This window comes from Suncus etruscus, chromosome 8 (assembly GCF_024139225.1).
Source record: "Suncus etruscus isolate mSunEtr1 chromosome 8, mSunEtr1.pri.cur, whole genome shotgun sequence".
Classification (NCBI taxonomy): domain Eukaryota; kingdom Metazoa; phylum Chordata; class Mammalia; order Eulipotyphla; family Soricidae; genus Suncus; species Suncus etruscus.
Genome location: NC_064855.1, coordinates 114,942,597 through 115,014,685, shown reverse-complemented (window position 1 = coordinate 115,014,685; position 72,089 = coordinate 114,942,597). Strand labels below are relative to the sequence as shown.

The window sequence follows — 72,089 nt, the reverse complement described above, 5'->3', positions numbered from 1 at the left end:
ATGTCCATTTTGTATTCTGCCCCTTTGCACACCCCTATAAAGCTCATTTTAGTACTTAACTCTCTCACCCCCAAGCATTAATAACCCACATTACTCTTTTTAACTTCAGTACTGCACAATCCTAATCACATATCAAAGCTGTCCATTGTGTCTAACAACCCCCAGCTATTTCAAAAGACATGAAATGGACACGTGTTTCTTTTTTTTTAAATTCTTTTATTTAAACAACTTTATTACATACATGATTGTGTTTGGGTTTCAGTCAGGGAAAGAACACCACCCATCACCAGTGCAACATTCCCATCACCAATGTCCCAAATCTCCCTCCTTCCCACCCAATCCTCGCCTGTACTCTAGACAGGCTTTCTATTTCCCTCATACATTCTCATTATTAGGATAGGTCAAAACGTAGTTATTTCTCTAACTAAACTCATCCCTGTTTGTGGTGAGCTTCATGAGGTGAGCTGGAACTTCCAGCTCTTTTCTCTTTTGTGTCTGAAAGTTGTTATTGCAATAATGTCTTTCATTTTTCTTAAAACCCATAGATGAGTGAGACCATTCTGCGTCTTTCTCTCTCTCTCTCTCTCTCTCTCTGACTTATTTCACTCAGCATATTAGATTCCTTGTACATCCCTGTATAGAAAAATTTTATGACTTCATCTCTCCTGACAGCTGCATAATATTCCATTGTGTATATGTACCACAGTTTCTTTAGCCATTCATCTGTTGAAGGGTATCTTGGCCTTTTCCAGAGCCTTGCTATAGTAAATAGTGCTGCAATGAATATAGGTGTAAGGAGGGATTTTTCTATTGTATTTTTGTGTTCCTAGGGTATATTCCTAGGAGTGGTATAGCTGGTTCGTATGGGAGCTCGATTTCCAGTTTTTGGAGGAATCTCCATATTGCTTTCCATAAAGCTTGAACTAGACGGCATTCCCACCAGCAGTGGATAAGAGTTCCTTTCTCTCCACATCCCCGCCAACACTGTTTATTCTCATTCTTTGTGATGTGTGCCATTCTCTGTGGTGTGAGGTGGTATCTTATCGTTGTTTTGATTTGCATCTCCCTGATGATTAGTGATGTGGAGCATTTTTTCATGTGTCTTTTGGCCATTTGTATTTCTTCTTTGTCAAAGTGTCTGTCCATTTCTTCTTCCCATTTTTTGATGGGATTAGATTTTTTTTCTTGTAAAGTTCTGTCAGTGCCTTGTATATTTTGGATATTAGCCCCTTGTCTGATGGGTATTGGGTGAATACTTTCTCCCACTCAGTGGGGGGCTCTTGTATCCTGGGCGCTATTTCTTTAGAGATGTATAAGCTTCTCAGTTTAATATATTGCCATCTGTTACTCTCTGCTTTCACTTGTTTGGAGGGTGCACTTTCCTCTTTGAAAGTGCCTTTAGTCTCAATGTCCTGGAGTATTTTACATATGTGTTGTTCTATATATCATATGGTTTCGGGTCTGATATCAAGGTCTTTCATCCATTTGGATTTAACCTTCGTACACGATGTTAGCTGGGTGTCTAAGCGCAATTTTTTGCAAGTTGCTAGCCAGTTTTGCCAATACCGCTTGCTGAAGAGGCCTTCTTTGCTCCATTTAGGGTTTCTTGCTCTTTTATCAAAAATTAGGTGATTGTATATCGGGGGAACATTCTCTGAGTATTCAAGCCTATTCCACTGATCTGAGGGCATGTCCTTATTCCAATACCATGCTGTTTTGATAACTATTGCTTTGTAGTCATTTCTTTTGAATATGTATGTTTTTTTTCTCTGACAGCTGTAAGTCTTACTAAATATTCTCTTATACAGTGATGATTCTAACCACTTTATATATTTTCTTCTCTTTGTGAGCTGTTGAATTAGGAATTTTGATCGCTTCTCCACCTTTTGGCTAAGATCAAGTGTAGTATCTGTTCTTATCAGTTCAATAAGGAATTTTGGTGAAAGAGTCCCCCAGTTTAATGCTTATGATTGAACCATGTCATGGGGATTGTTGGACTCATTCTTATGGTCCCCATATATGCCGATAATGCCACGTGGCATTGTTCCTTGTTTGCATAGGCACATTAAAATGGGAAAATACTATACATACAAATAAGATCTTATCTAATAGAGAGGGGAACACATAAATCTTGTAGTGCAATGGGACCTTACACTCTGAATATTGTCATAATGACCTGGAACAGGCCTCAGAAGAATGCTCATTCTCCATTCACCCCTGAACCAGGGAAACCATCCACGAAACATCCAAGTTAGTCTATAACATCACCTGGAAGCAATCCTCTACCAGGAAAGACCCTAGCTCTGCTCTGACATCGACCTGCTCAAAAGAGACTTCCCTTAACACTGAGAAGACTTAACAACAACAACGACCTGCTTATAGGACAGGGCTCTCTTCATTGCCCTTTAATTGTGAGGTGAAACTAGAGGACCCTCCACATCCTGACTACAATGTAGGATATGCAGATTCCAGGATCTTTAATACAGAAACATGAAACCAACAACACAGACTGTGTGAAAAATAAACATGTTGGCAGTACAGATAATGTCTTGGATTGGACAAACTAGCTTTCCTGGAGCCTAGACTTGGTTTTCTGCCAGGAAACTTCAGGGGTAATGTCTCCTTGTATTTAGGCCAAGGTAATTCCTTTCCATGACCCTAATATTTTGGTGGGCCTATGCAAAAAATATTTGTCACTCTAACACCGTTTTTACTGTGCTCTGTTGACTTTAATCCTTAAAAAAAAAACCATTTAAACTTTTGAGGTTAACTTAAACTAATATGCATGTGCATAGAAATGTAAAAAAAATACTATGCCTCTAATATTTAAGGAATTACATGAGTATTATGGCTTTAGATTGCTTTGTGTGTTGCTAAGAAATATTTTCATGCATTACAATCTGGGGAATTGAGGGACAAAGTAACTGTACATAGGTTCTGTTTTATCTATCTTAATGTTATTTGGCTGAAAGGTCAAAGCTAAGATATCAGCAAGGGGACTTCTGAGAATTCTGTTATGGGTGATTGTCCTTCCAGTGTAACTTTACCTAATTGTCCTCTTTCTTTGCATCTTTGTTCTCATAATTAAAAAAATTAAAAAATGGCATCACCAATATTAAATTTTGCACTTAGTACAATAGCTAAGCTATAAAATCTCCATTCACATTTTAAAGAGACTTGGTAAATAAAGTATAAGGTTCATACAGTAAACATTTCATATTTCTAGACCACAGTTTCCTTGTTGAAATCATTCAATTTTACTTAGGTAGTACAAAAGCATACCTTGAGGATAGTTAATAATCAATAATGTTTTTCTAAATAAATTTTATTTAAAAAACAGAATGGGGTTTCCAGGAGAAGAATCCTACAGGAACTGCCGTACCTCAGCACAAGGAAACACAGCCTGGCCAGAGAAAGAGGCTGAGTCACGTCCCACAAAGGACCTATCTAAGGAGATGCTACTCCCCTTTCAGAGTGAATGTCCATTCCCACCCATGCCAACACCCACCCTGTGACAGCCCACAGGTGAGGGAACTCCTAATTGCCATTCCCACCACAGGTGTTCATACAGAGAGGTCCCATGGGCTTGGAAGGAAGATTGAATGATAGAAGCCCCGGGGAAGACAGGAAGGTAGCACGGGCCCTGTTTTCCCTCCACCTAGAGATTAAAGGAGATGAACATCCTGGAGCTCCAAAGAAATCCTGCTCAAGACACCCATCTGAGACCAAGGACTTGTTGATCGGCAAGAGAGAACTTCACTTGCCCATCCAGTTCATAGATGCTATCAGGTTCATTCAACACATCTACAACCTCGCCCTGCTTGGGGTCAGGGTCTGTTCTCCAGTCTGACCTCACATCCCGTGGGGTCCCCTGGGGAGATTGGGGACAACTAAATAGGGTCAACCTCAGGGTGGGGAATGCTTAAGGGATGTTCTCTGGTGCGATCTTCAGGAGGATATTAGAAAGACCAGATAATGAAGGCCCAGACACTCATAACATACTGTGTGTGATGTGATTGCCACCAAAATCATACCTCGCCTTCATTTGCATACAGGAAACACTTGATGACATCATAAAGCAGTGAATTCTAGTCTCCAGCATTAAAAGGAAAAGGTCAGAGAATAGAACCAATCATGGATTGGAATTCCATGTATTTGGTTGTGTTCCTGATAGCAATAAAATTTGAAGGCGGTAGTTTTCTACCTTTACAAACTTCAGGTAAGACTCACTTCCCAGATCTGTACTCAGAACGAAGACCTGAACACATTGCCAGAGCATCTAAGAAGGAGTTAGAGGGAGGTTGTCACTGGAAAGCAATGTTCAGTTCCAGTCCTTGGGGCCAATCTTGCTCTCAGAAAACTGTCACCTGGACCTTTCCTTCTCAGTCCCACAATCTCCCACGCCGAGCATGGGTCCCCATCTCACAGCAAACAGAACTCATGGGCCAACCATGGCACACATGACTGGTGAGCTCTCAGCTGCGTGGCCATGTCCTGTCCTCCCTGGGTACTTCTTATCTTGGCACGAGGGCTTCACCACAGGTCATTTCCTATTCAACCTTGAATCACCAACTGGCAACTGCAACACTACTGTGGTTAGCTTCTGGGTGCTGAGTTCAAGAAGGGTGAAACACAGATGCATGTGCATTAAAACAACTTTCTTTGTCCTTCCACAGCAACAGACTTGCTGGAAATTGGAAGCAGGAGTGCTCACGGCAATGTCGGAGGCCTCCTGGGTGAACTAGCCATCAAAGGTGGTCTAGTCAAACTGAGCAGCCTGGGCGGTCTGGGAGGATCTGGTGGCACCAAAGAGCTAAGCAAATCCAGCAGAAGTGGTCTGAGAGGTGCATTTGGCACTGGTGGTCTCAGAGGTGCAAGCGGCAATGGCGGTCTTGGAACATCCAGTGGCCTGGGTGTACTTGGCAGATCTCTAGGCATGGCTGCTCTGAAAGGATCCAGCAGCACGGGTGGTCCCTCTCCCTGTGGACCCAGTGACATCAGCCGTCCCAGTGGCATCCGTGCTCTCAGCAAGGCCGGCAGCAACCAAGGTTCCAGCGAATCTGGCAGCATTGGTGGACTCAGCGGGCCTGGGCTCACTGAGGAGGAATTCCCCAAACAAGGTAAAGCCCCTGGGTAGGGCCACCCCTGACCCCTGAGTCCCTGGGAGACAGGGTCAGAGCCTGACCTGTGCTGCCACCAGGTACAAGGTCTGGAGACAAGTCAGTGTTTGTGGAGTGGGTGTGAATGTGGTGGTGCCTTGTCTTGGCCATGCTGGAGGGTTCTGAACACTCCTTGCTGGCCCTTCACCGATGGCCCTGTGTGTCAGGACCCATTCTCTAGCCCGGGTGTGCTCCTCCCTGACCACAACACACCTAGGCTGTAGCTGCTTTCCACCCTGCCCGGCAGCCCCACTCCCTGCTCTACAGTGCTTAGCTTGGGCCAGCATCTGCGCCGTATTACAGTAATGTGTGGCAGAGCCCATGTGCTTCTGCCCCTGGAACAGCTAGTGGGCAAGGGCAAGGGGCACCCACTGCTATGCAACCACGGTGTTTCCAGGGCTCCTGGTTCTTGCTGCTCAGCTCTCTGCAGGTCATGCACGTGCCTCACTCTTATCTCTGTCCTGTGTGCAACTGTGTGTGCTGGGACAAGTGTGGTGTGCGGTGTACATGACCCAGCGTGGCATGTGATATAGGTGACTTTAGGTGACATCACATCTGTGGAGAGTGTGGCTGTGTGGATGTGTGGAGCACATATGCTGGATACTCCATGTGGTAGTTGTCTGGTGTCTATTACGTTCTTTGTCTGGTCTGGTCGATATGGGCAGTGTGATGGGTGACTAGAAAATGGTGCTTGCCTCATGTGAATGGAGTGGTGTGAAGTTGGGGTTGACTTGGCTGATGGGAGAGACATGGATGGTGAATGCAATGTGAGTGGTATGAGTGTGGTGTGATGGGTGTGAGTGCATGAGGTTGGATGAATGTGGAGTTGAGATGTGTCGTGCAGTCAGTCATGTACACTGGATGAATGTCTGTGATGTGTGAACGTGGTGTGTTATCAGTGAGTTTCATGATATGCACTAGTACAGACACACATACATGTTGTCTTAATAGAAACGAATGAATCCTTGTGTTGGGAGGGGGATGGTGAGGCCTTCTGGACTCGACCCAGCTCCCACAGCCCCTATGGCCTGGCGCCTCTGAAGGTTGTAGGATGAGGGCGGAGATGTCCACAAAGCAGTCCCATGAAGTTCCAGGAGCCAGACAGCTTGATTTCACATTCCCTACCGCCATGCAGACGTCCTCACTTGGCCTCTCATACTAAGCCTTTTCCTAGCAGCCACTTTTCTGTTCCTTCTGGCTTTCTCGGCCTCTGTATCCCTTTCAGCTGCCTTTGCCAGTCTTCCTCACTGGCTTCCAGGCTGACTAACTCCCTTTGGTGATCCGGCTGCTGCTGCTGCTTCTTTGATGATGCTCCATGGATAATGTTGACTCTGCTGTTGAATCTACTGGTGATGCCTCACATGCACTTCTCTCTCTAACTCTCCTAAGTTCTTATGCCCTCTCTCCCCCCCTCCATGCAGACTCCTCTCCCCGCCCATCGCAGGAATTGGCTGTTCTGATCATGTGCGTGTGTGTGTGTGTGTGTGTGTGTGTGGAAAAAGTAGGAGAGATGTGTGTGGGGTGTGGCACGTGAACTGAATATGTGTTGGATCTCTGCTGTGATGTGTGATTCGGGGGGCATGACTAGATAAGGTATGATATGTGGTATATGGGCTATATAATATGTGGTCTGTATAAACAAATGTCTTACACATGATTGTGTCTGATATGTAGAGTTGACAATGGATGTATGTTGAGTTCTGTGTCAATCAGGGGGATACATGTGTGGCATTGTCAGGTGTGAATGTGGCATGCGGTGTCATTGAGCATTTGTGTTCTATGTCAATGTGTGCCATGATAGGTGCGTCCTGTTACCGTCCATGTGTAAGAGATGTGGGGTGGTCATGCATGATGTGTTGAGCGTTTGGCCGGTGCACCATGTGGTACCTGAGATGCGTAGCATAGGTGGGCATGTCCTCCCTTGCAGGAAATCCCTTCATTATTCCACAGTGATTTCGATTCCATCTGGATTTCATCCAAGGTCCCCACTAGTGCAGGAGTCACAAGGATTCAATGTCAACTATCCTTCTAAGACAAATGACCCCTTCCTGTTGGGCCACCCAACACACAGTGCTCAGTCTTCTCTCAACTCAGTGCTGTGGGCCACTGGGTGGAAGGGGTGGAACATGGGCCTCCTCGACCCTACCTAGGCACATGGACCCTGCCAGTGCCCAACACCCAGATGCCCGTATCCTGATGACTCTGTCTTTTTGTCAAATCTGTCCTGCTCCATTCCTGGCCAACTAGGTCCCCATCCCAGCCTCTTGGAGCTGGCACCTCCTTGCCTTTCTGGATCTTTCTCCTCTCAAGTCAGGCATGTACCGACACACAGACACATCTGTACATAGACACAGTCATCACCAGGCATAAAATGCTAAAGGCACAGACATGTGTACACACATACTGAATAGGCATACATCCAGTCACACAAGAACTGTGTATAGATACACAATCACACACAAACACACACACGAGTTCTGGATTCCTGGCCTCCCCTTTACCCCTTCACAGGAATTGGGCATGGGGAATTGGGCAGTTACACACCCCAGCGCAAACCTGCTGAGCCACAAGACAGCCAAGCAGCCCAGACAGCCACAGTTCATGCACTGAATCCCTTCTGCTCACTTTCCAAATTGTCATGTACCACCCAAAGTCCTTGTCCTTCTCCCTGGAGCACCCATGGGAGCCCCTCGAGCCCTCACCTGCCTTGGTGCCTTCGTCGCAAGCTGGCAGGCACTAACCTACGCAGTCATCCTCTTTCTGCCCCTCACACCCTACACAAATACCTTGGGACCCCTTTTGCTGCATCCTCCAGAGCATCAGCAGGATCTATTGCTGTCCTTGGGCCCCAGTGGCAGCCCACAGGTGAGCCAGCTAGAGCTGTGGCACAGGCCCATTGCTAGTTGGGTTGGCAGGTCTACACCAGGATGGTAAAGGATCGATTTGCTCTCCCGAATGGTCAGGTGTCTATTCTGAGGGAAGTGAAGAAACAAAGTAAGGGCCCCATGAATGTAATCAAAGCATGCCAATCTTCTCTGTCCTTCCACAGCTGCAATTGTGCTTGAGATGGGCAGAGCTGGAGCCTCTACTGCTTTGCGAGACAGCACTAACGAGGGTGGCAGCATCCCAGAGAGCAGCAGTGGTATTGGCAGCATCCCAGACACTGGCAACAAATGCGGTGGCCTAGGCAGAAGTCCTGCTGATGCTGGCTGCATTAGCAGCAGTGGCAGTATAGGAAGCGGCAGCGGCGAAGGCACTACCACAAAAAGAATCACAGGCTGTAGTAACATTCAAAAGCGCGACAGGGTGCAGGGCGTTGGCAGAGGCAGCAGCAGCCATCCAGGTGACCTCAGAAGCTGGATGCGCCGTTTGGGGGATCTCAGCGTGCCCCAAGACACAGGTCAAGTCACCACGACCAGCAGTAGTGGTGTCAGACCAAGCACCAGCCAATCAACTACCACTGGTACTGTCAGTGGGCCTGGCAGCAGAAGTGGTCTGAGCGGTGGCGGTGGACACCTGGGCTCCAAGAACTCCGTTGATCTGTCCATCAAGGGTGGGCTCGGCAAACCTTGCAGCCTAGGCAGTCTGGAAAGGTCCGGTGGCACCAGGGAGCTCAGCGGATTCAGCAGCAGTGGCCTCAGAGGTGCCAGCGGCACTGGTGGTCTCAGACGTGCCAGCAGCAAAGGCAGTCTTGGAAGATCCAGTGGCCTGGGTGTTCTTGGCGGATCTCTAGGCATGGCTGCTCTGAAAGGATCCAGCAGCAAGGGTGGTCCCTCTCCCTGTGGACCCAGTGACATCAGCCGTCCCAGTGGCATCCGTGCTCTCGGCAAGGCCAGCAGCAACCAAGGTTCCAGCGAAACTAGCAGCATTGGTGGACTCAGCGGGCCCGGGCTCACTGAAGAGGAATTCTCCAAACAAGGTAAAGCCCCTGGGCTGGACCACCCCTGACCCCTGAGTCCCTAGGAGACAGGGTCAGGGTCTGACCTGTGCTGACACCAGGTACAAGGTCTAGAGCCGTTTCAGGGTTTGTGGAGCGGGTGTGAATGTGGTGGTGCCTCGCCTTGGCCATGCTGGAGGGTTCTGAGCTCCCCTTGCTGGTCCTTCACCGTTGGCTCCGTGTGGCAGGACCCATTCTCTAGTGCAGGCGTGCTCCTCCCTGACCACAACACACCTAGGCTTTCCACCCTGCTGGGCAGCCCCACTCCCTGCTCTGCCATGCTTATTCGGGCCAGCATCTACGTGGTATTCCAGTGGTGTGTGGCAGAGCCCATGTGCTTCTGCACCTGGAACATCGAGTGGGCAGGGTGCAAGGGGCACCCACTCCTCTGCAAGCACGGTGTTTCCAGGGCTCCTGGCTCTTGCTTCTCACCTCTCTACAGGTCATGCACGGGCCTCACTCTTATCTCTGTCCTGTGTGGAACCGTGTGTGCTGGGACCAGTGTGGTGTTTGGTGTGCATGACCATGCCTGGCGTGTGATATAGGTGACTTCAGGTGACATCGCATCTGTGGAGAGTGTGGTTGTGTGGATGTGTGGAGCACATATGCTGGATGTTCCATGTGTAGTTGTTGGTGTCTACTACGTTCTTTGTGTTGTCTGGTCGATATGGGCAGTGTGATGGCTGACTAGAAAATGGTGCTTGCCTCGTGTGAATGGAGTGGTGTGAAGTTGGGGTTTGACGTGACTGATGGGAGAGACATGGATGGTGAATGCAATGTGAGTGGTATGAGTGTGGTGTGATGTGTGTGAGTGCATGAGGTTGGATGAATGTGGAGTTGAGATGTGTCGTGCAGTCAGTCATGTACACTGGATGAATGTCTGTGATGTGTGAATGTGGTGTGCTCTCAGTGAGTTTCATGATATGCACTAGTACAGACACACATACATGTTGTCTTAATAGAAACGAATGAGTCCTTGTGTTGGGAGGGGGATGGTGAGGCCTTCTGGACTCGACCCAGCTCCCGCAGCCCCTATGGCCTGGCACCTCTGAAGGTTGTACCATGAGGGTGGAGATGTCCACAAAGGAGTGTCGTGAAGTTCCAGGAGCCGGCCAGCTTCATTTCACAGTCCCTACCACCATGCAGACGTCCTCACTTGGCCTCTCATACTAAGCCTTTTCCTAGCAGCCACTTCCCTGCTCCTCCTGGCTTTCTCGGCCTCTGTCTCCCTTTCAGCTGCCTTGGCCAGGCTTCCTCACTGGCTTCCAAGCTCACTAAATTCCTTTGGTGATCCGGCTGCTGCTGCTGCTTCTTTGATGATGCTCCATGACTAATGTTGAGTCTGCTGCTGAATCTGCTGGTGATGCCTCTCATGCTCTTCTCTCTCTAACTCTCCTAAGTTCTTAAGCCCTCTCTCCCACCTTCCATGCAGACTCCTCTCCCCGCCCATCGCAGGAATTGGCTGTTCTGATCATATGTGTGTGTATGTTTGTGTGTGTGTGTGTGGAAAAAGAAGGAGAGATGTGTGTGGGGTGTGGCACGTGAGCTGAATGTGTGTTGGATCTCTGCTGTGATGTGTGATTGGGAGGGCGTGACTAGTTAAGGTATGCTGTGTGGTATATGGGCTGGGTAATATGTGGTCTGTATAAACAAATGTCTTACACATGATTGTGTCTGATATGTAGAGTTGACAATGGATGTATGGTGAGTTCTGTGTGAATCAGGGGGATACATGTGTGGCATTGTCCGGTGTGAATGTGGCATGTGGTGTCGTTGAGCATTTGTGTTCTATATCAATGTGTGCCATGATAGGTGCGTCCTGTTACTGTCCATGTGTAAGAGATGTGGGGTGGTCGTGCGTGATGTGTTGTGCGTTTGGCCGGTGCACCGTGTGGTACCTGAGATGCGTAGCATAGGTGGGCATGTCCTCCCTTGCAGGAAATCCCTTCATTTCTCCATGGTGATTTCAATTCCATTTGGATTTCATCCAAGGTCCCCACTAGTGCAGGAGTCACAAGGATTCAATGTCAACTATCCTTCTAAGACAAATGACCCCTTCCTGTTGGGCCACCCAACACACAGTGCTCAGTCTTCTCTCAACTCGGTGCCATGGGCCACGGGGTGGAAGGGGTGGAACAGGTGCCTCCTCGACCCTACCTAGGCACATGGACCCTGCCAGTGCCCAACACCCAGCAGGCCATATCCTGATGACTCTGTCTTCTTGTACAATCTGTCCTGCTCCATCCCTGGCCAACTAGGTCCCCATCCCAACCTCTCAGTGCTGGCACCTACTTGCCTTTCTGGATCTTTCTCCTCTCATGTCAGGCATGTGCCGACACACAGACACATCTGTACATAGACACAGTCACCCCCAGGCATGAAATTCTAAAGGCACAGACATGTGTACACACATACTGGATAGGCATACATCCAGTCACATACGAACTGTGTATAGATACACAATCACACACAAACACACACGAGTTCTGGATTCCTGGCCTCCCCTTTACCCCTTCACAGGAATTGGGCATGGGGAATTGGGCAGTTATGCACCCCAGCACAACCGTTCTGAGCCCCAAGTCAGCCAAGCAGTCCAGACAGTCACAGTTCATGCACTGAATCCCTTCTGCTCACTTTCCAAATTGTCATGTACCACCCAAAGTACTTGTCCTTCTCCCTGGAGCACCCATGGGATCCCCTCGAGCCATTACCTGCCTTGGTGCCCTTGCCGCAAACTGGCAGGCACTAACCTACGCAGTCATCCTCATTCTGCCCCTCACACCCTACACAAATACCCTGGGACCCCTTTCGCTGCATCCTCCAGAGCTTCAGCAGGATCTATTGCTGTCCTTGGGCCCCAGCGGCAGCCCTCAGGTGAGCCAGATAGAGCTGTGGCTCAGACCCATTGCCAGTTGGGTTGGCAGGTCTACACCAGGATGGTAAACAATCGATTTGCTCTCCCGAATGGTCAGGTGTCTATTCTGAGGGAAGTGAAGAAGCAAATTAAGGGCGCCATGAATGTAATCAAAGCATGCCAATCTTCTCTGTCCTTCCACAGCTGCAATCTTGCTTGAGATGGGCAGAGCTGGAGCCTCTACTGCTTTGCGAGATGGCACTAACGAGGGTGGCAGCATCTCAGAGAGCAGCAGTGGTATTGGTGGCATCCCAGACACTGGCAACGAAGGTGGTGGCCTAGGCACCAGTCCTGCTGATGGTGGCTGCATTGGCAGCAGTGGCAGCATAGGAAGCGGCATGGGCGAGGGCACTAGCACAGAAAGAACCACAGGCTGTAGTAACATTCAAAAGGGCGACAGGGTGCAGGGCGTTGGCAGAGGCGGCAGCAGCCATCCAGGTGACCTCAGAAGCAAGATGCGCCGTTTGGGGGATCTCAGCATGCCCCAAGACACAGGTCATGTCACCACGACCAGCAGTATCAGAATGAGACCAAGCACCAGCCAATCAACTACCATTGGTACTGTCAGTGGGCCTGGCAGTAGGAGTGGTCTGAGCGGTGGCGGTGGACTCCTGGGCTCCAAGAACTCTGGTGATCTATCCATCAAGGGTGGGCTCAGCAAACCTTGCAGCCTAGGCGGTGTCGGAGGATCCGGTGGAACCAGAGAGGTCAGCGGATTCAGCAGCACTGGCCTCAGAGGTGCCAGCGGCATCGGAGGTCTTGGACAATACAGTGGCCTGGGTGTTCTTGGCAGATCTCTAGGCATGGCTGCTCTGAAAGGATCCAGCAGCACGGGTGGTCCCTGTGGACCCAGTGACATCAGCCGTCCCAGTGGCATCCGTGCTCTCGGCAAGGCCGGCAGCAACCAAGATTCCAGCGAATCTGGCCGCATTGGTGGACTCAGCGGGCCCGGGCTCACTGAAGAGGAATTCTCCAAACAAGGTAAAGCCCCTGGACTGGACCACCCCTGACCCCTGAGTCCCTAGGAGACAGGGTCAGGGTCTGACCTGTGCTGCCACCAGGTACAAGGTCTAGAGCCGTTTCAGGGTTTGTGGAGCGGGTGTGAATGTGGTGGTGCCTCGCCTTGGCCATGCTGGAGGGTTCTGAGCTCCCCTTGCTGGCCCTTCACCGTTGGCCCCGTGTGGCAGGACCCATTCTCTAGCCCGGACGTGCTATTCCCTGACCACAAGACACCTAGGCTGTGGCCGCTTTCCACCCTGCCAGGCATCACCACTCCCTGCTCTGCCATGCTTAGCCTGGGCAAGCATCTGTGCGGTATTCCAGTGTGTGTGGCAGAGCCCATGTGCTTCTGCCCCTGGAACAGCGAGTGGGCAGGGGCAAGGGGCACCCACTCCTATGCAAGCACGGTGTTTCCAGGGCTCCTGGCTCTTGCTTCTCACCTCTCTGCAGGTCATGCATGGGCCTCACTCTTGTCTCTGTCCTGTGTGCAACCGTGTGTGCTGGGACAAGTGTGGTGTGTGGTGTGCATGACCCAGCGTGGCGTGTGATATAGGTGACTTCAGGTGACATCGCATCTATGGAGAGTGTGGTTGTGTGGATGTGTGGAGCACATATGCTGGATGTTCCATGTGTAGTTGTTGGTGTCTACTACGTTCTTTTTGTGGTCTGGTCGATATGGGAAGTGTGATGGGTGACTAGAAAATGGTGCTTGCCTCGTGTGAATGGAGTGGTGTGAAGTTGGGGGTTGACTTGGCTGATGGGAGAGACATGGATGGTGAATGCAATGTGAGTGGTATGAGTGTGGTGTGATGTGTCTGAGTGCATGACGCTGGATGAATGTGGAGTTGAGATGTGTCGTGCAGTTAGTCACGTACACTGGTTGAATGTGTGTGATGTGTGAATGTGGTGTGCTCTCAGTGTGTGTCATGATATGCACTAGTACAGACACACAGACATGCTGTCTTAATAGAAACGAATGAGTCCTTGTGTTGGGAGGGGGATGGTGAGGCCTTCTGGGCTCGACCCAGCTCCCGCAGCCCCTATGGTCTGGCGGCTCTGAAGGTGGTAGGATGAGGGCGGAGATGTCCACAAAGCAGTCCCATGAAGTTCCAGGAGCTGGCCAGCTTCATTTCACAGTCCCTACCGCCATGCAGACGTCCTCACTTGGCCTCTCATACTAAGCCTTTTCCTAGAAGCCACTTCTCTGCTCCTCCTGGCTTTCTCGGCTTCTGTCTCCCTTTCAGCTGCCTTTGCCAGGCTTCCTCACTGGCTTCCAGGCTGACTAACTCCCTTTGCTGATCCTACTGCTGTTGCTGCTGCTTCTTTGATGATGCTCCATGGCTAATGTTGAGTCTGCTGCTGAATCTGCTGGTTATGCCTCTCATGCTCTTCTCTCTCTAACTCTCCTAAGTTCTTATGTCCTGTCTCCCCCCCTCCTCGTAGACTCCACTCCCCGCCCATCGCAGGAATGGGCTGTTCTGATCATATATAGATATATATGTGTGTGTGTGTTTGTGTGTGTGTGTCTGTGTCTGTGTGTGTGTGTCTCTGTGTGTGTGTTTGTGTGTGTGAGATCTGGTGGGATGAATAAGAAGTTAAGGGAGGGGGTAACCTCATCTATATAGTAACTTGTGGATGAAGTAGGAGAGATGTGAGTGGGGTGTGGCACGTGTGCTGAATGTGTGTTGGATCTGTGCTGTGATGTGTGATTGGGGGCGCATGAATAGATAAGGTATGCTGTGTGGGATATGGACTGCGTAATATGTGGTGTGTATAATTATATGTGTTACAGCTGAGGATGTCTGATATGTGGGGTTGACACAGGGATGTGTGGTGAGTTCTGTGTGAATCAGGGGGATACATGTGTGGCTTTGTCCGGTGTGAAAGTGGCATGTGGTGTCGTTGAGCATTTGTGTTCTATGTCAATGTGTGCCATGATAGGTGCGTCCTGTTACTGTCCATGTGTAAGAGATGTGGGGTGGTCGTGCGTGATGTGTTGTGCGTTTGGCCGGTGCACCGTGTGGTACCTGAGATGCGTAGCATAGGTGGGCATGTCCTCCCTTGCAGGAAATCCCTTCATTTCTCCATGGTGATTTCAATTCCATCTGGATTTCATCCAAGGTCCCCACTAGTGCAGGAGTCACAAGGATTCAATGTCAACTATCCTAAGACAAATGATCCCTTCCTGTTGGGCCTCCCAACACACAGTGCTCAGTCTTCTCTCAACTCGGTGCCATGGGCCACGGGGTGGAAGGGGTGGAGCATGGGCCTCCTCGATCCTACCTAGGCACATGGACCCTGCCAGTGCCCAACACCCAGCAGGTCATATCCTGATGACTCTGTCTTCTTGCCCAATCTGTCCTGCTCAATCCTTGGTAAACTAGGTCCCCATCCCAGCCTCTCAGTGCTGGCACCTTCTTGCCTTTCTGGATCTTTCTCCTCTCAGGTCAGGCATGTGCCGACACACAGACACATCTGTACATAGACACAGTCACTCCCAGGCATAAAATGCTAAAGGCACAGACATGTGTACACACATACTGTATAGTCATACATCCAGTCACACACGAACTGTGTATAGATACACAATCTCACACACACACACATGAGTTCTGGATTCCTGGCCTCCCCTTTACCCCTTCACAGGAATTGGTCATGGGGAATTGGGCAGTTATGCACCCCAGCGCAACCCTGCTGAGCCCCAAGACAGCCAAGCAGCCCAGACAGCCAGAGTTCATGCACTGAATCACTTCTGCTCACTTTCCAAATTGTCATGTACCACCCAAAGTCCTTGTCCTTCTCCCGGGAGCACCCATGGGAGCCCCTGGAACCCTCACCTGCCTTGGTGCCCTCGCCGCAAACTGGCAGGCACTAACCTACGCAGTCATCCTCGTTCTGCCCCTCACACCCTACACAAATACCTTGGGACCCCTTTTGCTGCATCCTCCAGAGCTTCAGCAGGATCTCTTGCTGTCCTTGAGCCCCAGCGGCAGCCCGGAGGTGAGCCAGCTAGAGCTGTGGCACAGGCCCATTGCCAGTTGGGTTAGCAGGTCTACACCAGGATGGTAAACGATCGATTTGCTCTCCCGAATGGTCAGGTGTCTATTCTGAGGGAAGCGAAGAAGCAAAGTAAGGGCCCATGAAGGTAATCAAAGCATGCCAATCTTCTCTGTCCTTCCACAGCTGCAATCTTGCTTGAGATGGGCAGAGCTGGAGCCTCTACTGCTTTGCGAGATGGCACTAACGAGGGTGGCAGCATCCCAGAGAGCAGCAGTGGTACTGGCGGCATCCCAGACACTGGCAACGAAGGCGGTGGCCTAGGCACCAGTCCTGCTGATGGTGGCTGCATTGGCAGCAGTGGCAGCATAGGAAGCGGCATGGGCGAGGGCACTAGCACAGAAAGAACCACAGGCTGTAGTAACATTCAAAAGGTCAACAGGGTGCAGGGCGTTGGCAGAGGCGGCAGCAGCCACCCTGGTGACCTCGGAAGCAAGATGCGCCGTTTGGGGGATCTCAGCATGCCCCAAGACACAGGTCAAGTCACCATGACCAGCATGATCGGAATCAGACCAAGCACCAGCCAATCAACTACCATTGGTACTGTCAGTGGGCCTGGCAGTAGGAGTGGTCTGAGCGGTGGCGGTGGACTCCTGGGCTCCAAGAACTTTGGTGATCTATCTATCAAGGGTGGGCTCAGCAAACCTTGCAGCCTAGGCGGTCTCGGAGGATATGGTGGAACCAGAGAGGTCAGCGGATTCAGCAGCAGTGGCCTCAGAGGTGCCAGCGGCATCGGAGGTCTTGGACAATCCAGTGTCCTGGGTGTTCTTGGCAGATCTCTAGGCATGGCTGCTCTGAAAGGATCCAGCAGCACGGGTGGTCCCTTTCCCTGTGGACCCAGTGACATCAGCCGTCCCAGTGGCATCCGTGCTCTCGGCAAGGCCGGCAGCAACCAAGGTTCCAGCGAATCTGGCAGCATTGGTGGACTCAGCGGGCCCGGGCCCACTGAAGAGGAATTCTCCAAACAAGGTAAAGTCCCTGGGCTGGGCCACCCCTGACCCCTTTGTCCCTGGCAGATAGGGTCAGAGCCTGACTTGTGCTGCCACCAGGTACAAGGTCTAGAGCCATGTCAGGGTTTGTGGAGTGTGTGTTTGTGTGTGTGAGATCTGGTCAGATGAATAAAACTTAAGGGAGGAGGGAACCTCATCTATATAGTAACTTGTGCAAGAATTCGGAGAGATGTGTCTGGGGTGTGGCAAGTGTGCTGAATGTGTGTTGGATCTGTGCTGCGATGTGTGATTGGGGGGGCATGAATAGATAAGGTATGCTGTGTGGTATATGGACTGTGTAATATGTGGTGTGTATAATCATATGTGTTACAGCTGAGGATGTCTGATATGTGGGGTTGACACAGGGATGTGTGGTGTGTTCTATGTAAATCAGGGGGATACATGTGTGGCATTGTCAGATGTGAATGTGGCATGTGGTGTCGTTGAGCATTTGTGCTCTATGTCAATGTGTGCCATGATAGGTGCGTCCTGTTACCGTCCATGTGTAAGAGATGTGGGGTGGTCGTGCGTGATGTGTTGTGCGTTTGGCCGGTGCATCGTGTGGTACCTGAGATGCGTAGCATAGGTGCGCATGTCCTCCCTTGCAGGAAATCCCTTCATTTCTCCATGGTGATTTCAATTCCATCTGGATTTCATCCAAGGTCCCCACTAGTGCAGGAGTCACAAGGATTCAATGTCAACTATCCTTCTAAGACAAATGACCCCTTCCTGTTGGGCCACCCAACACACAGTGCTCAGTCTTCTCTCAAATCGGTGCCGTGGGCCACGGGGTGGAAGGGGTGGAGCATGGGCCTCCTCGATCCTACCTAGGCACATGGACCCTGCCAGTGCCCAACACCCAGCCAGCCATATCCTGATGACTCTGTCTTCTTGCCCAATCTGAACTGCTCCATCCTTGGCCAACTAAGTCCCCATCCCAGCCTCTCAGTGCTGGCACCTCCTTGCCTTTCTGGATCTTTCTCCTCTCAGGTCAGGCATGTGCCGACACACAGACATGTGTGTACATAGACACAGTCACCCCCAGGCATGAAATTCTAAAGGCACAGGCATGTGTACACACATACTGGAAAGGCATACATCCAGTCACACACGAACTGTGTATAGATACAGAATCACACACACATGAGTTCTGGATTCCTGGCCTCCCCTTTACCCCTTCACAGGAATTGGTCACGGGGAATTGGGCAGTTATGCACCCCAGCGCAACCCTGCTGAGCCCCAAGACAGCCAAGCAGCCCAGACAGCCACCATTCATGAATTGAATCACTTCTGCTCACTTTCCTCATTGTCATGTACTAACCAAAGTCCTTGTCCTTCTCCCTGGAGCACCCATGGGAGCCTCTCGAGCCCTCACCTACCTTGGTGCTCTAGCCGCAAACTGGCAGGCACTAACCTACGCAGTCATCCTCATTCTGCCCCTCACACCCTACACAAATACCTTGGGACCCCTTTTGCTGCATCCTCCAGAGCATCAGCAGGATCTCTTGCTGTCCTTGGACCCCAGCGGCAGCCTGGAGGTGAGCCAGCTAGAGCAGTGGCACAGGCCCATTGCCAGTTGGGTTGGCAGGTCTACACCAGGATGGTAAATGATCGATTTTCTCTCCCGAATGGTCAGGTGTCTATTCTGAGGGAAGCGAAGAAGCAAATTAGGGTATCCATGAATGTAATCAAAGCATGCCAATCTCTGTCCTTCCACAGCTGCAATCGTTCTTGAGATGGGCAGAGCTGGAGCCTCTACTGCTTTGCCAGACGGCACTAACGAGGGTGGCAGCATCCCAGAGAGCAGCAGTGGTATTGGCGGCATCCCAGACACTGGCAACGAAGGCGGTGGCCTAGGCACCAGTCCTGCTGATGGTGGCTGCATTGGCAGCAGTGGCAGCATAGGAAGCGGCATGGGCGAGGGCACTAGCACAGAGAGAACCACAGGCTGTAGTAACATTCAAAAGGTCAACAGGGTGCAGGGCGTTGGCAGAGGCGGCAGCAGCCATCCATGTGACCTCAGAGGCTGGATTCGCCGTTTGGGGGATCTCAGCGTGCCCCAAGACACAGGTCAAGTCACCAGGACCAGCAGTAGTGGTGTCAGACCAAGCACCAGCCAATCAACTACCACTGGTACTGTCAGTGGGCCTGGCAGCAGGAGTGGTCTGGGCGGTGGCCGTGGACTCCTGGGCTCCAAGAACTCCGTTGATCTATCCATTAAGGGTGGGCTCGCCAAACCTTGCAGCCTAGGCGGTCTCGGAGGATCTAGTGGAACCAGAGAGGTCAGCGGATTCAGCAGCAGTGGCCTCAGAGGTGCCAGCGGCATCGGAGGTCTTGGACAATCCAGTGTCCTGGGTGTTCTTGGCAGATCTCTAGGCATGGCTGCTCTGAAAGGATCCAGCAGCACGGGTGGTCCCTTTCCCTGTGGACCCAGTGACATCAGCCGTCCCAGTGGCATCGGTGCTCTCGGCAAGGCCGGCAGCAACCAAGGTTCCAGCGAATCTGGCAGCATTGGTGGACTCAGCGGGCCTGGGCTCACTGAAGAGGAATTCTCCAAACAAGGTAAAGCCCCTGGGCTGGGCCACCCCTGACCCCTGAGTCCCTGGCAGACAGGGTCAGTGCCTGACCTGTGCTGCCACCAGGTACAAGGTCTAGAGACATGTCAGGGTTTGTGGAGTGGGTGTGAATGTGGTGGTGCCTCGCCTTGGCCATGCTGAAGGGTTCTGAGCTCCCGTTGCTTGCCCTACAGCGTTTGCTCCGTGTGGCAGGACCCATTCTCTAGCCCGGGCATGCTCCACCCTGACCACTACACACCTAGGCTTTGGCCGCTTTCCACACTGCCGGGCATCACCGCTCCCTGCTCTGCCATGCTTAGCTAGGGCCAGCATCTGTGCAGTATTCCAGTGGTGTGTGGCAGAGCTGATGTGCTTCTGCCCCTGGAACAGCGAGTGGGTAGGGGGCAAGCACCTATGCAAGCAAGGTGTTTCCAGGGCTCCTGGCTCTTGCTTCTCACCTCTCTGCAGGTCATGCACGGGCCTCACTCTTATCTCTGTCCTGTGTGCAACCGAGTGTGCTGGGACAAGTGTGGTGTGTGGTGTGCATGACCGAGTCTGGTGTGTGATATAGGTGACTTCAGGTGACATCGCATCTGTGGAGAGTGTGGTTGTGTGGATGTGTGGAGCATATATGCTGCGATGCTTCATGTGGTAGTTGTCTGGTGTCTACTATGTTCTTTGTGTGGTCTGGTCGATATGGGAAGTGTGATGGGTGACTAGAAAATGGTGCTTCCCTCGTGTGAATGGAGTGGTGTGAAGTTGGGGGTTGATGTGACTGATGGGAGAGACATGGATGGTGAATGCAATGTGAGTGGTATGAGTGTGGTGTGATGTGTCTGAGTGCATGAGGTTGGATGAATGTGGAGTTGAGATGTGTCGTGCAGTCAGTCATGTACACTGGTTGAACGTGTGTGATGTGTGAATGTGGTGTGCTCTCAGTGTGTGTCATGATATGCACTAGTACAGACACACATACATGTTGTCTTAATAGAAACGAATGAGTCCTTGTGTTGGGAGGGGGATGGTGAGGCCTTCTGGGCTCGACCCAGCTCCCGCAGCCCCTATGGTCTGGCGGCTCTGAAGGTTGTAGGATGAGGGCGGAGATGTCCACAAAGCAGTCCCATGAAGATCCAGGATCCAGCCAGCTTGATTTCACAGTCCCTACCTCCATGAAGACGTCCCCACTTGGCCTCTCATCCTAAGCCTTTTCCTAGCAGCCACTTCCCTGGTCCTCCTGGCTCTCTCGGCTCTGTCTCCCTTTCAGCTGCCTTTGCCAGTCTTCCTCACTGGCTTCCAGGTTGACTAACTCTCTTTTCTGATCCTGCTGGTGCTACTTCTTTGATGATGCTCCATGGCTAATGTTGAATCTGATGCTGAATTTCCTGGTGATGCCTCTCATGCACTTCTCTCTCTAACTCTCCTCCTTTTGCCCTCTCTCCCTCTCCCATGCAGACTCCTCTCCCGCTCATCCCAGGTGTGCGCAATTTTGATCATATATATATATATATATATATATATGTGTGTGTGTGTGTGTGTATGTGTGTGTGTATGTGTGTGTGTGTGTGTCTGATCAGGTGGGATGAATAAGATGTTGGGCGACGGGTACCCACATCTAGTACATGGAAGAAGCAGGAGTGATGTTTGTGGTGTGTGCTATGTGTGCCGGATTTGTGTTGTGTATGTGCTGTGATGTGGGACTAGGGGGACATGTAATAGATGTGGTATTATGTGTGGTACATGAGCTGGGTAATATGTGGTGTGTGGAATCCTATGTGTTATAGGTGAGTGTGTGTTATGTGTAGGGTGGTCACGGGGACGTGGTGAGTTCTGTGTCAACCAGTGGGGTATGTGTGTCACATTGCCAGGTGTGAATTTGGCATGTGTGGTCGTTGAGCAGTTGTGTTCTATATCAATGTGTGCCATGATAGGTGCATCCTGTTACCGTCCACGTGTAAGAGATGTGGGGTGGTCGTGTGTGATGTGTTGTGTGTTTGGCAGATGCACCGTGTGGTACCTGAGATACGTAGCATAGGTGGGCATGTCCTCCCTTGAAGGAAATCTCTTCATTTCTCCATGGTGATTTCAATTCCATCTGGATTTCACCCAAAGTCCTCACTGGGGCAGGAGCCATAGGGTTCAATGTCAAGTATCCTTCCTAGACAAATGACCCCTTTCTGATGGGCCACCCAACACACAGTGCTCAGTGTTCTCTCACCTAGGTGCTTTGGCCACAGGGGTTAAGGGGTGGACATGGGCCTTCTCAACCCTACCTAGGCATATGGACCCTGCCAGTGCCCAGCACTCAGCAGTCCATATCTTGATAAATCTGTCCTCTTGTCCACTCTGTCCTGCTCCATCCCTGGCCAACTAGGTCCCCATCCCAGCCTCTCATGCTGGCACCTCCTTGCCTTTCTGGACCTTTCTCCTCTCGGATCAGGCTTCCATTTGTGACTGGTGGGTTCAGTTTGGCTTCGAGATAGAGTGACTGTCACCAGCTGATCTTGTTTGCCCTTCATGCCACTTGCGTGACACCCCCTTTTCTGAAGATTGATGTTCCTTGTGATGAAACAGAATCTATGGGATCAGGACGTAGGTGGGTCTGAAGTGGGAGCACTTGTCTGACCCATGGGAGCTCCTGAGTTTGACCTCCCACACCAAGGCCTGCCAATCCATAGGCAGAGCACTAAGTGCCCAAGGCACCAGTGATTGGCCCTAGTAGATGGAGCCCATTATAGTGCTTAACGGTTTCCTTCTCTTCTTCCACAGGCCAGACTCATTTTAATAGTGACCAACAAAAGTCCTCTGTTTGGGAGAAAATCTTGAAGAAATTCTCAAAATCCACAAGCAAATTGGCCTCTCCTGAGGCTTTTCCTAGTGGGCAGAGGTCAGAGGTGACCCTACTTTCCCGTGAGTAGTCCCTGAGCACTGACCCTTGGTTCATCTGGAAGGCATTGTTAGGTGGGGCTCAAGGCTCCTGCCCAGCGTCAGTCTCACTCAACTCTGCACACAGAGGCCAGTCCTGGATCTCAAATGCTTCGGGGTTCCTGTGGGTCCAGGCTTCTTCCTGATTCTTCCTGCTTCCTGCCTGTCTCCCAGACAAATGCTATTTAGAGCTCAGAGTCCAGAGGAGTCCTGGGACTCCCATGCCATACCTTCTTGCTGGTGAACTCTCTGTCCCATGGCTCTGCGTTGTCCTTCCTGGCACAAGGTCTATACCACAGCTCCCTTCCCTATTCCATCAGGAACCAATCGCAAACGGCAGCAACATCAGCGTGGTCGGCTCCTGTGTGCTGAGTGGCTAGTAGGGAGATAATCAGATGTTAGTGCATTTAATCCCATCCGTAGACACACAGCCACAAAGACTTGCATATGCAAATAGCTACACTTGCACATAAATACAGTCACACTGAGACACAATGATCATAGAGCTGACACATGTGCAGAGATACAGTCAGTCACATCCAGAATCTGCAGAGGCACACTAGCTCGTACAACCACCCAGAAACATGCTTGGGTCGCTGGCCTCTGTCTTCTGTCTTCACAGGACCGGGTGGCTGTGGGTGGTTATGCACCCAGCTCATCCCTACTCTGTCCCCATGGCAGCCAGCCTAGAGATACACACTCCATGTATTGGCTCTCTTCTCCCCAGCTTCCCAACTGCCACTTGCCCCAACAATACTTGTGTGTGTTCTTGCTCTGATGCCCTTGCAACCCAATGAAGCTTCCTGTCCAGGCACCAGGCTGCCCAGGTCTTTTCCCGCTACCCCTCCCACCCCACCTGAGCCCCTGGGGACTCCTTCAGCCCCACCCCACAGAGCTCAGTAGAACTCTGCTGTCCTTGAGTCTCAGATCTAGACCTGTGGCGAGAGGTATGGCCCAGACCTATTTCCAGCTGGCTGGTAGAGACACACCAGGACAGCCACAGCGGTTCTCCAGGCCAGGTGGCTCAACTGCACATTTGTTGCCTGGGGACAGCCCAGTTCCCTTTCAGAGGGAACGGGAAGATGGAAGTCAAGGGCCCCACCAGTGTAACCAAAGCCTGCCTATTTTCCCTGTTCCTCCCCAGAGGCGAGTATGGCGGAGAAAGCACAGCACTGAGGACCACCACGAAGTGCCCCTGCTGAAAGCGGCTCTGAGATGATAGACCCAGCAGCCAGTGCCACGCAATACAATTTTAATTGTTTCCTGCTCTAGACTGAGCATTTAATGCTCTAGCCGGGGCCTATAAAACACACTTTAAACCCAATTCTGAGCCTTGGTAGTGGGTGTTTCAGGCTTTGCGAATCATGCACTCCGCTTGGCCACTTCATGTGATTTGTTCAAGCTGCCATAAATGACACATCCACTCATGAATGTGGCTCTGTTCCAATAAAACTTTATTTAAACACTTGGAGCTATGAGTTGGGCATGGTTTTCACTTGTGAAATACTGTTCTTTTGACATTTTTCACCTTAAAATTTCCAAAAGCAAAAACCACTGTAAATTCTCAGGCAAAATCAGGTGGCAGTGGAGATTCAAAACCTATCTGCAGTCTGGTCTTTGTACAGAAATCAACAAGTTGCTCCTAATCTCATAAGGAAATCAGAAGCCAAAATTATCCTGAAAATAATAAAGTTGAAAAACTCACATTTCCCAGTTTCAAAAATTCCTACCAAGTTACAGTAATAAGATGATTTGAGTATCAGCATGAAAAGGGATCAACACATGCAAATGAGGAAACTACAATTCACTATCTCTCATGAAAAGAGAGTTAAGAACACTTGTATTTGTGGGGCCAGAGCGAGAGCATGGTGGGTAGGATATTTTTCTTGTATACAATCAACCTGGTTTTATCCGCAGTATCCATAAGGTTGCATGAGCCTGTCTGGAGTGATTCCTGAGCATAGAGCCAGGAGTAACCCCTGAGCACTGCTGGGTGTGACCCCAGAACCAAAAAAAAAAAAAAGAAAAGAAAAACAAGAAAAGAAGAGATGGGGAGGAAAAGGAGGGAAGAGGAGAGGAGGAGAGGGGCGGGGAGGAGGTAGGGAGTGGAGGGCACTAAAAAGGAGGGGAGAAAAGGGAAGGGAGAAGAAAGGGGACAGGAGGGGTGAAAGGGAGGGGAGAGTGAGGAGGGGAATGGAGAGGAGAGGTGACAGGAGGGAAGAGAAGAGGAGGAGAGGGAAGAAGAGGAGAGAGTAGAAAAGAGGGGGAGAAAGGGAGGGGAAAAGGAGAGGGGAGGGGAAGTGAAGGGAGAGAAGAGAGAAAAGAGGAGAGAGGGGAGGGGAGAAAGGAAGTGGGGACAGGAGAGGGGAGGATGGATGGAAAGGAAAAGAAATAAGAAGCAGAAGGCATGAGGTGGCTCAGTTGTAAAGCGCATACCTTTATATATGAGGTCCTGGGTTCAATTCCAATACTAGGGATGGTGGGAAGAAACAAATACAAACACTATCACTTCTGCATATGATCTACAAAAGTGCTTTTTAAACGACTTCATTTAGCCTGGTCTCAGAATACAAAATAAAAATACATGATCTTTTGTATTATTAGAATAACAATGAATGCATGAGCAACTGAATGATAAGCAATCTACAGTTGCACCCAACAAATTAGCATACTTAGGTCTAAAGCTATCAAAAATGCATGTTATATGCCGGAAATCACATCTTGCCCATGGAAGAAATCAAATATCTAGAGGCACACTGTGCTCCTAGCTTAGAAGATGAAACCTAATGACAACATATCAGATCTCCCCAAGAGGACACAGGCAGCAGAAGGTTAGTGAAAATACAGCAATATTGGAGCCAGAGTCAGAGTCCAGTGGGTGGGCTCCTTGCCTTGCACTGACTGACCTTCTGGCCTCAAGAGCGTGTGATCTCAAGATGTGAACCTTGAGAGCAAACCAGGTTAAGCCCTAAATGCTGCTGGGTGTGGTCGTTTGGGGGAAGCCCAAGACCAATATACAACAGAAAAAAATGCAACAATAATGTGTGTACATAGGGATAAAAATGAATTTAATTAATTTTGATTTACTGAAATACCGTGGTGCACAATATATTAATATTAATGCATGAGGTTAGAATATTCCTTGAACCACCCCCACCACCAAAACACTGATACCTCTGCACTGATATCCAAAGGCTCCTTCTTGTCTACACCCTACAGACTCGCTTCAGCCTCATTTCAGGGGGAAGTTTTCCAGAGTTTGATTTCAGTGGCCACTGCTGGGTCCTTTGTTTTGTTTCTTTCTACTCCACATTTGAATGAGATCATCTAACGTTTTGGAAGAAAGTTATTTTAAAATGTAAATAGCAGTACAAGGAAACTAGAAAAGCTAAAATTTGGAAAGAATTTGAGTGTGTGTGACTTAAAGAATCAAGTGGAAATCTACTCAAAAAATTTTTGTTTGTTTGTTTTTGGGTCACACCCTGCAGCACTCAGGGGTTACTCCTGGCTCCATGCTCAGAAATCACTCCTGGCAGGCTCGGGGGACCATATGGGATGCTGGGATTTGAACCCATGACCTTCTGCATGAAAGGCAAACCCCTTACCTCCATGCTATCTCTCTGACCCAGAAGTCTACTCAATTTTCAGACCTAATCTATTAACTACAGTTATCCAGATTGTGTGAAATTTTGTGGCATGAGAGAAAATATGGATGCAGTGATCAATAGCATAGAGACAAACCAAAAGCAACCCCACAAACAGATCCATGACTGTGTCAAAAGTGAAAAACATAAACAACTTTATCTTTTTAAAAATAAAACTGGGGCTGGAGAGATAACAAAGTGTAGGGCATTTGCCTTGCATGCAGGAGGACAGTGGTTTGAATCCCACATCCCATATAGTCCCTCAAGTCTGCCAGTTGTGATTTCTGAGCGTTGAGCCAGGATGAACCCCTGTGCACTGCTGGGTGTGACCCAAAAAAACTAAAACTAAACTAAAATAAAATTAATAAAATAAAACTGTATTTGAACAACCTTGAGTCCATGTTTAAATTTTTTATGAAAGGGATCAGAGCAATAGCACAGGGGGCAGAGTGTTTGTGACCAAGGTGCAATACCCGGAATTCCATATGGTTCCCTGAGCTCAGCAGGAGAGATTCCTAATCTCTGAATGCTACTAGATGTGGCCAGATCGCATGGAGGTAAGGCGTTTGCCTTGCATGTAGAAGGTCGATGGTTCAAATTAATCCCATATGGTCCCCTAGCCTGTCAGGAGCGATTTCTGAGCATAGAGCCCGGAGTACAACAACAATAACTACAAAAACCCACAAAAGCAAAAATTTAAAAAAGTGGGGTTAGAGCGGTGGCATTAAGGTAAGGAGTCTGCCTTGCAAGCCCTAGCCTAGGATGGACTAGTTTGTTCCCCTGGTGTCCCATATGGTCCCCCCAAGCCAGAAGCAATTTCTGAGTGCATAGCCAGGAGTAACCCCTGAGCATCAGTGGGGGTGGCCCAAAATCAAACAAAAAAAGTGACAAGGTTCAGCTCTGTGATCATGAAAGTGAGGGGGAAGAATGACTTAATGGTATATTAAATATACAAACTATATTTAATCACAAAAATATAGAATTTTAAAAAATTTTTTCATTTGTTTCTTGGGTCACACCTGGCAGTGCTCTGGGATTACTCCTGGATCTAGGCTCAAAAATTGCTCCTAGCAGGCTCAGGGGACCATATGGGGTGCTGGTGTTCGAACTTCTGACCTTTTGCATGCAAGGCAAATGCCTTACCTCCATGCTATCTCTCGGCCCCAACAATATAGTATTTCTATCAAAATTTAGAGCACTAGATTTTATGGTCACTTAGGTCTGCTCTAGTCCTTCCAAAGCCTAATGCATGACATGAAATCCATTTGAGGTTGCTTTAGAAAATCTCCAACTTTTCTGCTCCCAATTTTTATTTTGTTTCCTTTGAGGGTCACACCTGGTTACTTTTGGTGCTGTGCTTAGGTGTAGGTCATTCCTGGCTGTACTCAGGGGACCTTCTGGGATGCTGGGGATGTAATCTGGGTCAGCCTCATGCAAGGTAAACACCATCCTCACTGTGCTATTGCTCCAGCCCCATCACAAATACCCTTTTGCCCAAGAAGTACAGCCCTGGTGAGCATTGCCAGAGCCTCCTTAGATTCAGAACAGTTAACGTTGAATTAATTTTGGTTTTACGCATTCAGATACCTTTCATTGACTAAATTTAGGTCGATGTTCATCCTCATTTCTCTATATCACTCACAGTTGCGAAGCAAGGTTTTAGGGAAGGTTTTAGGGTTTCACCCTAATGGTTTCACCCCATTTGGTTCTTCTGAAAGTGTTTCCATCCCATAAATAAAACATGTGCTTTTCCATAAAACACTGATTATCTAATGAAAGTGCTGCTTGAATCTGAGGTATAATTACAAATAATTGTGTCTAGCAGATATGATTACAAATAGATGCATTTTACCTCTGCATTATCATTATTTCCAAGGTTATCTCATCATTTGAGGATGCCTCTTAGAAAGAGAACAATTGTAAGTTTATAGCCTTTAAGCATAGATGAGGGCCGGAACAATAGTACAGCAGGGAGAGCATTTGATTTGCATGAAGCTGATCTGGGTTCAATCTCCAGCACCCCATTTGGTTCCCCAAGCACTGCCAGGAGTAATTTCCAAGTGCAGAGCCAGGAGTAACCCAGGAAGGCCACTGGGTGTGGCCCCCAAAACAAAAGGAAAAAAACAACCAAACAGTTCCCAACACACACATGATTAAGATCAACCGTGGGGCCTAACACAATCAACTTTCAACTCTTTTAATTCTCTGCAGTTGATCAAAGATTAGTTGACTTTTGAGACAGGTATTAATCGAGTTGATTCTACCAGTTTCTGAAACTGTGTAGTAAAAGAGTGGGGGGGGGGCAGAGAAATAGTGCAGCGGGAGGGCTCTTGCCTTGTATGTGACAGACCTAGTTTGGATCCCCCGCACCCCATCTTGTCCCCTGAGCACCGCCATGAGTAATTCCTGAGTGTACAGCCAGAGGGAAACCCTGAGCTCCACCGGGTGTGACTCAAAAACCAAAATGGAAACAAAATAAATTGAAAGAGAAATTCCTAAGCCATTTATTACCCCTAAACCTATGGGAAGTCAGAAATGGGATTTATGGAGAGTAAAGTGGGTAAAGGTTGTTCACTGGTCAAGTGAAAAAAAAAGGAAAGGAAGGCTGGGGTCAGAGCAATAGCACAGAGGGAGGATGTTTGCCTTGCACTCAGCCTAACTGGATTTACACTGGCATCCCATATGGTCTTCTGAATCTGCCAGGAGTAATTTCTGAGCACAGCCAGGAATAGCCCCTACTTGTCATCCAGTGTGGCCCAAAACAACAACAACAACAACAACAAAATCCTTCTTTGTTTCCATGGACTTCTGAGAATGAAGCATTTTGGGGGCTGGAAAGATGGTGCCAGGTAAGGCATTAACTGGCCTTTCATGTGGCTAATGTGGCTTGACTACCAGCACCCAGATGGTCCCCCAAGCTCTACCAGGAGTGATCCATGAGCACAGGCCCAACAGTAAGTCTTAAGCATTGCTGTGGGTGATTCCAAAGACAAGAACATACTGAAAACCCTCTTAGTTCGACATAAAATTGTTCACGAGTCTTTGTCCACGTCTGGTCCTCACGGCCCTCGGGCAGGTCCTGGCTCGGTGAGCCCCACAGCTGAAGTCTCCCTTGGCACCGAGAACACGGTTTCCTGGGCATCTCCAGGGGTCGATTCTGGTCCTCCAGAGAGCGAGGGAAGGACTAGCAGTCCCCTGGGCCCTGTCTGGCGCACCCGAGGTTCCTCTACGTGGTCTGTGGTACAGGCCTGACCCCAAGTCAGCGATGAGAGAGACATGGAAACAGAGTGTAGTGCTCTGTGTGTAGTCACCTGGGTTCTAGTCCTGGCAATCCATTGCATCCCCCTGATCTCTGCCAGGAGTGATCCCTGAACACAGATCCTGGGGTGATCCAGGACTATCAGCAGGTATGATCCAAAAAAAAAACAAAAAAAAGAAAAATTTAAAAAATTTAAAATCTCGGGGCCGGCAGGTGGCGCTAGAGGTAAGGTAAAGTTTGTAAAGCAGACACTTTACAAGCGCTAGCCAAGGAGGGACCGCGGTTCGATCCCCTGGTGTCCCTTATGGTCGCCCCAAGCCAGGGGCAATTTCTGAGCGCTTAGCCAGGAGTGACCCCTGAGCATCAAACGGGTGTAGCCTGAAAAAAAAACAAAAAGAAAACAAAAGTTTAAAATCGGGCTGGAGCGCTGGCATTTGCCTTACGCCTGGCTAACCTAGGAGGGACTGAGCTTCTTTCCCCTGGTGTCCCATATGGTACCCCAAGTCAGGAGTGATTTCTGAGCACAGAGCCATGAGTAATTCCAAGTGTCACTGGGTATGGCCCAAAATCCAAAAAAAAAAAACAAAATTCTTTTTTTAAATAGTGTGTATTCTACATAAAACATTGTGGGTTTGGGGGCTGGAAAATAGCACAGCAATAAGGGATTTGCCTTGCATGTGCCTGGCCCAGAAAGGACCGGGTGTGATCCCCGGCATCTCATATGGTCCCCTGAGGTTGCCAGAACTGATTTCTGAGCGCAGAGTCAGAGTAACTCCTGAGCGCTTCGAGTTATGGCCCCAAACCAAAAATAAATAAATAAAATAAAACACTGTGTGTTTTATTTTCCCGTTGGCCTTCAAATACCTTTAACTCCACCAGTTTTTTCTCCCTGGACCACTGACCATTTCTATCATCAGTGGTTTTAAATCAGAAGCAAATAGAACTAACTCTGTGGGGTGCATGACTGCAGCCTTTGTGTTAGGTTTCTATAGTGCTACAAGATTCTTTTTCTGGTTTTTGCTTGTTGTGAATGGAAAGTTCTGGGCCCTCTAGAAAACCAAGGAATCATTAATTACACAACAAATGAAGGTCGCTGTGCTGAGATGTGGCCTCTGAGGTCAGGAGCTCCTCTGATCAGGTCCAGCAATGACTGCATGACCCGAGGCAAGTCCCACACCCCTTGGAGAGTTCATTCTCTTATGCAGCAAAAGAATACCAGAGTTCGGATCTAGCACAGCACACAAGGCACTCGCCTTGCACACAGGAACCCAGATTCAATTCTGGCAGGACACCAGTAGTGATCCCTGAGTGCAGAGCCAGTCAGCCCTGAGCACTGGGTGTGACCCCCAAACAAAGAGACAAAGAGTAGTCAAGTTTAGGGGCTACCAGGAAACAATAGAAATTCCTCTTCCCTCTCTTCCTTCTATCCTTTCTCCTTTCCTCCTTCCCATCCTTTCTCCCTTCCTTGTTTTCCTCTCCTTCTTCATTCTTCCTTCCTTCCTTCACTCCCTCTCTTCCTCCTTCTCTTTCCCTCCTCCCTTCCATTTCTCCCATTCTCTTTCTTCCTCCCTTCCCTCTCTGTCTTTTCTTCCCTGGCTCTTTTCTTTCTTTCTCCCTTCAGTTCTCTCTTCCTTCCTTCTTTTCCTTCTTTCTTCCCTTCCCTCTCCGTCTGTCTTCCTTCCTTCTTTCCTTCCTTCCTCCGTTTATTCCATCTTTTCTTCCTTCCTTTGTTTTTGTTTATCTCTGCCACACTGCAGTGTTCAGGGGCTCTTTGCTTAGGGGCGGCCACTCTTGGGGACACTTGGAGAACCAGGTGGTACTGAGGGTCAACCATAGCTCATAAAGTCATTTCTCCATTTCATACCAGAACTATTTGCTGTTGTTTGTTTTTAAGGGCCCACACCTAGATATTAGCACTCGGGACTTAGTCCTGACTCTGAGTTCAGGGACACTTTTGGCAGCGTTCAGGGGAGCCATATGGAGTGCTGGGACTTGAACCTCCAATGGTGGCCTGCCAGGGAAGTGCCTTACCCAACTGTACTCTCTCTCCAGCCCCCTGGCTGGTTTGTTTTGTGATTGCAATGTGTGGTTGTATCTTTAAGCTCACAGGTATTTGTATCTAGAAAGCAAATTCCTAGACCTAGGCAGAGGTAGCTGAATGGACCAGAGCACGTACTTTGTGACGCTAAGACAGTATGACAGTAAGTCTGCCTTGCACACACTAGCCTAGGATGGACCGCGGTTCGGTTCCCTGGTGCCCCTAGGATCTCCCAAGTCAGAAGCGATTTCTGAGTGCCTAGCTAGGAGTACCCCCGGCGTGTCACCGGGTGTGGCCCAAAAACCAAAACTAAGGAGGTGGTTAAAAGGTGCTTAATGGTGGATTCTACAGTGTGAGGGCCCCAGAACTTCCAGCTCACAGAGACAGAAGGTAACAGGTGATTGGCAGAATCCAGGGAGCAGGAGCAAAATTGGGGGGGGGGGGGGTGGCTCTTGTTCCACAGGGGCAGATTCAGTAGGAGACTCAGGCTGCAGTGAGAGGCGACAGTGATTGTTAGCACAGCCGTAGAAAAGTAGGGGCCGGAGAGATAGCACAGCCGCGTTTGCCTTGCAACCAGCCAATCCAGGACCTAATGTGGTTGGTTCGAATCCTGACGTCCCATATGATCTCCCATGCCTGCCAGGAGCAATTTCTTCATTTTAATTTATTTTAATATTTTAGTTTATTATTTTAGTTTATTATTCCATTTTTTATTTTAGTTTATTATTTTTTGTTATTCATATTATTTTATTTTTATTGTATTTTGTATTATCGTGCTTTATAATATATATTTTATATATTATTTTTATTTTATTTTATTTAAATATTAATTTTATTTTATATTATTTTATTTATCTTATTTAATTATTTTATTATTTACTTTTATTTTATTTCATCATTTCAATTTTTTTCTAGTTTAGTTTTTTATTTTTTATTGATTCAATTTTATTTTAGTTTATTATTTTATTTTTATTTTAATTTATTATTTTATGTTATTTATATTATTTTATTTAATATTATTAATCTTACTTTATAATATATTTATATCATTTCATTTTTAATTTTATTTTATTGTTAATTTGATATTATATTTTATTTTAATATTTTATATTATCTTTATTTTATATTATATTATTTAATTTCATTTAATTATTTTATTATTTACTTTTACTTTATTTCTTCATTTTAATTTGTTTTACTATTTTATTTTATTATTTTATTTTATTATGTCATTTTTTATTTTAGTTTATATTTTAGTTTATTATTTTATGTTATTCATATTGTTTTATTTTTTAGTTAATTTTATATTATTTATCGTACTTTATAATATATTTTATATTATATTATTTTTATTATATTTTATTTAAATGTTAATTTTATTTTATATTATTTTATTTATCTTATTTAATTATTTACTTTTATTTTATTTCATCATTTCAATTTATTTTTCTATTTTAGTTTTTTATTTTCTATTGTTTCATTTTTAGTTTATTATTTTATTTTATTATTTTATGTTATTTATATTATATTATTTTATATTATTTATCTTACTTTATAATATTTTATATTATTTTATTTTTTATTTTATCTTATTGTTTTATTTGATCTTATATTTTATTTTAATATTATTTTTATATTATCTTTATTTTATATTATATTATTTTATTTAACTTATTTAATTATTTTATTATTTACTTTTACTTTATTTCTTCATTTTAATTCATTTTACTATTTTAGTTCATTATTTTATTTTATTATGTCATTTTTATTTTAGTTTATTATTTTAGTTTATTGTTTTATGTAATTCATATTATTTTATTTTTATTTTATTTTATTTTATATTATTTAACGTACTTTATAATTTATTTTTATATTATATAATTTTTATTGAAATATAAATTTTATTTTATTTTATAATATTTTATTCATCTTATGTAATTATTAATTATTTACTTTTATTTTATTTCATCATTTTAATTTATTTTCCTATTTTAGTTTATTATTTTTTATGTTCCATTTTTATTTTAGTTTATTATTTTATTTTATTTGTCATTTTATTTTTTATTTAATATTTAATCTTTTTATTTTATCTCATTCTTTTAGTTTATTATTATATATTTTATATTTTTCATTAATTTATTTTCTATTTTATTGTATTGTATTGCAACTCTAAAGCCATAACACTCTTACCAATGCTGCGACCCATGCAATTTTGTGTGTGTGTGTGTGTGTGTGTGTGTGTGTGTGTGTGTGTGTGTGTGTGTGTGTGTTTGCCTCAGTGTTGAGGTTAGGGGATTTTTTGTGTGTGTTTGCTGTGCCTCAGTGGTTATGTTCAGGGGTCACTCCATGCTATACTCTCAGAAATCGTCCCTAGTTTGGGTGACCATATAGTACTCCAGTGAATCAAAGCACAGTGATCTTATGTTCCTGTATGCAGGGCAAACTCCCTACTGCATGCTCTACGACTTCAGCCACTGAAAACTTTTCTTTTCTTTCTTTGTACACACCTGGTAAAGCTCAGGAGTTACTCCTGACTATGAGCTAAGCAATTACTCCTTGCTTTGTGCCAGAGCTATTGCACAAGCAGTAAGGCATCTGCCTTGACCACAATAGCCTAGGAAGGACAGTGGTTCAATCCCCTGGAATACAATTTGGTCGGCCAAGCCAGAAGCAATTTTTAAGTGCAGAGCCAGGAGTAACTTCTGACTGACACCTTGTTTGACCCAGAAACCCAAAAATAAGAAATTGCTCCTGGCTTGGGGGACTATATGGAAAGCCAGGAATTTAAAAAAAGGTATGTCCTAGGTTACTGCGTGCCAGGCAACTGCCCTACAGCTTCTCCACTGCTCCGCCTAAAGATTACTACTTTTTATTGGAACAATTAGTTTTCAGATTCATGTTCATGTATACAACAACCAGTTTCTATATACAACTAAAAGACTCTAAAGCATAAGTTCTTGGATAGAGTGCAAATATATGAAGGAGGAAAATCACATACTTGCCACCAAGTAAGCTTCAGACTTTATATTCAACTAATACTTCTCATGTTTTGGTTCCTATATATCACCTAAAACTCATGTTAAAATTCAAATTATAATTTAGTAGGTCTAATATTTGATGTAATAATTTATTAGATGGGGGACACTTTTACATCTTGCCCAGTAAACAGAGATAAGTATTAAGATTTTATATGATGTGTTTTCATGATGTTACATAACAAAAATTAGTTCTAGTTTAGAATGCTTTAAGGTATCTGAAAAATATGTATTTATAATAAAGTAAAAAGACATAAAATAGAGGCTGATGCAGCCTGAATATGGTGATGAGAGTGTGAGTATGAGCATGAGTGTGCAAGGCGATGAGAGTGTGAGTATGAGCATGAGTGTGCAAAGCATGAGTGTGCCCACCCTATCGCCCCACCCCCACCAACACCTTGATCTTCATTGATCAGGTTGAACCTCCACCATCAGCACCACTGGGATCTACCCTAGATGAGAAAAACCTCCCTCCTGCAAAGCACCCCCGTTTGGACCCTGTGCAGTAAAGCCATTGCATCACCTGAGGACTAGTAGGTTCAGGCTCAGAGTCGGTTCCCAGGGGTTCGGTGCTTGGATGTGATGAATTGTTCAGAAAAACAAAGATGAGAGGTTCACCTCCCTGGTCACTGATTCATCAAAGCCGATTCTAATCAGAGCCTGGAATAAAAAAATCATAAAATATATTTTAATTAAAGAAAAATTAATAGAGTATTTAGATACCCCTTACATTAATCTTGAGGGAATCTCCCAAACACTACTCAGAAGGTCCATGGGCCCCATTGACAATTCTCAGTCAAGTGTATCTACATTTCAATGAAAGAAGCTAAAGAGGTACCTGTCATGCTTTATCCTTTGTCCACATTGACATCCTTGCAGTGCAATGAGGCCTCATGATAGGACCAGAGCATTGGAACAAGTGGTAGGCAGTCTGCTTGATCGCGCTAACCTAGGACTTTCCATGGTTCATTCCCCTGGGGTTCCATATGATTCCCCAAGCGATGAACAATTTCTAAGCATAGAGCTACAAATACTGGTAGCTCAGGAGAACGTATGGGAAGCCAGGAAACAAACCCAGGTCCTTCCAGGTTCAGCCTTGTGCAAAGCAAATGCCCTGCTACTGTGCTAACTCTCCAACCCCTCAATTTAATATTTTTAAGACAATCTTTCATCTTGATTGGTGCTTGATGTGCATTAAACCTAGCAATATTCTAGAGTAATGCTTTATGAGAACACAGAGCTTCAGGTAATTAAAAAAAATTGAACCTGTGGTTTTACCATGTAAAGTATGTTCTCTAATACATAAAGCTATCATCCTTTTCCATTGACTAATTTGTATATATTATCAGACTGAACTTTATTTAATTTATTTAATATTTTGTTTGTGCTTACATCCTGCTTGAGTTACACCTGGCTATGTGCTAAAAAATTGCTCCAGTTGGAGCACTACATGGGATTCCAGTGGATCAAACCAGGGTCTGTCATAGGTTAACTTGTGCAACTAGAATGCAATGCTGCTTCTACTAATGCTCCTACCACTGGAAAGACTATTTTTTTTTTTTTTTTTAGCTTTTTGGGCCACATTCAATGATGCTGAGGTGTAGATAACTCCTAGCTATTCAATCACAACTCGGTCCTGGCTGAGGGAATCCATGAGATGCCGGGGGATTTAACCGAGGTCCATCCTAGGTTTTTGTATGAAAGTCAAAAGCACTACATACAGCATATACAACAGTACTGTCTACTGGACAATATTTTTTTTGCCCACACCTGATTATGCTCAGGGGTTAATCCTTGCTATGTGCTCAGAAATTGCCCCTGGCTTGTGGGGACCATATGGAACGCCAGGGGATCAAACCGTGTTTCGTCCAATGCTAGCGCTTGCAAGGCAGATACCTTACCTCTAGCACCACCTTCCCAGCCCCCCTCGAATATTTTTAATGGCAAAATTTGTACTGAGTTTCATATTCACTGTATTCTACAACCAATTTTCATATATAACTAAAAAATTCTAAATATAAGAGTGTTTTGCTCTAAATTTGGAGTCTACATTGATAGAGTACAAATATATGAAGGACCAAAGTAACATATTTACTATAAAATAAGCTTCAGATTTCATATTTAATTAATAGTTTTTCATGTTTAGGTTCCTATATGTCACCTGAAAATCTTGGTACAATTCAAACTATTATTTAGTAGGTCTATAATTGGATGTAAAAATTTATTGGATAGAGGACACCATTACTTCTTGCCCAATAAAAAGAGATAAGTGTTAAGTTTCTATAGGATGCATGTTCATATTTTTACATAATAAAAATTAGAATCTATATAAGAATGCTTAAAGAAATCTGAAAAATGTTGTCTTATGATAAAATGTAAAAAATATAAAAAATATATGTTAATAAAATAAATATTAATGGAAAATTTAGATACTGTTTGCATTAATCTTGAGGTATTCTGCCAATCACTTCTCAGAAGTTCCATGGGTCCGATTGACATTTCTCGGACATGTGTATCTATATTTTAATACAAGAGGGTAAGGAGGTTCCTGTCATGCCTTAGCTTGTCCTCATTGACCACCATTGCAATGCAATGAGGCCTCATGATGGGCCAGAGTAGTGCTTCAGGTGGTAGGCTGTTTTCCTTCGATATGCAAACCTTGGATAGAATGCAGTTCCATCTCCTGGCATCCCATATGTTTCCTCAAGCCATAGCAAATATTTTTTTTTTTTGTTATTTGGGGACACACGCATTTGATGCTCAGGCATAACTTATGGCTATGAGCTGAAAAATCACTCATGGCTGCGTGGGGGGGACCATATGGGATGCTGAAAATACAACCTGGTCATTTCTAGGCTGTGGTTTGAAGGGCTGATGCTGTACCTCTAGTGCCACCACTCCAGCCCAAAGTCATGAGTAATTATGGAGCACATAGCCAGGAAAAACTCCTGAACAACACTGTTTTGTCACAGAAATAAACAGAAAAATAAAAAAATAGAAGAGAAGAAAGAAATTGCACCTTGCAGCCTAGGGGTACATATGGGCTGCAAGGTAAAAACCCAGATCCATCCTGGTTTGGCCATCTGCAAGCAATATACCTGGTCACTGAACTAAATATCTAGACACTCAATTTGATATCTTTAGGTATATTTAATTTTTGTCTTGATGGGTGTTTTATTTGAGTCACAGCTAGCAATATTCTAGATGAAGCCTTTATCAGAAAACAGAGCTCCATGCAATTTGAGAAACTAACCCTGGGGTTTTACCATGAAAAGCATGTTCTTTAATGCATAAAACTATCATCCTGTTCCTCTTCTCTAATATGAATAGTATCAGATTGAATTTTATTTTATTAAATATTTTGATGGGGGGGCTACACTCACTGACACTCAGGAGTTACTCCTGGCTATGTGCTCATAAATCGCTCCTGGCTTGGAGAACTTTATAGGATGCCAGGAGATTGAACCATGTTCTGTCGTAAGTTTGTCATAATACCACTTACAGCAACATTCCTAAAACTGGAAAATTTTTATTTCTTTTTTTATGCGTTTTATATCATATCCAGTGACACTCAGGGGTAAATCGTGGCTAATCACTTAGCAATGGCTCAAGGCTTGGAGAATGATATAAGATGCCCAGGGGTCGAAATGTGGTCTATATCTTAATATGTTTTTGCATGTAACTGTATACAATACAACTTGCACCAATGCTCCAGCCAATGGAAAGAAAATGTGGTGTTTTTTGTTGTTGTTGTTGTTGTTGTTTTGCGTTTTCGGCCACATTTGGTGATACTCAGGTGTTACTCTTGGCTATGCATGCAGAAATAACTGCTGGTTTCGGGGACCATATGGGAGTCCAGTGGACCAAAGCACAGTGCATTCTAAGTTCCTGTATGCAAGGCAAACTCTCTACTGCATGCTCAACCACTCCTGTTACTGAAAACTTTTTTTTTTTTTTTTTTTACCACATCTGGTAACGTCAGGGGATTCTCCTGGCTATGGGCTCAAAAATTTTTCCTAGCTTCAGTCCAGAGATGTGACGCAAGCATAAGCTGCCTGCCTTGCCCAAGCTGGGCTAAGAGAGACATTGGTTCAATCTCCTGGTATCCAACATGGTCCCCCAAACCAGGAGAATTTTTGAGCATATAGCCAGGAATAAATTGTGAATGTCACCTCGTGTGTCCCATAAACCAAAAAAGAGGGGGGAAAATTGCTTGTGGTTTAGAGGCCCAATATGAGATTCCAGGAATCAAGAAATGATATGCTTTAGGCTACTGCAATTTGTTTTCAGATTCATGTTCACATGTATTCAACAACCAGTTTTCATATACAACTAAAAGAGTCTAAAGCATTAAGTTCTTGTTGTGCTCTAAATTTGGAGTCTAGAAAAATAGATTGCAAACATATGAAGGAGCAAATCACATACTTACTACCAAATAAGCTTCAGATTTTATATTCAATTAATACGTTTCATGTTTGGGTGTCTATTTATCACCTAAAGTTCATGTAACAATTCAAATTATAATTCAATGATTTGTTGTATTAATTTATTAGATGAGGAAGGACACTTTTACTTCTTGCTCTATAGAAAGACATAAGTATTAAGATCTTATATGATGTGGTTTCTTGATTTTATATAATAAAATTTAGTTTCTAATTTAGAATTCTTTAAGGAATCTGAAAAATTGTTGATTTATATTAAAAATAAAAAATACTTAAATACTTAAAATATATTTTAATAAAATAAAAATTAATGGATTCTTTAGATGTTGCTTGCATTATTCTTGAGGGAATCTGTCAATCACTACTCAGAAGTACTATCGGCCCATTAACAAATCTTGGTCAGTTTATCTACATTTCAATACAAGAAGATAAGGAGGTACTGTCATGCCTTAGCTTGTCCCCATTAACCACCCTTACAATGCAATGGGGCCTCATGATGGGGACAGAGTGATGGCACAAACAGTAGGCCTTTTTCTTGAAAGCGCAAAACTAGAACAGACTGTGGTTCAATACCTGGTGTGCTATATGGTGCCCCAAGCCATGAGCAATTTCTAAGCGCAGTGCTAGGAATAACTCCTGAATGTTACCGGTTGTGGCTTAAAACGAAGAAAAATAAAAATAAAATTGCTCCTGTCAAGTTCGGTATAACATATGGGATGCCGGGAAAGGGAACTGGGTACATCCCCACACTGCCTATGTAAAGAATATGCCCTGCTGCTGTGCTAACTCTCCAGCCCTCAATTTGCTATTTTAAAGTCATTTATTTTTTGTCTTGATGGTTTTTGATTTGAGTCAAACCTAGCAATACTCTGGAGTAATCCTTTATCTGAACACAGAATTCAAGAAATTGAACGTGGAGTTTTACCTTGTGAAACATGTTCTTCATAGCATAAAGCTAATTTCACTAATTTGTATATTTTCAGATTGAATTTTATTTTATTTTATTTATTATTTTGCTGGGGGGCTACACTCACTGATGCTCAGGAGTTACTCCTGTTTATGCGCTTCAGAAATATCCCCTGGCTTGGAGAACTATATGGGATGCTGGGAGAGCAAACCACTGTTTGTCATAAGTTAGCATTTGCAATGCAAACACAATACTGCTTGCATCAGCACATGGAATTTTTTTTTTCTTTTTTTTGCTTTTTGGGCCATATCCAGTGATGCTCAGGTCTAACTCCTGACTATGCACTCAAAACCATTCAGAGCTTAGGGATCATATGGTACACCTAGGGATTGAACCATGATTCATCTTAAGTTCACACATGCAAAGAGAACTCTCTAATATTTGCACCACCACTGTGGCCACTAAACATTTCTTTTGTTTTTTGTTTTGTTTTGTTTTGTTTTGTCCATACCTAGTGACACTCAGGGGTTACTCCTGTGTCTGTGCTCAGAAATTGCTCCTGGCTTGGGGCCGGAGCTGTGGTGCAAGTGATAAGGCATTAGCCTTGCCTCAGGCTAGCTTGGAACAGACTATGATCCTAATCCCAGTGTCCCATATGGTCCCCCAAGCCAGGAGTATTTCTGAGTAGAGAGTGAGGTGTAAAGCCTGAGGGTCACAGGGTGTGGCCACAAAAATTAATAAAAGAAATTGCTCCTCGCTTGGGGACCATATGGGACAATAGGAATGAAACCATGGTCCATCCAAGGTTAGTGCCTATCAGGCAAACACCGTACCACATGACCACAGCACCAGCACCTGGATACTAATTTTTTTTTTTTTTTTTGGTTTTTGGGCCACACCCGTTTGAAGCTCAGGGGTTACTCCTGGCTATGTGCTCAGAAATCGCCCCTGGCTTGGGGGACCATATGGGACACCGGGGGATCGAACCGTGGTCCGTCCTATGCTAGCGCTTGCAAGGCAGACACCTTACCTCTAGCGCCACCTTCCCGGCCCAGGGATACTAATTTTTAATGATACAATTTGTTTTTAGATTGATATTAACTGTATTCAACAACAAATTTAGATACATAATGAAAGGAGTCTAAAACATGAGTTCTTGGTCTGCTCTAAATTTGGAGTCTTACAAAGATAGAATACAAATATATGAAGGATCAAAGTCACATATTTACTAAAAATAATTTTCAGACTTTATATTCAATTAATATTTTTCATGTTTTGGTTCCTATACATCACCTGCAAATCATGTTACAATTCAAGTTATAATTTTTAGGTCTCTGATTTTATGTAATAATTTATTAGATAAAGGACAGTTCTACTTCTTGCTCAATAAAAAGGATAAGTATTAAGTCTGTATATCATGTCTGTTAATAATTTTACATAATAGAAATCAGTTTCAATTTTAGAATGCTTAAAGGAATCTGAAAAATTGTTGATTTATGATAAAATGTAAAAATACATAAAATTTATCTTAAGAAAATAAATATTAATGGAATATTTAGATACTTCTTGAAGGAATCTTGAGGGAATCTCCCAATCACTACTCAGAAGATCTATGGGCCCCATTGAAAATTCTCAGGTTTATTTACATTTCAATACAAGAGGCTAAGGAGGTACCTGTCATGCCTTTGCTTGTCCTCATTGACCACCTTTGCAACCAAGGAGGTCTCACGATGGGGCCAGGGTGGTTGTGCAAGTGGTAGTGACTTGACCTTGCATGCACTAACTTAGGCCAACCTCGGGTCAATGCCCTGGAATATATATGGTCCCCAAGCCAGGAGCAATTTCTGAGAGCATAGCCAGGAGTAACCCTGGAAATCACCGCTGTGTCAAAAAAAAAATGAAAAAAACAATTGCTCCTGGCAGGTTTAGTGGAACTTATGGAAGCCAGGAAAGGAACTCGGGTCCATTCCCGTTCAGTCTTGTGCAAAGAAAATGCCCTGCCTCTGTGTTAACTCTCCAGACCCTCAATTTGATATTTTTAATACTAGGTAATTTTTCATTTTGATGGGTGTTTGATTTGATTCAAACCTAGCAATATTCTGGAGTATTTTTTTTTTATCAGAACACAGAGCTCCAACCATAAAATTAAACCTGGGATTTTACATGGGAAGCATGTTCTCTAATGCATAAAGCTATCAACCTTTTCCTCCTCTCTAATTTTTATCTTACCAGACAGAGATTTGTTTTACTTTATATATTTAATATTTTGCTGGGAGTGACACCCGGTGTGGCTCAGGAGTTACGCTTGGCTATGCACTCAGAAATCGCTCCTGGCTTGGACTACCATATAGGATGCTGGGGATTGAACCACAGTCTGTCCTATGTTAGCGTATGTACGCATTGCAAAGGCAAGACTGCTTGCACCAACACTCCTGCATCTGGAAAAAAAAATTATTTTTTTAAACCCCGCTAAGGCCCGCAGCTCGGCCTAGCTCAGGACACAAGCGCTGCTCCCTAAAGGTGCCACAGAACAACCGCAGAAAGGCGCCTCCTCGGTTCTCTCCAACAGCCAGTCCAATCCTCCTAATGGAGCGCCTCCGCCCAAGGGTAGCGCACACTCCTTAGGGCGTCGGGCACTGAACGAGGAACCCAAGGGCCGGTGCTGAGGGAAGGAAGCCGCACTGGCACCGCAAGAGCCGCCAACGGGCCTCGGGCTGCCCTAGGGCCACCGGGGGACCAGGCGCAGAGTCCTGTGGGGAGCAGGGAGGCCTTCTGCGCAGGCGCCACGCTGGACCAACTTTTCTTTTCTTTTTTTCTTTTTCTTTTTTTTTTTTTTTTTTTGCTAATTCCCAATGAGGCTCAGGCGCAAATCATGGCTATGCGCTCAGAAATTCCTCCTGTCATAGGTTTCCTCATGCAACTATATACAGGGCCCTGGAAAAACAATTTATTTATTTATTTATTTATTTATTTATTTATTTATTTATTTATTTATTTATTTATTTATTTATTTTTCTTTCTTTCTCTCTCTTTCTTTCTCTCTCTTTCTTTCTTCTCTCTCCTTTCTTTCTTTCTCTTTCTTTCTCTCTTCCTTCCATCTTCCTTCCTTCCTTCTCTCTCTTTCTTCTTTCTTTCTCCTTCCTTCCTTCTTCCTTCCTTCCTTCCTTCCTTCCTTCCTTCCTTCCTTTCTTTCTTTCTTTCTTTCTTTCTTTCTTTCTTTCTTTCTTTCTTTCTTTCTTTCTTTCTTTCTTTCTTTCTTCTTTCTCTTTCTTTCTTTCTTTCTTCCTCTCTCTCTTTCTTCCTTCCTTCCTTCCTTCGCTCTCTCTCTTTCTTTTTTCTTTCTCTCTCTCCTTCCTTCCTTCTTTTCTTTCTCTCTTTCTCTCTCTCTCTTTCTTTCCTTCTTTCTTTCTTTCTTTCTTTCTTTCTTTCTTTCTTTCTTTCTTTCTTTCTTTCTTTCTTTCTTTCTTTCTTTCTTTCTTTCTTTCTTTCTTTCTTTCTTTCTTTCTCTCTCTCTCTCTCTCTCTCTCTCTCTCTCTCTTCTCTCTTCTTTCTTCTCTTCTCTCTCTTTCTTTCTTTCTTTCTTTCTTTCTTTCTTTCTTTCTTTCTTTCTTTCTTTCTTCTTTTTTTTGAAAAAGCAAGAGAGAGAGAGAGAGAGCTCACCACCTAGAGTAGGGTTAGTGGTAGAGGCCTGTAGCTCCTGGGTTTGAGAGAAGGAAAGAGAGAAAGGCGGAGCAAGTTGCATTTTGCTGATTCTGTGTATCAAGCCTTTTTCTAATAGGCCAGTAGTCCCTTACGGAGGGGGACGAGTCCCAGTCCAACAGTTTTTACAGAAAGGAGTCATTATCCCTTAAAGATACATTGATAGTCACCCCCTAGAATCTATTAACAGCCCTAGATCTCACACATTGTTTAGTGGTGCTGACCAGACAATGTAGTCCTCCCAGGCATGAGGCTCTGTAAGCTGACACCCAGCTATTAACCTAAAACAAAGGCAATCCCCCACCTTCCATTTCCCTGAAAACCTCTTCCTTTGATATGTAAAAGCCCACCTGAATCACTCTACCCTGCTGGAGTCAGGAGTGATTTCTGAAAGCTGGAGTACCCCTGAGCATTACCAGGAATAGCCCCCCCCCCCAAAAAAAAACAAAACAAACAAAAAAAGAAATCTCTTCTGGCAGGTTCAGGGAACCATATGCGGTGTTGGGGATTTTGAATCTGTGTTGGTACTGTGTCAACGACATGCAAAACAAAAGCCCTACCCACTGTGCTCTCACTTCGGTGCCAGGGATTACTTCTGATTCCTTATTCTGGAATCATTTCTGGTGTTGTCTGGAGACTACTTGGGATGTCGGGTATAGAGCCTGGATCGGCTGTGTGCAAGACAACTGCCATCCCTGCTGTACTATTGCTTCAGTTTCAGTGAATGTATTTTGAGGGGGCTTTGAACCATGTCAGCAGTGCTCAGAGGTTATTTCTGGCTCTTTGATCAGGGGTCATTCCTGGCAGGGCTTGGGGAACCACATGCAGTACTGGGGTGTCTTACTGGAACCGACTATGTGCAAGGCATGTCCCTTAATCCATGTACTATCTCTCTAGTTCTTTAGTGGAACTTTTAAGAAAAAATTGTAGAAAATTAGCTGATGACTGTAAAAAATATCATATGAAACATTTAGGGGCCGGACTAATAACAAAGTGATAGGGTATTTACCTTGCGTGCAGCCAACCCAGGATGGACCTGAGTTCTGTTTCCAGCATCCCATATGATCCCCAGAGCCTGCCAGGAGCAATTTCTGAGCTCAGAGCCAGGAGCAATCCCTGATCACTGCTGGTGTGGCCCAAATAACGAAAAAGAAAAAAAAAAAAAGCAAACTGTTTAGTGGAGCTGGAGAGATAATACAGTGGATAGGGTACTTGCCTTGCACAGGGCTGGCCTGGAGTTAATCCCTGACACATCACAGGATCCTCTGAGCCCCACCAAGAATGATCCCTGAGCTCTGAGCTGGGAGTAAGCTGGGTGTGGCCCCAAAACAAAACCAAAACCATCCAAGAATAATAAAGAAACAAAAAGGGCTAGAGAGAGTACAGTGACACAGTAAGGCTCTGCTTTGCATGCAGCTGGCCTGTGTTCTATCACTGATACCTGATATGGTTCCCCCAAGCACTGGCTGGAATGTAAGCTGGGTGTGGCCGAACTCCTGGTCCCAAAGACAGTGAATGCTACTTTATTCTCCGACAATGAAAAACCCAAGATCTGGGCCCGGAGAGATAGCACAGTGGCGTTTGCCTTGCAAGCAGCCGATCCAGGACCAAAGGTGGTTGGTTCGAATCCCGGTGTCCCATATGGTCCCCTGTGCCTGCCAGGAGCTATTTCTGAGCAGACAGCCAGGAGCAACCCCTGAGAAATGCCGGGTGTGGCCCAAAAACCAAAAACAAACAAACAAACAAACAAAAAAAAACAACAAAAAAACCCCAAGGTCTATTTAGCATTAGCTGGTCAGAAACTTTCGGTTGTATTATTATAGTCTTTGTTTTTCTAGTAGTGAATTGTAATGCAACAGCGCTGAAAAAGTATGTTCAATTAGTGATTCAACTTTGAAAGGGAAACGAGTGTGAATATTATAGATGTTTTTATATTATTTTATTTTTTTGGTTTTTGGGTCATACCCGGTGGTGCTCAAGGGTTACTCCTGGCTCTGTGCCCATGTCCTGGGCTGGCCACGTGCAAGGCGAAGGCCCTACCGCTGTGCTATCTCTCTGGCCTCTATATTTATTTACTTTTTTTTGGGTGAGGGTCACACACCCGGCAGTGCTCAGGGGTTACTTCTGGTTCTGCACTCAGAAATTGCCCTGGCAGGCCCGGGGGACCATATGGGATGCCGGGATTCGAACCACTGTCCTTCTGGATGTAAGGCTCTGCCTCCATGCTCTCTCTCCGGCCCCTTCTGCCGCTATTTTCAAAGATGTAGTCTCTGCAGAGATAACAGGGGAAGTCAGGCCTCACCCTGCAGGCCACAGCCCACAGCTGTCCTCTTTACTGCTTCCTCTATCAGGTGTCCTCAAATTTTTTAAACAGGGGCCCAGTTCACTGTCCTTCAGACTGTTGGAGGGCCAGATTAAAGTAAAAACAAAAATTATGGGGCCCGGAGAGATAGCACAGCGGCGTTTGCCTTGCAAGCAGCCGATCCAGGACCAAAGGTGGTTGGTTCGAATCCCGGTGTCCCATAGGGTCCCCCGTGCCTGCCAGGAGCTATTTCTGAGCAGACAGCCAGGAGTAACCCCTGAGCACCGCCGGGTGTGGCCCAAACACCAAAAAAAAAAAAAAAAAGAGAAAAAAAAAAAAAAAAGAAAAATACCCTGTTAAGTCCTAATTTGGCACCCGCTTTTTAAACTGCGCGGGGGTGCTCTAGCCCGAGGGGGTGCTAAGGACCGAGTTGACGCCGCAGCTCACTTTCCTGCAGCCCGGGGAGGGATCCCCGAGACTTCCCCGAGCCAGACGGGGCGATGGCGATGGTGACCATCCGTCCTCCAGTGTCCCTGGGCGCGCTCCTGGAACGTCACTCCAGAAACTCAGGGCTGGGACGTCGGCGCAGCCCCCGAGCCAGGCCGCGATCTGGTAGGCGACTCGGGGTTCTCAGGGTGCCAGGAACCCGGGCGGGGTCCCCTGCGGGGCTTCAGCCCTAGTCGGGGCGCTCCCCAAGCTGCGCGTAAAGGCGCGCGCGCGTCCCTCTCCATGTGCGCTTTTGGACGCGCGTCCGGAGGAGGCCCCCGAACGCTCGCTCCCTCGCGGGGTGTCTGCGTGTGCGTCTGGGTCCCAAGCAAAGTCCAGCCCCGGAGGAGCTCCAGGGCCCGCCTCTGCCTCCGCCCCGCGCCGCCCAGGACACCCCGCCCCGAAGGAGGCTCCTCGGAGGGAGCCCGGTGGCATGGGCCAGCCGCGCGCACCACGATCGGGCCGCGGGGCACGGAGCGCAGGGGCGCCAGGACGCCGAGCAGCGGGGTGTGCCCGGGCCTGAACCGAGTGCGGGACCCCGGAGCCGCGGCTTGGGGGGGCCCGGGGACCGAGCTAGCCGCGCGCTCCGGGCGCACCTGGCGACGCGGCGGGGCCGGAGCGCGGGGCCGGGCGCGGCGGTGGCGAGGATGTCGCAGCCGCCGCCTCAGCTCCCCGGCTCGGCGGAGACTCGCAAGTTCACGCGGGCGCTGAGCAAGCCGGGCACGGCGGCCGAGCTGCGGCAGAGCGTGTCGGAGGTGGTGCGGGGCTCGGTGCTGCTGGTGAGTGCGGGACGGAGGCCGGGCGGGCGGGCGGGTGACCAGGCGGGGGCCGCCTCCTCCCGGATCCCCTCCGAGCTGCCCTCCGAGTCGGCCAGGCTGCGGTGGAAACGCCTGATCGCTGCTTGCGAGAGGTGGTGGGTTGGGAAAGCGCAGATGCTGGGGGTAGAAACTTCCAGATCCCTCGCTCGGCGTCCCGCACATCATCATCGTGATCTTCATCATCATTCCTTCTGGGATGAGGCTCTCCGTCGCCTCGCTTCACCCCTCCACCTTGATCTCCTTGCGCCAACCCCCTAAATTCCCCCCATTATTCAGGAGGGTCTTGGCATCTGTAACTCTTAAAAGAGGGTCTTAAAAGAGTCTTAAGAGGTTGGAGGGGGCGCGCCACCTCGAAACGCTGCTTGCTGGGCCATCAGGGTCCTGAGAACACTTTAGGACTGGATTGAACCCCAAGGAGAAAGGGGGTCGGTATCTTCTCTGCCATCCCCAGCCCTCATCTCCTGCCAGTTTAGTCGCTTTCCTCGGAAGGGAAATGGGACCCGATGAGAGACCTTGTGAGTCCAGCCTCGCTGCGAATTACTCCCCAGATTGTGCGCGCACTGGAAGGACTGAGGACTGATTGAGGCTGCCTGGATCCCTGGGTGCGAGGGAGATGAAGTTGTCAATGAACTTTTTCCACCGTCAGGCCTGGGCCTGCTGGATGTGGAAAAGCTCAGCGCACCAGGGGGATGGAGAGGGCCAGGCGAGGCGCTGGAACTCCTCTGAGCACTTTTGTACCTGAGTATTTGATTTTTTGAAAGGGACTCCGGTGTTTATGACAGTGTTTTTTGGAAGAAGGTCCCTGCTAAGGGTTGGGGCGCTTTGTGAGGCTGGAGGGAGGCTGAGATGCGCGTTTTCTGGTGGCCTGTCGCTGTGTGGATGGGCAGGAGCGTGCACAGTCTGGCCTTGAACTGGAGCTTTGCTGAGTGCTTCAGTCGTTTCCCTCTCTTGGACTTTTCTCTCAGTCCCTGACTCATGCCAGCTCACCGCAGATCCCTCCAACTTCAGGCAATTGATCAATCATAAATGGACGTTTTTCCTGTACTCCAGGGTCAGGGGATGGTGAGGCCAGAGCTGGGAGCTGGGAAAATAGACCAGAACCTGGCAGCCCTTCCCTAACCCAGTTTCTGTTGTTTTGGTCTGAGGTTCCTTTCCAGCATCTTCCAGCCTTTCTGGCCCATGGGAGAAGGATCAAACCTGGAACCTGCATGACTTCCACACCTGACTTTGCTGATGTCCTCCTCAGGGGTTCAGGACAAAGATGATGAGCAAATTAAAACTGTGAGTGGTCTGAGGTGTCCTGGTGCTGATAGAAGAGAGAGAGGGGAAGGGGGACTAGTGGAACAAGAGAATGGCGGGACCAACCCGGTACAGCACTGCTTACTGCAGCCCAGTGACAGTCCCTGAGCATCCTTCCCATAAGAGGAGGACAGACCCTGATGGTCACCTCTCAGTGTCCACTCCCACCCGTGATCTGCTGCGCCGTGTCCCGACACTGGACTTGCCCCTCTTTTGAGTCTGGCTGTGTCTCAGCTCCTAGTGTTGCTTCTCTGCCATCAAGTTACTGTCACAGCCTGTGACCAAATAGATCCAGAACGCAGGAAAGCACATGGCCCGCCCCCCTGTGGCGATGGAGTCTCTGGGATGGATAGGAAGTGCATCCAGAAGGTTCTGCGTCCCAGAAGGAAGAATTTGGGACTGCGCTCTTGGATACTAAAAATTACCCGGAAACCTTCCCTGCCCTCCTGCCTGATACTCTGTGGTGCCCCAGAATTCGCCAGGTAGCTGGCAAAGGTATACTTGCTTCTGGTTTCACTTGGCACGTGGAGGAACTCATGTAGATGCCCCATCCTTATAGGAGGCCAAGCGGATAGTAAGCCAGAGTCTGACTTTTTTTTTTTGGTCACACCCGGCAGCGCTCAGGGGTTACTCCTCCTGGCTCTATGCTCAGAAACCTCCTTGGCAAGCACAGGGGACCATATGGGATGCCGGGATTCGAACCAATGACCTTCTGCATGAAAGGCAACGCCTTACCTCCATGTTATCTCTCTGGCCCAGAGTCTGACTTCTTTGGGGTGTAAAACCTTGATTGTATATCGTTATTATTCCTTGCCTCCTTGGGTTGGCTTGTAGACAGACCTTCCAACACAGTAAGTAAATAAATGCTCAGTGAGTTTTCTTTTTTTTTTTTTTTTGGTTTTTGAGCCACACCCAGCGGTGCTCAGGGGTTACTCCTGGGTGTCTGCTCAGAAATAGCTCCTAGCAGGCACGGGGTACCATATGGGACACTGGGATTCGAACCAACCACCTTTGGTCCTGGATCGGCTGCTTGCAAAGCAAACACCGCTGTGCTATCTCTCCGGGCCCACAGTGAGTTTTCTTAACTAGCTAATGTAGCAATTCTGCAGATGGACTAAAAAGAGAAAACAAACAGGGGATGTATTTAACTAGCTCTTCCCATGGTCCTGGTATTGATGACTAGTAGCAGGTTCAGAAGAAACCGCCACATGCGGCTGTGCTCAGGGCTTATTCTCATGTCTGTGCTCAGGGATCCTTCCTGGTAGGACTCACAGGCCAGAGGATGCCAGGGATCAAACTACATGCAAGGCCAATGTCTAACCCACTCTAACAACTGTCTATCCCTCTCATAATGTTTTATTGGTTGATAGCTTCACTTTTTTTTTTTTTTTTTTTTTTTTTTGGTTTTGCCACACCTGGTGACACTCAGGGGTTACTCCTGGTTATGCGCTGAGAAACCGCTCCTGTTTGGGGGCCCATGTGGGATGGTGGGGATTGAACCAGGTCTGTTCTGGATAGTCCGCATACAAGGCATGGAAGGCAATGCCCTATTGCTGCACCACCACTTCAGCCCCAGCTTCACCCTTTATGGGCTCAGGTTTGGGGATCTTTGTGGATGTTTGAGTTTGTGTCAATTTGAAGTAGTTGAAAAATAAACAGAAAATGTAAAGAGTAAAATCAGGGCTGGAGAGGTAGCATGGAGGTGTAGGGCGTTTGCCTTGCATATAGAAGGACATTGGTTTGAGACCCAGCACCTCTTATGGTCCCCTAAGCCTGCCAGGAGCAACTTCTGAGCGTAGAGCCAGGAGCCGTAACCTCTGAGTGCTGCTGGTTGTGACCCCCCCCAAAAAAATAAAGACTAAAATGAATGAATCCATATAATCCATCATGTAAAGCCAATAATTGTGAAGTTTTTGCCGAGAGAAACTTTAACTCAACTCATTCTCTTTCTCTCTCTCTCCTTATGTTATATGTATGTACACACACAGGTGGTTGTAATATCAGTCCTTCCATTATTTCTCCCCTATATATTTTTTTTGTTTGTTTTTGTTTTTTAGTTTTTGGGCCACACCCAGCAGTGCTCAGGGGTTACTCCTGGCTGTCTGCTCAAAAATAGCTCCTGGCAGGCATGGGGGACTATATGGGACACCGGGATTCGAACCAACCACCTTTGGTCCTGGATTGGCTGCTTGCAAGGCAAATGCCGCTGTGCTATCTCTCTGGGCCCCTCGTTCTACTTATTTTTACTTTAAAAGATTACCCGAGTTCAATTTTACATATATGGCAAGATATCTTTTTTTTTTTTTTTTTTTTTTGGTTTTTTGGGCCACACCCGGTAACGCTCAGGGGTTACTCTTGGCTATGTGCTCAGAAGTTGCTCCTGGCTTGGGGGACCATATGGGACACCGGGGGATCGAACCGCGGTCCGTCCAAGGCTTGCGCAGGTAAGGCAGGCACCTTACCTTTAGCGCCACCGCCCGGCCCCGCAAGATATCATTTTTAAAATAGCTGAAGGATATTGTAGTGTGTGTGTTGACATCACTCCTTATCCAGTCATACACTGACGTGTGTGTGTGTGTGTGTGTGTGTGTGTGTGTGTGTGTGTGTGTGTGTGTGTGTGTGTGTAGTTGGGGATAGTTGGCCCACAACCCAGCTGTGCTCAGGCTTTCTCCTGGTTCTGTGTTCAGGGCTCACTCCTGGGGAGGGGGGTTAATTATATGTGGTGGGGGCACTTTATTTGGTGCTGGGGATTCAAACTGGAGTCAGCTGCATGCAAGAAGTCCCTGTACTTTCTCTCTGGCTCTGTTACCAGATCACAGCTGCTAGAGGGAATATTGCAGTAAAATTCGGGTCTAATTCTTCATAGTAGGGTCTTCCTCATCTTTGGAGACATACCCAGGGTGCACTGCTGATCACTTGGTAGCTGTTACTTCACGCTCTTCTCCTGGGATTGCTTTTCTCACATCCAGAGCCAGTGTTCGTTAAGTCCTTCCTGTGTCCCTGATCTGTGTTGGGGCCCCCTCCGGGGCACAGTCTACAGGAGGAAGACCTGATACTTGGTCTGTATGGACACTGGGCTCGGACCAGGCACTTCCTGCCTCTTTGCCTACTGTCTTGCTGGGTCAATACTTGAACCACTTGTTTTTTTATGTCGTCTGACCCAAGAGCTCAAAGGCAAACAGGGAAGGTGAGAAGTAGAAAATTTCCTCTTTTTATCTGTATCTTAGACTAGGCTTATGTTTGTAAAGGTAGACTGAGAGGACACACTGCAGAAGATGTGGGGGAAGCAGGGGACAGGCTGGTCTTTCGAGAAAGGAACAACATTAGACTATGTGGTGCAAAGCCAGAGGCCAGATGATACAGGGGCAAAAGGGCTGGCCTGGCAAGTTTCATCTTCTGCTGTGTGTGTGTGTGTGTGTGTGTGTGTGTGTGATATAAATCCCAAATTCAATCCCTGATTCCCTGATGCCATGGGCTGTGCTGAGCAGCAGGTTAGTTCCAGGCTTTCAGAGAGCTCAAAGTGGTGACACACACACATTCCACAGACATCACCCTGGACTCTGGCTTTTAGGAGAAACAAATGTAGAGAAGATGCTAATTTTGGGGAGGGGGCGTTAGATTGGATCACTTCCCGGGTGCTTGGTGGGGGAGAGGATTCTATTTCTGGAGGTGCTGGTTGGGGGAACCATGCAAAACAAGCACCCCTGAATCTGCTGGTTCTGCTCGCTAAATGTGCAGGTTCACAGAGATGTTAACAATGCTTGCAAAGAGGGGTGATTGGTCATGTTCTTGCCAAAGCTGCCCTGGCCTAGGTCACCAGTGGTTCCACCCTCAGGGCCTTTTGTGACAGGTTCCTAACCTAGGGGTGGCACCCCTTGTGGTTGAACTGTGCACATCACAACCCGAACAAGCTCTCATGGCTGACAATCCTGTGAATTTCTCCCGAGATAGTTGTGACATACACATGGTCAATCTGTATGTCTAGGTTGGTTACGTCTGGTTTGGGGTTTGATTTGGAGCCATCCCTGGCAGTGCCCAGGGCTCACATCTGGAAAGTTCTTTCTCCTGGATGTTCTTGGTGGACATTCAGTGGAGCCTGGAATGATGGAGCAAGGCAATTGCCTGAGCCTCTGAACACCAAGCCTTAACCCCTTGCTCTCTCTCCAACTTCTAGGTGGGTCTCCTCATGCCACAGTGCCAAAAAGACAAAGTACTGACCAGCTTCCAACTCTCTACAGATGTTGACATGAGTCTGTGCAAATGTGGACCACAGACTATGTGGGAGGTCTAGGGATCTTGTTTTAGGAAAGGAACCACTGAGAATGATCTTCCATTATAGTGTGGAAAAGGACTCGGGTGAGGAGTTGGATAAATTCAGGCCATGTGGGTAGTTTCTGTGCCTGCTTCCAAGCTTGTGTCCTGGTATGGGGTGGAGGTGGGGTCCTCATTATCAGCATATGTCAGTGTTTCTCTGGAAATTGTTCCCTTTGGGATCTTCATTCCCATTGCTCTTGTTTTAACAGGGCACCCCCGAAGAGTTCCACCTACCCCAGGTTCGTGGAACTTAGGTCTCGCTTCATTCTTCGCCTTCAATGCCATCTTCTTTATTTTTAAATTAAATTTCTCTTCTTTTCATTTCGTTTGTGAGCCACACCCAGTGACGCTCAGGAGTTACTCATGGCTCTGTGATCAGAAATTGCTCTGGCTTAAGGGACTATATGGGGCGCTGGGGGATCAAACCCTGTGGTCCATCCTAGGTCAGCCATGTGCAAGGCAAATGTCCATGGGCCAAGGGCATGCTTTTTAATTCCAGAGCCCCAGATTTAATTCCTGACAATGACTGCTATCCTGAACAGTTTGGGGCATCCCCAAGCACTGCTGGGCATGACCCCTAAATCATAAAAGAGAAAGATAGTGGGAAGAGTGGTTAGCAAAAAATTGGTGAGCTGGGAAGTGCAAGTGGCAACTAAGCCTGCCTTTTTTTTTTTTTTGGTTTTTGGTTCACACTCGGCAGTGCTCAGGGGTTACTCCTGGCTGTCTGCTCAGAAATAGCTCTGGCAGGCACGGGGGGGACCATATGGGACACTGGGATTCGAACCAACCACCTTTGGTCCCGGATTGGCTGCTTGCAAGGCAAACAGTGCTGTACTATCTCTCTGGGCCCTAAGCCTGCCTTCTGACAGATTCTGTGGCCTTAAGGAAATGAATTGTCCAGCCACCTCTTAAGTGGCTCATTGGACTTATGAAGCATCTATCTGGACAGTGCCCGTGAATTCTCTGGGTTTTGGGAGTTCATGACATGGAAATGAAACCAGACCATTTGGGAAGTGAAAGGTGTGTCTCAAGGTTAATCTTGTTCAGCATCTTAATTTTACAAACGAGGAAGATTTAGGCCTGTGGTCCTTCTCCTGGGTGCCGTTAGTCCAGAACAAAATTGAATTTGCTGCCTCCTGGTCCAATGTGTTTTCCATGGGCCACAGGAAATAATTGGGTTTTCCTTAGTTTATTCTTGTATTTCGTCAAGTGCCTTCACAGCCCAATGCAATCAAATAATATCAGAATGGGCTGTATCTGTGAGTACCAGGCCTGTTCCTCCTGCTTGTGGAGTTCATTTGTCCTAAGCCAGTTTGTAGGTGACACTTGCACCTGTGTTCTCATTTATTTCTCATGGGTTTTAAGGAAAAGCAAGTAAGAGAAAGCAAGAACGATAGAAGGCAGCTAAAAGGTCTCAACCGTCACTGACTGGAGAAGGAGGCACAATTTAGTAGGAAAATCATATAACTTAAGGGTCAGAAGATCTTGCCTGATCTCTACTTTGGGTAAAATAATTAAGGCCTGGAGGAAAAAAAACCCTGCTTCTACTATTAACCTAAAAGTCTTTAGTGCAGAATAAACTCTGTGAATTTAGGCATTTTTTACCTTGCAGAACAGCTGTGTCTCGGCTAAATTAAATATCCCGTATTGTTGTATTACATATTTAAAGATGGGGCTGGATGGGGCTGGATGGCGATGGATTTCTTTTTGCAATCCCAGGCCATGTGGCTCAGCAACCCCCATGCAGCCGGCGGGTCCTATGTTAGGCGAATGGCGGAATCAAACTCACTCACAGGCAAGCATCTGGAAGCATTATCTTTATTTAGGCCCTAGCCACCACGTGTGTGTGGCCTACTCATAACCTTTCAAGCATCCAGCCATTGTAGGCTTGCCCTGTGTCTTATCCTCTTTCAGCCATCTCCCTCCGAGAGCCCAGCAGGGCCAAAAGGCAAAGACCCTTAATCCCCTGGCTTCCGGGTTTATCTACCTATTCCAAGACCCCTCCCAGGAATGGGCCGGGTCTTGCAGGTAAAGTCACACCTATTATCCGGTTCCTAAGACCCCTCCCAGAAATGGGTGGGTTTCAGGTACACTACACCGTATAAATGACAGTTGGGTTCAGATTGTGTGATGGTAGAAGGCTGCATTTCTGAGATGGTTTAGAGAACTTATTTAATCTGCCATTTCTAACATACTGCTGTTTTCTCCAGTAGAAGACTGAGTTCCTATGGTGATCACTGGGGTGCCATAATATTTATAATACAGTAGATTCATCTGTAAACTATTACACTAGCTCACTATTACACTAGTTCACGGGCTATTTAACTGTTTTCTTTCCAAGGTGTTGGATAAGTTCTTTGGGATATTTTAATTTTCTTTAGTCTTTCAAGGAAATTTTCTGATATGTTACTTTTCCCCTGGGAGAACAGAAGTAACTGCTATCATTTGAGTTAAACATTTATTATGGGCCCGGAGAGATAGCACAGTGGTGTTTGCCTTGCAAGCAGCCGGTCCAGGACCAAAGGTGGTTGGTTCGAATCCCGGTGTCCCATATGGTCCCCCGTGCCTGCCAGGAGCTATTTCTGAGCAGACAGCCAGGAGTCACCCCTGAACAAAGCCGGGTGTGGCCCAAAAACCTAAAAAAAAAACAAAAAAAAACATTTATTATAATTTTTTTGGTTTTTGAGCCACACTTGGTGGTGCTCTGTGGGAGATGGAGCCTGATTCAAACCATAAAGTTTGCTTAGCCCCGAGCCAAAAAGAAACTCTGCAAATAAATTTAGCCCGGCACACAGAATCTGGCTTAACCAGATTCCTTAACCTTTCCATGGAACCTGTTTTTGTAACTGCTTTCAAAAACGTAATTATAGATAGGTTTTTGTAAAGTTTAAATTATGATCTGTATTGCTTACACAAAAGAAAGATTTAAATGGAAAATAGGCTAAACAAAAATTGTATTTGCGTAAATATCAATTAGCTATTTGTTTAAGGATTTGCTTCCCCTCCCCCCATCCTGCCAGGTTCCTCTTTATCCTTCCCGCCATCAAAATGTGTTTATGCTCCCATTGGTTAAAATTGTTGTACTTGTACAAATCTGATTGGTTTATATTTTAATCCTATGTTATTACCCCTCCCACAGAAGCAGGGCATAAAAGCCCTGCTTGCCCTCATTAAAGCCTCTTGACTGGAACACACCTTGAGCATTCTACTAATTTCTACAGCTTAATTTTTTAGGTGTTCACAAAAGAGCTTAACACTCGCGAATTATTTGTAGCTGCTTTCTGCCTTCTGTTTCGGTTGAGAGAAAGCTGCTGGCCGGAATTCTCTCCCAGCAAAGGGCAGGAGCAGAGGCAGTTACAAAATGGCGCCCAACGTGGGGCACAGCGGGCCCGTAGAGATAGCACAGTGGGCCCAAAGAGATAGCACAGTAGGCCCGGAGAGATAGCACAGTGGGCCCGGAGAGATAGCACAGCGGCATTTGCCTTGCAAGCAGCCGATCCAGGACCAAAGGTGGTTGGTTCAAAGAAAAACTTTGGTGTTTTAAAAAGTTAATCGTACACACAGGTATTAAAATCTGAGTCTTTTTATATTTCTATTAGAAAATTTATTTTAATTCTTATGGTATTTAAAAAATAAGGTAAAAATAATGTACTTAACCTTCTTAATTTGGTATATAATTTTTACAAATTATTCACTTAAAGTCTTCAAAGTAAAAACAGTTGTTAAAAATTTTAACACTTTATTGCATCTGCCTCACTGTCTTCCTGTTAAACTAATTAAAAAAAATCTGTTCCTTTACAGCAAATGATATCATACTTCAGAGTGTAAACTCCTTCTACAGTGCTCACTAAGCAATTTACTTAACAAAATTTTAACTGCTAACATTTTACTTCATGTTTTCAACTTTAAATTACAATTGTCTTAAAAATGTTTTGTGTTAAAGCTAAACCTTAAAATTTATTTTCAGCAGTTCCACTCCAGCTACGTTAACAATTTTTTTTACAAACATGTCGGCTAAATATTTAAAAGCGCTTGTCAATTTTTCTAATGCAAGTTTTCAATGAATCCTCTTGCCTGTTCATGTGTGTGTTATGAGCGAAAGTGGCCACAACGTTGTGTTTCGTGTTGTTTTGTTCTGTTTATTTGTTATTTCTACATTTCATGTAAATACAATTTTTAAAGCCTTATCCATTTTTGAAATTTCAATTAATTTTTTTAACCTGGCTTAGTCTGGTCATCTAACAAACTGTAAAATCCTGCTAGAAATCCTGTGCTAAGCTAGCTTTGTCCTATCAGCATGGCAGAAAGAGTAGGGGATGGTAAACCCCAAATTTCTCAAATGGCCATCAGGGATAAGTTTTCCCTGGAGAATTTCTGGACTTTGCAATCCCCAGCTTTCCTGCTATGTGTAAGTTAAGGCCTATATAATATCAATTTGTAACTGAAGAATAGCATCTAGCTTTAAAATAATAACTAAGAAGTTTAAGAGAAATCATTTAAGTTCAGTTTAAAAGTTTTTGAACAATTGGCGATTGTTAATTATAAAATTTTTTTAAATGCTGAAGTCTTACAAAAGTCAGGAGGCATTCCCGTGGCATTCAAAAATAACCATTTTGCCTCCTGCCAAACAGTTTTCTTAAGAGCCTGTCACCCCTCCTGCTAGCCCACCATTCCTGCCGGACCTGTTTCTGACTGACTCTGCCTAAGGGGAATGCTGGATGATACTCTGCCTGGCAGCCCTTCTATAAACCTTCAGCATGCCACTGCTACCAACGACCCTGCTGACCTCCACTGGGAAAGCTGAAACTCATCAAGGCATAACACTTCCATCTTCATTGAAGCCCCCAACTCCACTGGACATTTTCCCCATATTGTTACTGAAATGTTTCTTGCTTATCATAACTATTAGCTTTGTTAATGCCTAGATTAACCATCAAACCTGTTGGTCCAGTTTCTACCTCGAACCTCATCCTGCAGCTGGTCAACGCCTCCACCATCACTGACCCTGCCTATCTGCTATTCATCTCAACCGCCCTTCTGCTTTGGTAACCCCCTGCCCTGTCTCTGACCCCTTCACCTCTGCGATCCAGCCCCAAGCCTCACTTCAGCATCACCTTGGAACAGGTGGTGGAACTTGGACTTTGCCTTTGGTACCCAATATGATTCCCCTATTGAAAATTGTAATCAAATTCTTGTCGTTAATTTCTCCTTTCAGTTCATTGATTGCCCCCAATTTAACATTTCTTGCCTGTTCTACTGGTTTATCTCCCCACATTGTTTCACATTTGTTTTTTCAGTCCAAAATCTACTGTGTTTTGGTTGTTTTAATGCCTAAATTAACTGTTAGACCTAAAACTAATTTATTACCCCTTAAAAATAACTCTGTGTCTCTCTCCGCCGCAGGAAAGAACCCAGTTTACTGCTCTTACCCTTGCCTTATTAATGGTCCTGGGTATTATTGGTGCTGGCTCAATAATTTATTCATTAATTCATACTCTAAAATCTGTATAATGCCTTAAGTATAAACAGTTGTTAAAATTGTTTACAAACTTAAACTAAATTTACAATACTTTAGAGCCACACTGTAAAATCCCTAGCAAAGATAGTGCAGCAAAAACCACCGTGGTTTAATTTGGTGTTCCTTTTTATGAAGAAAAGGGGAGTCTGTGTAGCCCTTAAAAGAAGAATGTTGTGTTTTTAAGAATGAAACAGGTTTAGTTAGAAATAGCATTCAACGTATAGAGGATGATTTAGTATATAAACAAAAAGATATAGAGCAGAGTGAGAGCTGGTACAAAAATTGGTTTTCTACCACTCCATGGATAACAACAGTGCTCCCCAGCCTTTTTGGGGACCCTTCATTGGCTTCAAGTTGCTAGTTTCCTTTGGTCTTGGGCTTTTCACAAACTCACCACCTTCGTAAAGAATCAAGTGGATGAAGCAACCAGAAAGGACTCAAAAGTTTTGTACCAACAACTATGCACCTCAGAAGACCCTCCGACGCCCGACATCTCCTCTCCTGCCAACTCTCCGCCACTTAAGTTTGAAGTTATCGAGGAGCTGGTGCATAGACCTCAATCTGTGCGCTCGCGCCTTGCCAAGCTTTGGAAACGACTGACTCAAGGGTAGCAGATGCGGTGACTGGAAGCCCCACACCTCTTCACCCAGTGTGGCCAGTCCACCGAGGCACGTCTGTCCCTTCCATATTGTATACTAAACAGGGGGAGATGTGGGAGACGGAGCCTGATTCAAGCCATAAAGTTTGCTTAGCCCCGAGCCAAAAAGAAACTCTGCAAATAAATTTAGCCCGGCACACAGAATCTGGCTTAACCAGATTCCTTAACCTTTCCATGGAACCTGTTTTTGTAACTGCTCTCAAAAACGTAATTATAGATAGGTTTTTGTAAAGTTTAAATTATGATCCTTATTGCTTACACAAAAGAAAGATTTAAATGGAAAATAGGCTAAACAAAAATTGTATTTGCATAAATATCAATTAGCTATTTGTTTAAGGATTTGCTTCCCCTCCCCCCATCCTGCCAGGTTTCTCTTTATCCTTCCCGCCATCAAAATGTGTTTATGCTCCCATTGGTTAAAATTGTTGTACTTGTACAAATCTGATTGGTTTATATTTCAATCCTATGTTATTACCCCTCCCACAGAAGCAGGGCATAAAAGCCCTGCTTGCCCTCATTAAAGCCTCTTGACTGGAACACACCTTGAGCATTCTACTAATTTCTACAGCTTAATTTTTTAGGTGTTCACAAAAGAGCTTAACACTCGCGAATTATTTGTAGCTGCTTTCTGCCTTCTGTTTCGGTTGAGAGAAAGCTGCTGGCTGGAATTCTCTCCCAGCAAAGGGTAGGAGCAGAGGCAGTTACAGTGCTCAAGGATTATTCCTGGCTCTGCACTCAGAAATCGCTCCTGTCAGGCTTGGGGGCCATATTCCCATATGCCAGGGATCGAACCCTTGTCTGTCTCGTGCAAGGCAAATGTCCTACAGCTGTGCTATTGCTCTATCTCCTGGACCATTTTTAATTCAATGGTGGTAGAGTGAGCAGACAGACATGAGGTGTTACTAGGTAGGAAGACACTTCCTTCCTTTGTTTTTTTGTTTCTTTTGGGTCATACTCCATGATGCTCAGGGGTTCCTTTTGGCTCTGCACTCAGGAATCACTCCTGGCAGTGCTTGGGGGATCCTATGGGATGCCAGGGTTGAATCTGGGTCATTGTACACTAGGTAAGTGCTCCCCACCCACCGTGCTATCTCCCCCACCTCTCTCTCTCTCTCTTTTTATCCCTTGTGTTTTTGGGGCACTTGCAAAACTTGTGGCTCTTTCTCCCAGCCCTGCAATGTATTTCCCACTCCACATCCCACACCTAAGCCCAGCTGTCCTTGGTCTAGAAAGAACCCTGAGAACTGTTTTTTTTTTTTTCCGATTGACTGAATTGTCAGTGTGCAAGTGTGAACATCTGGTGGATATTCAGCCTGTCTCCTGGACCCTGCCATCCCAGTGGGGAAATTCCTTTCCTTTTTCCTTTTTCCCCTTCCCATTTCCCTTTTCCCCCTCTCCCTCTCCTTCTCCCTCTCCCTCTCCTTCTCCCTCTCCCTCTCTCTCTCCCTCTCCCTCCTCTCCCCTCCCCCTCCCCTCCCCTCCCCCTCTCCTTCTCCCTCTTCCTCTCCTTTCCTTTTCTTTCCTTTCCCCCTTTCCTTGCCTCTCCCTTTCCCTTTCCATCTTCATTAATTTATTTGATCACCATGGTTATAAGGTTTTTATAGATAATACAGTTGGGGTTTTTTTTTCTTTGATTAATTTTGGGGGGGCCACGCTGGGAGACACTCAGGGGTTATTCCTTGCTATGCGCTCAGAAATCACTCCTGGCTTGGGGGACCGTATGGGACATGGGGGGGGGGCGTTGAACCCTTGTCTGTCCTTGGTAAGCTGCATGCAAGGCAAATGCCCTACTGCTGCACCATTGCTCCTGACCCAGTACAGTTGGGGATTTTACCCCACAGATGAAACTATGTTCATGATTGACTTTCAGTCATACAATGTCCAACACCTTTCACCAAGTGCACATTATTGCCTACCACCAATGTCCTCAGTTTCTCTAGCATCCTCCCCTGCCCGCCTTTGGGCAGACATATCTCTCTCTCTCTCTCTCTCTCTCTCTCTCTCTCTCTCTCTCTCTCTCTCCTTTTTCCTTTTTCCTTTTTGACCCTGTGGTTTGCAGTATTGTGACTGAAGGGGTACCATGCCTATCACTTTCCCTCCATTCAGTTTTTGCCCAGAGTGATCATCCCGAGCCCTCCTCGTCACAGTGGTCGCTTCTCTGTCCTCACTACACTCTGTAGTCAGAGTGCAGGCCTATAAAACCCCATCTTTCTTCAGAAAATATGAACCTTATTTTGTAGTCACAGGTTAAAAATAAACTGGCTTGCGAGAGCTGCATGAAGTCAGTTTTTGATGCAAAATCGCCCGTGACTAGCTGCTCTGTGGAGTATAGATTTGCATGGTGCTGTCGCCTGGGGTTTTGGTGATTGTAAGAGACTCGGAGGTAGCAGGGAGACTTTGGTATGCAGAAACTTCTCATTGTAGTCAGGATACTGATGGTATAACTGATGGGGTCGGCTCCTTATTTTTCTCTTGTAAACTAATGATTTTTGGTGGGGGGGCACACCCGGTGACGCTCAGGGGGTACTTCTGGCTATGCACTCAGAAATCGGCTCTGGGGACCATATAGGATGCTGGGGATGGAACCAAAGTCCATCCTGGGTCAGCCTCCTGCAAGGCAAATGCCCTACTGCTGCGTTATCGCTTCAGCCCCATAGTACTGATTTTTTAAAAATATAATTTTACGGATGGAGAAAAGAATATAATTTTACTTTAATCACCATACAGTGTTGTTGATGATTGAGTTTCAGTCCTACAGTGTCCTTCACCAGTGCATATTTCCCACCAACCAGTATCCCAGCTTAACCTCCCACCCACCTCTGTCAGACATTTTTCTCTTCTCTCTCTCTTCTTTCTCTTTTAGACACTGTGGTTTAGCAATATTTGTTCTGCAAGGCTGTCTCTCATGCATATCAGTTTTCTTCCTTTCAACACCCAGTTCTTGTTCAGAGTGGTTGGTTCCAGCTATCATTGTCATAGTGGCCTCTTCTCTGCCTTAAGTGCACTCCCTTGCTGTTTGTGTCAAGCTTCTTCCATGGGATGTTTCTCCTGGTCCTCGTCTCTATTGCTCAGGAGACCGAGATGAAACCCAGATTGGCTATGTACAAGGCAAGTGCCCCACCCACGGTGTTCTCTCATTGACCCTTTTTGTTTGTTTGTTTTTGGGTCACACCTGGTGGCACTCAGGGGTTACTCCTGGCTGTGCACTCAGAAATTGCTCCTGGTAGGTAGGCTTGGGGGACCTCATGGGATGCTGGGGATTGAACCCAGGTCTTTCCCGGATCGGCTGTGTGCAAGGCAAACACCCTGCTGTGCTACCACTCTAGCCCAGGGGTCTTCAAACTTCTTTTTTTTTTTTTTTTTTTGTGGTTTTTGGGTCACACCCGGCAGTGCTCAGGGGTTATTCCTGGCTCTGTGCTCAGAAATTGCTCCTGGCAGGCACAGGGGACCATATGGGACGCCGGGATTTGCGGCTTTCTGGGGACCCCGGCCAGCAGGGTGAAGGGGATGAATGCCGCAACTTATTCGTGGGTTCACTGAAGCCGACCCGATCCGAAATATCTATGGGAAAAATCTGTAGACGTTAGAAAGAAGGCCTAAGTTTTTTATCTGATCAAAGGCAATTTATTAAGCAGGCAAGCACTTATATATATTTTTTACACAAGGGGAAGTATGTCTCAAAAACTATTGGTCATTTCAAACCATCTCTTATCCAATTATATTCCAAGCATAGGCACATAACCAAAAATGAATAAAGGTACTAAACATTAAACTTATAGGGCATACAAGCATTGGTCAATTCAAACAAGCTTTTCACCAATTATATGCTTACTACAGGTATTTGGCCAAAAAGGGAAAAAGGATAGAGTGTGCCTTGTTAAGCACAGCCCAAAGGAGGTGGGAAAAGAAAAAGGGGGAGGCATGACTCAATGACTGAATGACTGATCCTAGTAACCTTTAGCTTGACCGGAATCAGAGGCATATAAGGAAATATTATCTTGTCTCTGGTCTCATGGCCCTGTGGTTAGTACAAGGGGCTATGTTATAGCAAGATTTCCTATTTGCTCATGGGCTAGGAACCTGCCGGCAGTCACGTATGCAGCTCAGTGGAACTATCCACAGAGATAGAGGCTAAGGTTGATAGCATCCATATTTGTGCAGGCTAGAGCAGTCTCCCACAGGGATTCGAACCGAAGACCTCCTGCATGAAAGGCAAATGCCTTACCTCCATGCTATCTCTCTGGCCCCCAAACTTCTTAAAGTGGGGGCCGGATTACGGTCCCTTAGAGAGCTGGAGGGCCGGACTATATGAGCTACTAATTCCTACTCACACTGCACGTATCTTCTATAAATAAAATGAATACCATTTATAAATAAACAGATCACGCACCAGTATTTCAATGGGAACTGTGGGCCTGCTTTTGGCTGAAGAGATGGTCAATGTCCGCTTCCCTATTTGTCACTGCCAGCCGTAACAAGTGATGCAAGTGGGCAGCAGTTAATCTCGATCTGGTTGGAGATTGCAGATGTTTCCTTCTTGAAAAAGTCTGTTCACAGGCATAAGTGCTACCAAAGATGGTTTCCATTTTGAGTGCACGGTCCCTGATATTTGGATATACACTGAGTGTATATGCTGGCAGGTATCTTGGCAGCCAAACTGCGCTCACTGCTGGCGGGCCGGATCAGACTCCTCTGCGGGCTGCATGGCCCTCGGGCCGTAGTTTGAAGACCCCTGCTCTAGCCCCTTGATTGATTTTCTGTTGTGGGTTTTTGGGCCTTCAGAGATCCAAGCACGGCTCTGGGCATGTGCCCACTGAGTCAGAGGTGGGGAGCCGCCTCCTAGACCTCTGCCCTGGTGAGTTTTGGGGCTCTCCATGGCTGGGTGAGACGGGAAAGCAGAGTCAGGGAATGGAGCCTGTGGTTCCTGGACAGAGTGATGCAGAAACCTGAGAGCCGCTCGCCTTCCATCTCTTTGCTGTCTTGTTGTCAGAGGAGGACTCAACTCTCCAGTTTCAGTGCTGCCAGGAAACGGCATTAGCGAGGAGTGGTTCGAGTCATTCATTTTTCAGAAAGTATCTAGGTTGGGGTCCCTGTCCCAGAAAACAACTGTCCTTGGGGCTGGCAAGATAGTACAGCAGGTAGGGCACTTGCCTTGCATGGGACTGGCCTAATTTGCATCCCCACCCAGACCTGCCAGGAGTGATCCTGGGATGTAAGAGCTGAGAGTAAGCCCTGAGCACCACCAGGTGTGCCTTCCGACCCAAAATAAAAAATATCCTGAAACACCAAACCAAAATCAACCTCCTTGCCTGTCTTTGTAGTCCTTTTAAAAATAATTCCGTTTGGCTTGGGTGAGAGAGTACAGTGGTTAGGGCTCAGGCCTAGCCTGTACCTAGCCTGATGGGCCCTGCATGCCTGGTCCTTGAGCATTGGTGAGTGTCGCCCTGGGGTGGTCTGGGGAACCTGACCCCCTGTGCCGGAAAAGTTACAAACCTCAGGTTATTTGGGGGCGGGGGTTTGGATCACACCCAGCAGTGCTCAAGGGTTACTTCTGGCTCTATGATCAGAAATCGCCCTGGCAGGCTCTGGGGACCACATTGTAAGCCGGGAATCGAACCACCGTCTTTCTGCATACAAGGCAAACGCCTTACCGCTGTGCTGTCTCTCCGGCCTTAAAATATTAGTTTTTGAACATTGGTTTATTACCAAGGCTCAGAATTGGGTTTAAAATGTGTTTTATGGGCCCCCGGCTAGAGCATTAAATGCTCAGTCTAGACGCAATGGTCCTCAAACTACGACCCGAAGGCCACATAATTGTATTTATTCCCATTTTGTTTCTTCACTTCTAAATAAGGTATATGCAGTGTGCATAGAAATTTGTCAATAATTTTTGCTTTTACTATAATCTGGCCCTCCAACAGTCTGAAGGACAGTGAACTGGCCCCCAGTTTAAAAAGTTTGAGGACCCCTGGTATAGCATGAAACAATTACAATTGTGTTGTATGGCACTTGCTGCTGGGTCCAGCATCTCAGAGATGCGTTCAGCAGGGGCACTTCGTGGTGGTCCTCAGTGCTGTGATTTCTCCGCCATACTTGCCTCTGTGGAGGAACAGGGAAAATAGGCAGGTTTTGGTTACAACTGTGGGGCCCTTGACTTGGATCTTCCCGTTCCCTCTGAAACGGAACTTGGCTGTCCCCAGGCAACAAATGTGCAGTTGAGCCACCTGGCCTGGAGAACCTCTGTGGCTGTCCTGCTGTGTCTCTGCCAGCCAGCTGGAAATAGGTCTGGGCCACACCTCTTGCCACAGGGCTAGAGCTGAGACCCAGGGACAGCAGAGTTCTACTGAGCTCTTTGGGGTGGGGCTGAAGGAGTCCCCAGGGGCTCAGGCTGGGTGGGAGGTGTAGAGGGAAAAGGCCTGGGCAGCCTGGTGCCTGGACAGGAAGCTGCATTGGGCTGCAAGAGCACCAGAGCAAGAACACACACAAGTATTCTTGGGGCAAGTGGCAGTTGGGAAGCTGGGGAGAAGAGAGCCAATGCATGGAGTGTGGCTCTCTAGGCTGGCTGCCATGGGGACAGAGTAGGGATGAGCTGGGTGCATAACCACCCACAGCCACACCGGTCCTGTGAAGACAGAAGACAGAGGCCAGTGGCCCAAGCATGTTTCTGGGTGGTTGTACGAGATAGTGTGCCTCTGCAGATTCTGGATGTGACTGACTGTAAATCTGCACATGTGTCATAGCTCTATGATCATTGTGTCTCAGTGTGACTGTATTTATGTGCAAGTGTAGCTATTTGCATATGCAAGTCTTTGTGGCTGTGTGTCTACGGATGGGATTAAACGCACTAACATCTGACTATCTCCCTACTAGCCACTCAGCACACAGGAGCAGACCACGCTGATGTTGCTGCCGTTTGCGATTGGTTCCTGGTGGAATAGGGAAGGGAGCTGTGCTATAGACCTTGTGCCAGGAAGGACAACGCAGAGCCATGGGACAGAGAGTTCACCAGCAAGAAGGTATGGCATGGGAGTCCCAGGACGCCTCTGGACTCTGAGCTCTAAATAACGTTTGTCTGGGAGCAGGAAGAATCAGGAAAAAGCCTGGACTCACAGGAACCCCGAAGCATTTGAGATGCAGGACTGGCCTCTGTGTGCAGAGTTGCAGTGAGACTGACGCTGGGCAGGAGCCTTGAGCCCCACCTAACAATGTCTTCCAGATGAACCAAGGGTCAGTGCTCAGGGAGCACTCACAGGAAAGTAGGGTCACCTCTGAACTCTGCCCTCTAGGAAAAGCCTCAGGAGAGGCTAATTTGCCTGTGGATTTTGATAATTTCTTCCAGATTTTCTCCCAAACAGAGGGCTTATGTTGGTCACTATTAAAATGAGTCTGGCCTGTGGGAGAAGAGAAGGAAACCGTTAAGCACCATGATGGGCTCCATATACCAGGGCCACTCACTGGTGCCTTGGGCCCTTAGTGCACTGGTAGGCCTTGGTGTGGGAGGTCAAACTCATGAACTCCCGTGGGTCAGGCTAGTGCTCCCACTTCAGACCCACCTACGTCCTCAGCCCATGGATTCTGGTCCATCTCAGGGAACATCAATCTTCAGATAAGGGGGTATCACGCAAGTGGCATGAAGGGCAAACAAGATCAGCTGGTGACAGTCACTCCATCTCAAAGCTAAACTGAACCCACCAGTCACAAATGGAAACCTGACCCGAGAGGAGAAAGATCCAGAAAGGCAAGGAGGTGCCAGCACCGAGAGGCTGGGATGGGGACCTAGTTGGCCAGGGATGGAGCAGGACAGTTTGGGCAAGAAGACAGAGTCATCAGGATATGGCCGGCTGGGTGTTGGGCACTGGCAGGGTCCATGAGCCTAGGTAGGGTCGAGGAGGCCCATGTTCCACCCCTTCCACCCCGTGGCCCACGGCACCGAGTTGAGAGAAGACTGAGCACTGTGTGTTGGGTGGCCCAACAGGAAGGGGTCATTTGTCTTAGAAGGTGTGTTGACCTTGAATCCTTGTGACTCCTGCACTAGTGGGGACCTTGGATGAAATCCAGATGGAATTGAAATCACCATGGAGAAATGAAGGGATTTCCTGCAAGGGAGGACATGCCCACCTATGCTATGCACCTCAGGTACCACACGGTGCACCTCCCAAACGCAAAACACATCACGCACGACCACCCCACATCTCTTACACATGGACGGTAACAGGACGCACCTATCACCGCACAAATTGACATAGAACACAAATGCTCAACGACACCACATGCCACATTCACACCTGACAATGCCACACACATGTCCCCCTGATTCACACAGAACTCAGCACACATCCCTGTGTCAAGCCCACATATCAGACATCCTCAGCTGTAACACATATGATTATACACACCACATATTACACAGTCCATATACCACACAGCATACCTTAGCTATTCACGCCCCGCCAATCACACATCACAGCACAGATCCAACACACATTCAGCACACGTGCCACACCCCACACACATCTCTCCTACTTCTTCCACAAGGTACTATATAGATGTGGTTACCCCCTCCCTTAACTTTTTATTTATTCCACTTGATAGACACACACACGCACACACACACAGATATATATATATATATATATAGATATATATATATATATATACACACACACACATATATATATATATACACATATATATATATTATGATCAGAACAGCCCATTCCTGTGATGGGCGTGGAGAGGAGTCTGCATGGAGTGTGGGGAGAGAGGGCATAAAAACTTAGGAGAGTTAGAGAGTGAAGTGCATGAGAGGCATCACCACAGATTCTGCAGCAGATTCAATATTAGCCATGGAGCATCATCAAAGAAGCAGCAGCAGCAAGATCACCAAAGGGAGTTAGTCAGCCTGGAAGCCAGTGAGGAAGCCTGGCCAAGGCAGCTGAAAGGGAGACAGAGGTTGAGAGAGCCAGGAGGAGCAGAGAAGTGGCTGCTAGGAAAAGGCTTAGTATGAGAGGCCAAGTGAGGACGTCTGCATGGTGGTAGGGACTGTGAAATCAAGCTGGCTGGCTCCTGTAACTTCATGGGACTGCTTTGTGGACATCTCCGCCCTCAACCTACAACCTTCAGACCCCAGTCCTTTGGGTCTGCAGGAATTGGGTTGAGCCCAGAAGGCCTCACCATCCCGCTCCCAACACTAGGACTCATTCATTTCTATTAAGACAACATGTATGTGTGTCTGTATTAGTGTATCTCATGACACACACTGATAGCCCACCACATTCACACGTCACACACATTCATCCAGTGTACATGACTGATTGCCTGACACATCTCAACTCCACATCCACCCAGCCTCATGCACTCACACACATCACACCACACTCATACCACTCACATTGCATTCACCATCCATGTCTCTCCCATCAGTCACGTCAACCCCCACGTTCACACCACTCCATTCACCGGAGAAAGCACCACATTCCAGTCACCCATCACACTGCCCAGATCGACCAGACCACACAAAGAACGTAGTAGACACCAGACAACTACCACTTGGTGCATTGAAGCATATGTGCTCCACACACCCACACAACTACAACTCTCCACAGATATGATGTCACCTGAAGTCACCTATATCACACGCCAGGCTCGGTCATGCACACCACATACCACACTTGTCCTAGCACAGACGGTTGCACACAGGACAGAGATAAGAGTGAGGCCCGTGCATGACCTGCAGAGAGGTGAGAAGCAAGAGCCAGGAGCCCTGGAAACACCGTGCTTGCAGAGGAGTGGGTGCGCCTGGCCCCCTGCCCACTCACTGTTCCAGGGGCAGAAGCACATGGGCTCTGCCACACACCACTGGAATACAGCGTAGATGCTGGCCCGAGCTAAACATTGCAGAGCAGGGAGTGGGGCTGCCTGGCAGGGTGGAAAGCAGCCACAGCCTTGGTGTGTGGTCAGGGAGGAGCACACCTGGGCTAGAGGATGGGTCCTGCCACAGGGAACCAACGGTGAAGGGCCAGCAAGGGGAGCTCAGAACCCTCCAGCATGGCCAAGGCGAGGCACCATCACATTCACACCCGCTCCACACACCCTGACGTGGCTCTAGACCTTGTACCTGGTGGCAGCACAGGTCAGGCTCTGACCCTGTCTCCCAGGGACCCAGAGTTCAGAGGTGGCCCATCCCAGGGGCTTTACCTTGTTTGGAGAATTCCTGTTCAATGATCCTGGCTCTGCTGAGACCACCAATGCTGCCAGATTCGCTGGAACCTTGGATGCTGCCGGCCTTGCTGAGAGCACGGATGCCACTGGGACGGCTGATGTCACTGGGTCCACAGGGACAGGGACCACCCGTGCTGCTGGATCCTTTCAGAGCAGCCATGCCGCTAGATCCACCAAGAACACCCAGGCCACTGGATCGTCCAAGACTGCCGATGCCGCTGGCACCTCTGAGACCACCGGTGCCGCTGGCACCTCTGAGACCACTGCTGCTGGATCCGCTGAGTTCCCTGGTGCTACCGGATCCTCCGAGACCGCTTAGGCTGCTCCGTTTGCCGAGCCCACCCTTGATGGATAGATCAACTGTGTTCATTGAGACCAGGAGGCCTCTGACATCGCTATGAGCACTCCTGCTTCCAACTTCCAGCAAGGCTGGTGCTGTGGAAGGACAAGGAAGGTCGTTTTTGTGCACATGCATTGTGTTTCACCCTTCTTGCACTCAGCACCCAGAAGCTGACCACAGTAGGGTTGCAGTTGCCACTTTGTGATTTAAGGTTGAAAGGAAGGGAGCCCTGGTGAAGCCCATGTGTCAAGATCAAAGAGATCACCAGTCATGTGTGCTATGATTGGCCTATAAGTTCTGTTAGCTGTGAGATGGGGACCCAAGCTCGGCGTGGGAGACTGTGGGACTGAGAAGGAAAGTTCCAGGTGACAGTTTTCTGAGAGCAAGTGTGGCTCCCAAGGACTGGAACTGAACATTGCTGTCCAGTGAGAACCTCCCTATAAAGCCTTCTTAGGTGCTCTGGCCATGAGCTCAGGTCTTCCTTCTGAGCACTGAACTGGGAAGTTAGTCTTACCTGGAGTTCTTTGTATGGGATGTTCAATACCCCCATATAAGAATTCAATGAGGCTTAAGAAGCATACCACACTTGAGGTATTCATTTTGTCTTCTCCTCTTAAGGCTGAGACTAGAATTCACATCTTTAGGAGGTCATCAAGTGCTTCCTGTATGCAAATGAGTGCGGGTGTGATTGTGGTGCCGATCACATCACACATGGAATTCTAGGAGTGTCTGGGCCTTGATTATCTGGTCTTTCTAATTTCCTCTTTAAGAACCCAGCCAGAGAACCTTAAGCCAGAGGTCTCAAACTCAATATACCTGGGGGCCGCAGGAGGCAAAGTTGGGGTGATCCTTGAGTGCAAAGTCAGTAGTAAGCCTTAAACATTGGGGGGTGTGACCCAAACAACTGAAACAAAACAAAACAAAACAAAAAAGGATTCCTCTAGGCAGGGCCACAAAAAGTTGTATGGACAGCAGGAAACGGATAGCGGGCCGCAAGTTTGAAACCCCTGCCTTAAGCATTCCCCAGCATGTAGATGACCCTATTCAGTTGTCCCCAATCTCCCCAGGGGACCCCACTGGGACCTGAAGTCAGACTGGAGAACAGACCCTGACCCCAAGCAGGGCGAGGTTGCAGATGTGTTGAATGAACCTGCTGGCCTCTGAGCTGGATGGGCAAGTGAAGTTCTCTCTGGCCTATCCACAATTCCATGGTCTCAGGTGGGTGTTTTGACCAGGATTTCTTGGGAGCTCCAGGATGTTCATCTCCTTCAATCTCTAGGTGGAGAGAAAACAGGGCCCGTGCTACCTTCCTGTCTTCATGGGACCATTATTCCCCGGGGCTTCTTCTATCATTCAATCTTCCTTTCAAGCCCATGGGACCTCCCTGTATGAACACCTGTGCTGGGAACGGCAATTAGGACTTCCCTTCACCTGTGGGCTGTCACAGGGTGGGTGGTGGCATGGTGGAATGGACATTCACTCTGAAAGGGAGTAGGATCTCCTTAGAGAGGTCCTTTGTGGGACGTGACTCAGCCTCTTTCTCTGGCCAGGCTGTGTTCCCTTGTGCTGAGGTACGGCAGTTCCTGCAGGATTCCTCTCCAGGGAACCCCATTCTGGGGCTCCAGCCCTGAGCTCCTAGTCTGGATGTTCTAGCACCTCTCCGTGGTACCAGTGAGAATCTGCAAAAGAAATCCTTGAAGAGCCTCATCGTTGTCTACTCCAAAAGCACAGCCCACTGCAGAGTCTCTGCTCATTTCCTACCCTGGCCTTTGTGAATGAGAAGAGGCTGTGCAGGGCTTGGGACTCCTTTGACTCTAAGACCCTCTGAGCTTTCCAGCGGCTTCTCATCTGACCAACCATCAACTCAATCAGCACCTGTCCTGGTCCTGGCTCTCTCTGCTCCCCTCTGCCATACTCCACAGACCAATTTACTTGCAGTTGTGGTGAATTCATCTCTAAAGGTAGCCTGCAACTTCGGGACTAACCTGGTTCTCTTCCCTGTCTGATCCTGGCCAGAACTGTCAGCCACTTAGGATCCGTGGCTCATAGATTCCCTGATCAGGGTGGAGAGTTATCAGCTGATTGGGAGAGGAATGTCAGAAGCAACTTCCTGTCCTGGAAAGAGCTAAGCGTGACAGGCTCCATTCAGAAGAGGAGGCCAGAGTCTTGTCCAGTTCTTTCAGGCTGATGCCCTGATGCTGCCCAGGCCTATTTCTCCAGCACTCAAACTCCCCCTCAAGGTCTTTGCAAACAGAGCCCACCCTCCTCATAGCCCAGAGCCGATTATTCTGGCTAGCCCCCATGGAGGCACACATGAGAGAAATCATTGTGCTCCCATGGGATCCTGTCCAGAGGTGACCAAGCCCACGCTCAGTTTCTGTGTTTTGGGGTGTTACCTTGGATTCACCCAGCAGACGGCTTGAGCTGAATGGGGCCTACCTGAACACATGGGAGATGAGGACACAGATTGGAACATTTGTCTCCTCTTCCCCGGCTCCTCTTCTGCTGGTTCGAGTTCTTGAACCCAGGTCAAGTAGACCGACTTGTGCTCCTGGCCCTCGCCTAACACAGGGGTTT

At 46.9% G+C, this 72,089-nt stretch overlaps 2 non-coding genes and 1 pseudogene across 2 annotated transcripts; all 3 read left to right on the top strand.

The window, feature by feature from the left end:
* Nucleotides 1-1,870: 1,870 nt before the first annotated feature.
* Nucleotides 1,871-2,067, top strand: LOC126016823 (U2 spliceosomal RNA). Its single transcript, XR_007498526.1, has one exon. It is a non-coding gene; the product is annotated as a U2 spliceosomal RNA (small nuclear RNA).
* A 32,694-nt stretch (nt 2,068-34,761) lies between these two features.
* LOC126016755 (small Cajal body-specific RNA 2) lies at nt 34,762-35,166 on the top strand. Its single transcript, XR_007498494.1, has one exon. It is a non-coding gene; the product is annotated as a small Cajal body-specific RNA 2 (non-coding RNA).
* Nucleotides 35,167-70,656: 35,490 nt separating this feature from the next.
* The window catches only part of LOC126016007 (CST complex subunit CTC1-like), a 2,775-nt pseudogene continuing 1,342 nt past the window's right edge, over nt 70,657-72,089 (top strand).